The following is a 70,937-nucleotide window of genomic DNA, read 5'->3' as shown; positions in this document are numbered from 1 at the left end:
TGGGACGGAAAGTAAAGGTGTATGTTTGGAAATGCGAGGGTAACGTAGGGGGATCTTACTATACTTCTTGCGCTCTTGGCGCTTAGAAGTGACGGAGGGCGCATCGGAGTCGGAGGTCGATGTTGATGAAGTGTCGGTCTCGTAGTAGACCACCTTCCTCATCCTCTTGTGCTTGTCGCCTTTCCGATGCGGCTTGTGGGAAGAAGATTTTTCCTTCTTCTCTTTGTGATGAGAAGAAGATTTCTTCTCCTTCCCTTTGTTGGAGGAGCTCTTCTTCTTCTCCCTCCTTTTGGTGCGGGACTCTTCCGATGAAGTGCTCCCGTGGCTTGTAGTGGGCTTTTCGCCGGTCTCCATCTCCTTCTTGGCGTGATCTCCCGACATCACTTCGAGCGGTTAGGCTCTAATGAAGCACCGGGCTCCGATACCAATTGATAGTCGCCTAGAGGGGGGGTGAATAGGGCGAAACTGAAATTTACAAATATAAACACAACTACAAGCCGGGTTAGCGTTAGAAATATAAATGAGTCCGAGAGAGAGGGCACAAAACAAATCCCAAGCGAATAAGCAAGAGAGACACGGAGATTTGTTTTACCGAGGTTCGGTTCTTGCAAACCTACTCCCCGTTGAGGAGGCCACAAAGGCCGGGTCTCTTTCAACCCTTCCCTCTCTCAAACGGTCCCTCGGACCGAGTGAGCTTCTCTTCTCTAATCAAAGCCGGGAACAAAACTTCCCCGCAAGGGCCACCACACAATTGGTGCCTCTTGCCTTGATTACAATGGAGTGTGATCTCAAGAACAAGTGAGAAAGAAAAGAAGCAATCCAAGCGCAAGAGCTCAAATGAACACGGCAAATCACTCTCACTAGTCACTAGGGCTTTGTGTGGAATTGGAGAGGATTTGATCTCTTTAGTGTGTCTAGAATTGAATGCTAGAGCTCTTGTAGTAGTTGAGAAGTGGAAAACTTGGATGCAATGAATGGTGGGGTGGTTGGGGTATTTATAGCCCCAACCACCAAACTTGACCGTTGGCTGGAGGCGTCTGCTCGATGGCGCACCGGACAGTCCGGTGCACACCGGACAGTCCGGTGCCCCTGCCACGTCATCACTGCCGTTGGATTCTGACCGTTGGAGCTTCTGACTTGTGGGCCCTCCTGGGTGTCCGGTGCACACCGGACATGTACTGTTTGATGTCCGGTGTACCGGCATGGGCGTGCCTGACGTCTGCGCGCGCTGCGCGCGCAATAAATGCACCGCAGAGAGCCGTTGGCGCCGAAGAGAGCCGTTGCTCCGCTGGCACACCGGACAGTCCGGTGCACACCGGACAGTCCGGTGAATTTTAGCGGAGCGGCTGCCACGCGAAACCGAGGCTGGCGAGTTCCGGAGGCCGCGCTTCCTTGGAGCACCGGACATGTCCGGTGCACACCGGACAGTCCGGTGAATTATAGCGCGCCGACTTCCGAGAAATCCCGAGGGTGAAGAGTTTGAGTCTGAGTCCCCTGGTGCACCGGACAGGTACTGTTCACTGTCCGGTGGCACACCGGACAGTCCGGTGCGCCAGACCAGGGGTGCCCTCGGTTGCCCCTTTGCTCCTTTATTGAATCCAAAACTTGGTCTTTTTATTGGCTGAGTGTGAACCTTTTACACCTGTATAATCTATACACTTGGGCAAACTAGTTAGTCCAAAGATTTGTGTTGGGCAATTCAACCACCAAAATTATTTAGGAACTAGGTGTAAGCCTAATTCCCTTTCAGTTCTTCATCCCCACATGTGCTAAGCGGCGATGCCACAGCCAACCCATGCTAGTCTTAGCAATTAAGCATGCATCTAGACCGGCCTCTTCTTTTGCAAAATCAACTAAATAAAGTTTGCCGTCTAATACACCCTTAAAAGCTAGTGAACCATCACTTCTTCTAAAGACAGACACATCTACATTTGTAAATAGACAGTTATATCCCATATTGCATAATTGACTTACAGATAGCAAATTATATCCCAGAGACTCAACTAAAAATACATTAGAAATTGAGTGCTCATTTGAGATTGCAATTTTACCTAACCCTTTTACCTTGCCTTGATTCCCATCACCGAATATAATTGAATCTTGGGAATCCTTATTCTTGACGTAGGAGGTGAACATTTTCTTCTCCCCCGTCATATGGTTTGTGCATCCGCTGTCGATAATCCAGCTTGAACCCCCGGATGCATAATCCTGCAAGGCAAATTTAGGCTTGGGACTTAGGTACCCAACTCTTGTTGGGTCCTACAAGGTTAGTCACAATTGTCTTAGGGACCCAAATGCAAGTTTTATCTCCCTTGCATTTTGCCCCTAATTTCCTAGCAATCACCTTTCTATCCTTTCTACAAATTGCGAAGGAAGCATTTAAAGCACAATAAATTGTAGAAGTTTCATTCACTACTTTCCTAGGAACATTAACAACATTTTTCCTAGGCATATTGTGAACAACATTTCTATCATGCACATAGAAAGAACTAGAAGCAAACATGTCATGAGAATCAAAAGCATCATATGCATTATAACTCCGATAAGCATTTCTAGATTGTCTCTTATCATGATACAAAAAGGCATAGTTCTTTTTAGCACTACTAGCCATAGGGGCCTTCCCTTTCTCCTTGGCAGAGATGGGAGCCTTATGGCTTGTTAAGTTCTTGACTTCCCTCTTGAAGCCAAGTCCATCCTTAATTGAGGGGTGTCTACCAATCGTGTAGGCATCCCTTGCAAATTTTAGCTTATCGAAATCATTCTTGCTAGTCTTAAGTTGAGCATTAAGACTAGCCAATTCATCATTAAGCTTGGAAATTGAAACCAGGTGTTCACTACAAGCATCAATGTCAAAATCTTTACACCTAGTACAAATTGCAACATGTTCTACACAAGAATTGGATTTATTTGCTACTTCTAATTTAGCATTTAAATCATTGTTGACACCTTTTAAAGTAGAAATGGTTTCATGACAAGTAGATAGTTCAAAAGAAAGCATTTCATTTCTTTTAACTTCTAAAGCATAGGATTTTTGTGCTTCTATAAATTTATCATGTTCTTCATACAATAAATCCTCTTGTTTCTCTAAGAGTCTATCCTTCTCATTCAAGGCATCAATCAATTCATTGATTTTATCAATCTTATTTCTATCCAATACCTTGAACAAGCTAGAGTAATCTATTTCCTCATCGCTAGACTCATCATCACTAGAAGAAGCATAAGTGGTGTCTCGAGTACTTACCTTCTTCTCCCTTACCATAAGGCATGTGTGACGCTCGTTTGGGAAGAGGGATGACTTGTTGAAGGCGGTGGCGGCGAGTCCTTCATTGTCGGAGTCGGAGGAGCAGTCCGAGTCCCACTCCTTGCCTAGATGCGCCTCGCCCTTTGCCTTCTTATAGTGTTTCTTCTTCTCCCTCTTGTTCCCTTGATCCTGATCACTATCATTGTCGGGACAGTTAGCAATAAAATGACCAAGCTTACCACATTTGAAGCATGAGCGCTTCCCCTTTGTCTTGGTCTTGCTTGGCTGCCCCTTGCGGCCTTTTAGCGCCGTCTTGAATCTCTTGATGATGAGAGCCATCTCTTCATCATTAAGTCCGACCGCCTCAATTTGTGCCACCTTGCTAGGTAGCATCTCCTTGCTTCTTGTTGCCTTGAGAGCAAGAGGTTGAGGCTCATTGATTGGACCGTTTAGAGCGTCGTCGACGTATCTTGCCTCCTTGATCATCATCCGCCCGCTTACGAATTTTCCGAGTACCTCCTCGGGCGTCATCATCGTGTACCTGGGATTCTCACGAATATTGTTTACGAGATGAGGATCAAGAACGGTAAATGACCTTAGCATTAGGCGGACGACGTCGTGGTCCGTCCATCGCGTGCTTCCGTAGCTCCTTATTTTGTTGATAAGGGTCTTGAGCCGGTTGTAAGTTTGGGTCGGCTCCTCTCCCCTTATCATTGCGAATCGTCCAAGCTCGCCCTCCACCAACTCCATTTTAGTGAGCATGGTGATGTCGTTCCCCTCGTGAGAGATCTTGAGGGTGTCCCATATCTGCTTGGCGTTGTCCAAGCCGCTCACCTTATTGTACTCTTCCCTGCACAAAGATGCTAATAGAACAGTAGTAGCTTGTGCATTTCTATGGATTTGTTCATTTATAAGTATAGGGCTATCCGAGCTATCAAATTTCATTCCATTCTCTACAATCTCCCATATGCTTGGATGGAGAGAGAATAAGTGACTACGCATTTTGTGACTCCAAAATCCGTAGTCCTCCCCATCGAAGTGTGGAGGTTTGCCAAGAGGAATGGAAAGCAAATGCGAATTCGAACTATGTGGAATACGAGAGTAATCAAATGAAAAGTTCGAATTGACCGTCTTCCTGTAGTCGTTGTCGTCGTCCTTTTGGGAAGAAGAGGATTCGTCGCTGTCGTAGTAGACGATCTCCTTGATGCGCCTTGTCTTCTTCTTCTTTCCATCTTTGCGCTTGTGGCCCGAGCCCGAGTCAGTAGGCTTGTCATCCTTCGGCTCGTTGACGAAGGACTCCTTCTCCTTGTCGTTGATCACGATTCCCTTCCCCTTAGGATCCATCTCTTCGGGCGATTAGTCCCTTCTTGAAGAGAACGGCTCTGATACCAATTGAGAGCACCTAGAGGGGGGGGTGAATAGGTGATCCTGTGAAACTTAAACTTATAGCCACAAAACTTATTAAGTGTTAGCACAATAACCGCCAAGTGGCTAGAGAGGAGTCTCAACAAAACACAATACCACAAGAGATCAAACACAGAGATGACACAGTGGTTTATCCCGTGGTTCGGCCAAGCCCAACGCTTGCCTACTCCACGTTGTGGCGTCCCAACGGACGAGGGTTGCAATCAACCCCTCTCAAGTGGTCCAAAGACCAACTTGAATACCACGGTGTTTTGCTTTGCCTTTCAATATCCCGTTTGCGAGGAATCTCCACAACTTGGAGCCTCTCGCCCTTACACTTGAGATTCACAAAGAAATACGAAGTAAGGGAGGGAAGCAACACACACAAATCCACAGCAAAATGCGCACACACACGGCCAAGAAACGAGCTCAAAAGACTATCTCAAAGTTCTCACTAGAACGGAGCTCGAATCACTGAGAATGACAAACGAATGCGCAAAGACTGAGTGTGGATGATCAAGAATGCTCTAAGGTTGCTTGGTATCCTCCTCCATGCGCCTAGGGGTCTCTTTTATAGCCCCAAGGCAGCTAGGAGCCGTTGAGAGCAAATCTGGAAGGCTAATCTTGCCTTCTGTCGTCGGGTGCACCGGACAGTCCGGTGCCCGATTTCCTTCCTTAAATGGCGCAGCCGACCGTTGCAGATCAGGAGCCGCTGGCGCACCGGACATGTCCGGTGCACACCGGACAGTCCGGTGCCCCCTTCCGACCGTTGGCTCAGCCACGTGTCCCGCGCAGATCGCGCGGCCGACCGTTGGTCCGGCCGACCGTTGGCTCACCGGACAGTCCGGTGCACACCGGACAGTCCGGTGAATTATAGCCGTACGCCGTCGGCGAATTCCCGAGAGCGGCTACTTCGTGCCGAGTCAGCCTGGCGCACCGGACACTGTCCGGTGCACCACCGGACAGTCCGGTGTGCCAGACTGAGCTGTGTCTTGGCTGTACACAGCCAGCCTTTTGCACCTCTTTTCTTTTCTCCTTCTTTCTGTTTCTAACACTTAGACAAGTATATTAGTACACAAAACCAATGTACTAAGGCTTAGAAACATACCTTTACTCTTGATTTGCACTTTGTTCATCCATGGGCATAAATTCACATTTAAGCACTTGCGTTTGCACTCAATCACCAAAATACTTAGAAATGGCCCAAGGGCACATTTCCCTTTCAGAACCCCCGGATGCATAAACCTGCAAGGAAAATTCAGGCTTGGGTCTTAGGTAGCCAACTCATGTTGGGTCCTACAAGGTTAGTCACAATGGTTTTAGGGACCCAAATGCAAGTTTTATCTCCCTTGCATTTTGCCCCTAACTTCCTGGCAATCACCTTCTTATTCTTTCTACAAATGGCAAATGAGGCATTGCAAGCATGATATATTGTAGAAGGTTCATTAACTTTCCTAGGAACATTAACAACATTTCTCCTAGGCATATGATGAACAACATTTCTTCTAAACACATTTCTACCATGCATATGGGAAGAACTAGAAGCAAACATGGCATTAGAGTCAAAAGCATCATAAGCATTACAACTCCTATAAGACTGTCTTCTATCATTGTACATAAAAGCATGGTTCTTTTTAGTACTACTAGCCATAGGGGCCTTCCCTTTCTCATTGGCGGAGATGGGAGCCTTATGACTTGTCAAGTTCTTGGCTTCCCTCTTGAAGCCAAGCCCATCCTTAATTGAGGGGTGTCTACCAATTGTGTAGGCATCCCTTGCAAATTTTAATTTGTCAAATTCACTTTTGCTAGTCTTAAGTTGGGCATTAAGACTAGCAATTTCATCATTTAATTTTGCAACAGAGGCTATGTGTTCACTACAAGCATCAATATCAAAATCTTTACACTTATTGCAAATAACATCATTTTCTACACAAGATGTTGATTTGCTAGTTATTTTTAACTTAGCATTCAAATCATCATTTATGCTCTTTAAGTTAGAAATAGAATCATGGCATGTAGACAACTCACAAGCAAGCATTTCATTCCTCTTAATTTCTAATGCAAGGGATTTTTGTGCCTCTACAAACTTATCATGTTCTTCATACAAAAGATCCTCTTGATTTTCTAGTAGCCTATTCTTATCATTTAAAGCATCAATCAATTCATTAATCTTGTCAATCTTAGATCTATCTAAGCCCTTAAATAAGCATGAATAGTCTATTTCATCATCATCACTAGACTCATCCTCACTAGAAGAAGCATAAGTAGAGTTTCGAGTACTTACTTTCTTCTCCTTAGCCATGAGGCATGTGTGATGCTCGTTGGGAAAGAGGGATGACTTGTTGAAGGCGGTGGCGGCGAGTCCTTCGTTGTCGGAGTCGGACGTGGAGCAATCCGAATCCCACTCCTTTCCAATATGTGCCTCGCCCTTTGCCTTCTTGTAATTCTTCTTCTTTTCCCATTTTCCACTCTTCTTTTCCTGGTCACTATCATTATCGGGACAATTAGCGATAAAGTGACCAATCTTACCACATTTGAAGCATGAGCGCTTCCCCTTTGTCTTGGTCTTGTTGGGATGCTCCTTGCGACCCCTTTACGCCGTCTTGAAGCGCTTGATGATGAGGGCCATTTCTTCATCATTAAGCCCGACCGCCTCAATTTGCGCCACCTTGCTCGGTAGCGCCTCCTTGCTTCTCGTTGCTTTGAGAGCGATAGTTAGAGGCTCTTGGATTGGGCCATTCAATGCATCATCCACGTATCTAGCCTCCTTGATCATCATCCGCCCGCTTACGAACTTTCCAAGTATCTCCTCGGGTGTCATCTTGGTGTACCTAGGATTCTCACGAATATTGTTCACAAGATGAGGATCAAGAACAATAAAGGACCTTAGCATTAGGCGGACGACGTCGTGGTCCGTCCATCGCGTGCTTCCATAGCTCCTTATCTTGTTGACAAGGGTCTTGAGCCGGTTGTATGTTTGGGTTGGCTCCTCCCCCCTTATCATAGCGAATCTCCCAAGTTCGCCCTCCACCAACTCCATCTTGGTGAGCATGGTGACGTCGTTGCCCTCATGTGAGATCTTGAGGGTGTCCCAGATCTGCTTGGCATTGTCCAAGCCGCTCACCTTATGGTACTCATCCCCGCACAATGAGGCTAGCAACACAATAGTAGTTTGTGCGTTTTTATGAATTTGTTCATTGATAAACAAAGGGCTATCCGAGCTATTAAATTTCATTCCACTCTCTACTATCTCCCATATGCTAGGATGGAGAGAGAACAAGTGACTACGCATTTTGTGACTCCAAAATCCGTAGTCCTCTCCATCAAAATGAGGAGGTTTACCAAGTGGAATGGATAATAAATGAGCATTTGTACTTTGAGGAATACGAGAGTAATCAAAAGAAAAGTTCGAATTGACCGTTTTCTTTTTCTCGTAGTCATCGTCGTCCTTTTGGGAAGAGGAAGATTCGTCGCTGTCATAGTAGACTATCTCCTTGATGCGCCTTGTCTTCTTCTTCCTCCCGTCTTTTCTTTTGTGGCCCGAGCCCGAGTCGGTGGGCTTGTCATCTTTCGACTCATTGAAGATAGACTCCTTCTCGTTGTTGACCACCATCCCCTTTCCCTTAGGATCCATCTCTTCGGGCGATTAGTCCCTTCTTGAAGAGAACAACTCCGATACCAATTGAGAGCACCTAGAGGGGGGGTGAATAGGTGATCCTGTAAAACTTAAACTTAAAGCCACAAAAACTTGATTAACGTTAGCACAATAATTGCCAAGTGGCTAGAGAGGAGTCTCAACAAAACACAATAACCACAAGAGATCAATCACAAAGATGGCACAGTGGTTTATCCCGTGGTTCGACCAAGACCAACGTTTGCCTACTCCACGTTGTGGCGTCCCAACGGACGAGGGTTGCAATCAACCCCTCTCAAGCGGTCCAAAGACCCACTTGAATACCACGGTGTTTTGCTTGCTTTACTATATCCCGTTTGCGAGGAATCTCCACACTTTGGAGCCTCTCGCCCTTACACTTAGATGATCACAAAGAAGCACGGAGTAGGGAAGGATAAGCAACACACTCAAGACAAGAAATCACAGCAACACCACGCACACAAGTCGCAACAAGAGCTCACAACACAACTCAATGAGTTCACAACTCAACTAGAGCTCTAATTGCTATCGCAAAGAATCAAAGGCGCGGAATTGATGTCTTAGTGCTTAGGAATTCTTTGAGAATGCTTGGTGTGCTCCTCCATGCGCCTAGGGGTCCCTTTTATAGCCCCAAGGCAGCTAGGAGCCGTTGAGAGCATTCCAAGAAGGCAATTCTTGCCTTCTGTCGCCTGGCGCACCGGACAGTCCGGTGCACACCGGACACTGTCCGGTGCGGATTTCTTTCCTTCTGTGGCGTAGTCGACCGTTGGCGCCTGGGAGCTGTTGGCGCACCGGACATTGTCCGGTGCACACCGGACAGTCCGGTGCCTCCTCCCGACCGTTGGCTCGGTCCACGTGTCTCGCGCAGATCGCGCAGCCGACCGTTGGCCCGGCCGACCGTTGGCTCACCGGACAGTCGGGTGCATACCGGACAGTCCAGTGAATTATAGCCATACGCCGTTAAATTCTTCCTGAGAGCGGCCAGTTCGCCTGAGCCAGCCTGGCGCACCGGACACTGTCCGGTGCACCACCGGACAGTCCGGTGCTCCCAGACTGAGCAGAGTCTTGGCTGCTCGAGCCAAGACATTTCCAATTGTTCTTTTCCTGTTTTCAGCACTTAGACACAATACATTAGTCTCTAAAACAATGTACTAAGTCTGAGAAACATACCTTTTGACATGATTTGCACTTTGTCCACCACATTGCATAGATCAACACAAAAGCACTTGCGTTGGCACTCAATCACCAAAATACTTAGAAATGGCCCAAAGGCACATTTCCCTTTCAGAAGGAAAAGGGGTGATTCGGAAGATGAACACCTTAAGAAAGATATTAGAAGACTCATTGAAGACCTTCAAGTACATGCAAGAGTTCAAAACACAAGATGGAAGAGGCCTAGATAAATACACAGAAAAAAGAAAAAAAGACTACTTAGTAGCACCAAACATGTTCAGTGAGGCACTTGTATAGCGAAGAAAAGGGCTACTGTGATAGGTGTGCACTAGATGTCACATCGGATGGGACACTAAATATGGCACTTAAAGAATACAACAAATCACTAGATACAACTCGTCTGCCTTCTTGTTGCGTAGGCGTTTCATGTCGTTAGCAAGAACGAGACGCCACTGAACATCAGCGTCGACTTCTCTACCTGATCGTCAGCAAGGAACAAACGCACAACTATCTCCCTTTCATCATGTCTTTTATACTATTTAATTTAATCCATTTAGATATGATTCAAGTTTAAATTTATTGGCATGATGCACTTGTTTAGATCTATTTGTTTTATATACATATATCGTCATGGTTATGCTTTATTTCCAGATTAAATTAAAAATAATTGTTCTATTTTTTTTGCAACAGCAATACTCCCGAACGAACATATATCCGGTGCATGTGTATAAGGAGTCGTCTGTATTTTCAGACTAGTTTTGTTTCATTTTTTAAGAAAATAAAAAGCGGTGAATTATTACAAGAATACAGCCTTACAGCCCAATGAATATACATGCAATTTGCTCCCATACAAGCTCTACGAAACCTTTTAGAGGCCGTTTAGATCCGTTCATTTTGAAGGAACTGAAATCTATTTAATACAATAGGTTATTTGACTTATTTTTAACATATTATCACTTTTCAATATTTAGATATAAGTGTATCTCAAATTCATAGAGTGAAGAATAAAAATGGGTTTTATAGCATCAGGGTATGTTTGTACTCTGCAATTTATAAAACGTTCTTCGGCTTGCTTGCGTGTAATAGAAATAGAAATGTAATCTATAAATATCTAACATATATAGCCAAAAATACTATACAAATATATTCCATATAAAATCATATTATCTTAAGTAACCTATACCTAAATTAGGATCCATACATGGCCTTAACGTAAAACACTGGGGACAACAGAATATTGATTTGAAGACTGAAGAGGTAAACTTGATGTTTCAGTTTGTGAAGGGATCAGGCTGAACTCTAAAATATGAGGCTTAAACTCATCTGAAACTAAAATTATGAACCGTCTCCAAACCGTCCTGGAGCATCTAGCTAGCTATTCTTAAGCGTCATGAGCCTCCCGTTGTTCACGAAGCATGGATCTAACACACTATACACAGGTGAGGCTAAGCAGGCATGTATGCGCTAATCTGCGGTCATTTCCCTAATGCTAGAAAAAAAAAACAACGTACATGGAAGAAGCGAAGCAGAGTACCCCGTTCCAACTCTATACAAATTCACCGTAAACACAAAAAAAAAATCCAAAACATAACATAACATAAATATTTCAACCCAGGCCAATAACATGATTTCGTACAACAAAGTGAATATATGCGTCATTTCTATATACACCATTCATATTGCATTGAGATGTGTGCTACACCATCTAGTCTTTAAATAAAATCCAAAGTACTAGATGGTGTGCCACACACTCCAATACATGATGTTGTATTGTAGTTTTTATTCTCTACTTGTGGTTGTGGATGACATTATAGATGAGAACAAGAACATGTATGCCTACCTTAAAGGGCACGGGAGTAGGCGGCGGTGGCGCCCACGACGACGACGGCAGGAGCCCTTGAGGCTGATGTGAATGGAGAGTGGAGACGCTGCCGTCGGGCTTGAAGAGGACGTAGTGTCGCTCGGAGGTCGGGCCTGCAGCCTGCAGGGCGTCCCCTTGCGCAGGAACAGCCGCTTCCGAAGGTTGCGGTTGTACGTGCGGTGTTCCCCATGTTGGCGCCGGCCTCCGTGGCGTCGCCGGTGGAGGCCCATCCCGTCTCCGCCACGCGCACCTCCATGCCCGAGTAGCCCGCGGCCTCGAGCGCAAAGTAGGCGGCGTCCAGCTGGGCGTCGGACATGCTGGCCACCCGGTCTTGGGGTCGACGATGACGGCGAGCGCGTGTAGTTGACGTCGATGTGCAACTGCTCGCTCATGTAGGCGAGGAACGGGTAGGCGTTGACGTAGAAGGGCGCGCCGGTCTTGGAAAAGAAGCCGATCAGCGGGCGGAGGTACACAGTCGTCACAGAAGATGCAGGCGGAGGGAGGGTGTGTAGGAGTTGGCGAAGACGGCCTCCGAGTCCGGCGTGGAGAGCTCGATCGTGGCGTCCCGCCGGAGCATCCTGAGCGCGTCGACGAGGGGTAACATTGAGCGTTGTTGAGGATGGCGCCGACGAGCGCCTCGGCGAGCCCGGCGTCCTGCCCGCCCAGCACCTCGTTGCCCACGGCGATGCCGACGATGCGCGTGGACGGGTAGTACGTACGGATGCACGTTCTCGTTCAGCCAGTCGCCAGTCCATCTGTCCATGGCCTTGGCCGGGTTGGCGGCCATGTGTCCTTGAGCAACTCGTTGGGGATGGCCACCACGACTCCACGAGGTTGAGGCCCGCGCGTGCCCGTGCGACGGAACGCGTCCACCACCTTGTGCTCGGCGTCGTAGATGTTCACGCAGCGGATGCGGATCCGGGCCAGCTTGAGCAGCCGCACCATCACCATCATTCGTTTCTGATGGATGATGGGCTCTCTGTCCACCTATAAAAGGTACTAAAAGCAACTTCAATAGTTCTCTGAGGAAGTGTTTGGTTTGCGAAATCGCTCCATTTAAAATGAGATGGTGTATTATGAGTTTATTCCTCAAATTTGGTGTAATGATCTTATTTCTCATATTAGTACTAACTAAATAATTATGAGGAATAAGGTGACGATGGATCAACTTATTCCATTCCACAAACCAAACGAAAAAAGAGTAAGAAATGAGAAGATGATAGACTAGTTCATTCGTCAAACCAAACACTATAAATGACTCTCTAAAAGTCTAAATCAATAATTTAGATAGTTAGCACAAAAACTTCTCTCCAACAACTCTCTAAATTAACTTCCTAAATTTAGTCACTTTTCATATAACCCTATTTCGTCCCTACATTTGACAGCACTTTAGCAAATTCCAAAAAAAACATGCACAAATGTTTTCGAATTTGTTGCTTTTTGACAGTGTACATTCACTTTTTTGTTTTATGTTCAAGGGTTGCTAATTTAATCGTTTACTAGGTATATGTCCGTGCGTTGCTACGAAATCAATGTGATAAAATACATTAATATATAAAAACTCTAATTGTTATTCTACACTTTTATTGGCATCACTAAAATAGATGTTTGCACAAGCAATGACTGTGCATTGCAACGACATAATGACAGAGACGACGCTTTCTGAATGTTATGCAGACGCAACGATCGTTCCCGGATCACGCGGTCGTGGCAAAAATATCTCACAGTTTACTGTCGAGCATAGACTTTCAAGACCATAGTCATCTTTTGTGAAATGTGCCAACATCTGATCAATGAAACCAAAAGGGACGTGCTTGCCTTCAACATTGATTCTGTAGCAACATCACGAGCTTTTATAAGAATCTGAACAAGAAGAGATTGTATTGAGGTTAAAACAACTCAACCTAAAAATGAATAATGCTCTGAATGACATGAACAAAAGCTATATATACATAATAATGGAAGCAAAACATAAGCAATCAGTACCTGAGGTTCACTCTATTTTGAAACAATTCTATGCATCATAGTAAGACTGAACATTGGGAAATGTACAAGGAACTTATCCTACTAACTGTACAAGAACAAAATATCAGGAAACATACTCATAGTTTTGTGGTGATTTAGATAGCAACAAAATATGTATTATTTAGCTGACAGTATGAACCAATAAACAACATTGATTCCATTTCTAACGTGTTTATCCAGCCTACACAAGAACAACTCAACTGCTTCTCCTACCAATGATTTGGAAATGCTTCCCTGTAGCTCATATCTTCATTATGAGAAACATCCCTTACAGTGGCATATGTGGCTCGAGTGTTCAGAAGCCTCTCAGCAATTCTGTCTTTGGTGGTAACTTTCTTTTTCAGCATCGATGCCAGCGTTGGTGCCTTTGCCTTACCTCGGCGTCCTCGTCGACCCTGTGCTTCTGTAGACTACTCATAGGCTGCTGCAGAATAGGAAGTTGAAGCAAGAACCGCATCTCGCAGGACATCTTCATTGTGCTGACGGATTCTTGCATGTTGTGCCCTTTCCTGTGCCTTGCGATCCATTTCTCTTTTCCGGACATTTTTAACTGATTGTCTTGCTAACTGCTCTGCAGTAATCTTGCCTAGATCACAAGTTCCAGCTATGTCACCATAATCATTATTGACACCTATCATTCTTGAAAAGGTTCCCTCCATATAATCATCATCACTGATTCCATTAAGCTCATTTGAATGTCTTCCAATGTCTAAGTGCTCAACAGGGTTTACTTCTGCATCAGAACTACCACTGTTTTGCTCAATTGAATTTCCTTCTGCATCACGTGGGACAATCGGTCCATGGAAAGGACATACCCTAAGATCCCTTCTCTGGCAAAGTCCTCCTTTTTTAGAGGGGCGTGGCATGGTAGGATCTCAACTGGGGCTTCTCTATAAATTGAGCAATGAACATTCAACTCTGCAATCTTTGCTGCAGGTATAGTGGCATCATTATCCACTCTTCCCTAATGACTCTCGACCTCAAGTCCCCTCTGGTTTACGTGTACATCCCCACTTGAGCCCCAGCGATCCAAGACAGAGCTCCATGGCAGCACAGGGGCTTCAGCGAGGAGTTTTGATTTTTCTGGATCAAGATTTCTCGTTCCATTAGCTGAAACTGGTGCCTTGCCAATGTGAGACACTCCACCAACCACCCACTTTCCGTTCTTAGTGTCCTTGCTAGTGCTCGCAACATCTAAACTGAAAGGGAAATAGGCTTTAAACCTTTTCCTAAATGATTTTGGTGGTTGAATGTCCAACACAAATAATTGGACTAACTAGTTTTCTCTAGATTGCATGTTCTACAGGTGTCAAAGATTCAACAAAAACCAATAGAAAGAACAAGACAGGGTTCAAAACAAAGGAGCAAAAAGAAACCGAAGTGCTCCCTGGTCTGGCACACCGGACTGTCCGGTGTGGCACCGGACAGTGTCCGGTGCACCACCGGACAATGTCCGGTGCACCAGGGAGGATTGCCTTCGAACTCTTCACCTTCGGGTTTCTCAGGCGCAGCCCACTATAATTCACCGGACTGTCCGGTGCTCCAGAGTGAAGCGGCTCTGAACTGGCCAGCTTCGGGAAAATGGAAGGCCGCTCCGCTAAAATTCACTGGACTGTCCGGTGTACACCGGACTGTCCGGTGCGCCAGCGGAGCAACGGCTACCTCGCGCCAACGGTCGACTCTAACAGCAAACAGTGCGCAACAGTACACGCAGCAGAAGTCAGAGCAGAAGGACAGAGGGGCACCGGACTGTCCGGTGTGCACCGGACTGTCCGGTGCCACATGAGGACAAAGCCTCCAACGGTCGACCAGCTCCAACCCCAACGGATAGGATGACGTGGCTGGCGCACCGGACACTGTCTGGTGTGCACCGGACTGTCTGGTGCGCCCATCGCTAGCAGCCTTCTCCAACGGCTACATTTTGGTTGGTGGCTATAAATACCACCCCAACCGGCCACTTCAAGGTGTGGGAGTCCAAGCAACATTCCAAGTCATCTAGTTGACATACTCAAGCCCTCCCAACCACATATATTCATTGATACATCCTATACACAAGATCTAGACCACTACAACCAACGCAAGTGCCACAAAAAAGAGAGCAAGCAATAGAGAGCTACTCATTTGAGTTTAGCACTAGTGCCTTGTGAGATTCATTGAGAGATAGTGTGTGCTACATCTTTGTGTTCATTTGCGCGTGGAGTTTTGACTCCCATTGAACTTCCTCCAAAGTGTTGGAGGCTTGTAAAAGCTAGCAAGAGACACCAAAGAGTGTGGTGGTCCTTGCGGGATCGAGAGTGATCCTTGAGAAGAAGAAGAGCTCGCCGATCCTTGTGTGATCGGTGGAGAGAGGGAAAGGGTTGAAAAAGACCCGTCCTTGAGTGGACTCCTCAACGGGGACTAGACCTTCGAGGGCCGAACCTCGGTAAAACAAATCACTCGTGTCATTTGTGTTTATTGCTTGTGATTTGTTTGTTTTTCCTTCTCTAAGTTTTCTTGCGCTATTCTTTGTCAATATCATTTGGTGTTGCTTCAAGTTAAATTCTCATTTAGTGAAGCAACACTTCGCAAGAAAGAAACTTGACTTATTGCTCTTCTCATCTAAGCCTTCTTGCTTTACTATCCATATATCTTGTAGTTATATTGATTCCACATTATTTCAAAGCAACATTCTTTACAAGCAAAGGACTTAGCTTTTATACTCCAATAATTGTTTATCTTGTTCTAACCACTAATCAAGGGATCTAGTTGGGGGATAAAGTTTTAATTTTCAGGTTTCGCCTATCCACCCCCCTCTAGGCGACTTTCAATTTGGTATCGGAGCTAGGCACTTCATCTTGAGTCTAACAACTCGAAGTGATGGCTCGTAGAAGATCCCAAAAGAACAAGAAGACTCCTCCAACGAACGCAACTCAAAAGGAGGTAACTCTTGACATATTATTTGATGATTGTTCTAATTATGATTCATGGTCTACTAGTATGATAAATGCTTTTAAAACCGTAGATCCATGATTAGAACAAATTATAGACAAGAGTATTTTTCCCTCTAGTTTTAATGAAAAAATTAATTCCGAGGAAGATCAAAGATGTTATCGCTTAAACTATCTAGCTTTTGACATCCTAGCTAATTCTCTTAGCAATGAAGATTATCGTGCCTTCATATCAAACTATGATGAATCCATTCATGATGCGCATGGTATTTGGACTAGAATTAAAACTAAATTTGATGAGTCCAAACATAATAGTTCATTTGATGCTTCTACTTCCTTTAGTTCTTGTGATACTAACCCTTGCAAGGAGGAAGAGGAAAATGAACGATGGAGACCAAACGATGAATCCACCTCTCCAAAAGGTTTGTCTTTCCATTTTGATTCCCACATGTGTTGTGTGGCTAATGAAAATGATAGCGGAAGCACAAATGAGGATGAGGAGGAAGAAATGAGCTTTGTGCAACTCTACGCTCGCCTAAGCCAAGAAGATAAGGCGGTCATGCTCAAACTTCTAGAAAGAGCGAGAGAGCAAAGCGAAGCTCGTCAAAGGCTAGAAGATATTCTCTCCATGAAAATGCTACACTTTGACGAGTTGACTAAAGAACATGAGGAGCTAAAGTGCTCTCATGTTGATTTGGTCCAAAGGTATGAAACTATTTCAATTGAGCAAGATAATGCTTTACATTGTATCGCTCAATTAGTAAATAGGAATACCTTGCTTAAGGACCAAGTAGAAAAGCTAAAAATTGAAAATCTAGCTTTTCAACAAAAATATGATATGCTTCTATGTTCTCATGAAAATCTTAGAGATGATCATATCATATTAAACATTGCTCATGAGGTTGTAATAGAAAACTTAAAATCCCAACAACCTCACTCATGCACATGTATTCAAATAGAAACTATATTACCATGTGCTAATGCTTGTTGTCCGTCGACAAGCAAATCTTCCTTTAAGCTAGAATTTGCAGGAACAAATGATGATACCTATCAAAAGCTCAAAGAAGAAAATGAGAGGCTAAAGATAAGCTTGACACAACTTAAAGGGAAGTGCATTGCTCGACCTTCTCAAGATAACCGTGATCACATGGTGAAGAAGCTTGAGACGGGAACAACCGTGGCATGCACTACATCCCTTGAAGAAAATGTCAAGGACTTGAGGATGGCCAAGAGAAAGAAACAAAAGATGAAATTCAATACCTCCTCCAAAAGCCTCAACCTCGCCTCCACAAAAGGTAACATCCAAGGTAATGATCAAGCCACACTTCACACTAAGATAAATAAAAAGTGCAGTGACTGCTTTGAAGAGGGACACTTGATTAGGTCATGTCCCTACATTAAAAATGGCTTGATTATTAACAGGGATGATAGACTTTGTTTTAAATGCTCAAAGAAGGGACACTTAGTTAAATCTTGTCCCTATTTAAAACAAAAAGGCATGATGTTAGAAAAGAAAGTTTTTACTAACCATGTAGCAAGCAACAAACAAGGAAAGAAGAAATCTTCAAAACTTGGAAAACGCCTATGCTACACATGCCGGAAGAAGGGACATCAATGCAAAGATTGTCCCATTGGTAAAAATCCCACTCCTAACTTGTCATTTGATTCATATATAACTAGGCAACCCAAGGTTGTAACTTGTGCTAGAAAGGTAACGAGTTTACCAAGCGCTAGCACAAAGGACACTTGGGTTCCTAGATCTTTGTTTACTAACCTTAACGGACCCATCAAGCGATGGGTACCAAAATGTGCTTGACAAGCTTTGTAGGAGAAGGAGATGATATGAAGCCTTGGGGTGCTTGAGGGAGTTAATTCAATTCTTATCAACTCAAGCTATCAATCTTCAAATGATCTACATATTCAAGATTGACCCAAGGTTACTTCAATTTATTGTATTCAAAACCCATATCATCTCGGGAAAGATATTGATGTTGTAGGAATTGAAGAATCATCATGTGCGGAAAATCAAGGCCTACAACATGGAGGACTGTCAAAGGATGGTAACACTTATGCTTTTAAGTGCAAGTATCTTAAATTATCATTTCTTATGTGTCTTGTGTAGTCACATAGAAAAAGGAAGCACTTAAGATGTTTTTAAATTTATGTCACCATTCTTTGAAGAAATTCCTCTCATATGGTAGATTGCATATTCTTCATTTCTATATTATGACAATCTACATGCTTTAAAATTGTTGCTTTTTCCCATGGCATGGTTTACACTAATTATTCTATTATTGCCATGTTCTAGATATAGAGAGATATTTCATGTTCTTAAAAGAATAAGGTGTCATGTAAGGAATTCAAATACTTAGGACTCTTATAAAAGAAAAATTCTCTCTATAGCTAGAAAAGTGAGACTAATGTTTTATCTAAGTAATTTAAGTAGTCTCACTTATAGAAATAAAATTCTCTTTGGAGATGCGTAATCCATCATGACAAGGAAAATCAATCCAATAATTTATGTTGTATGTCTTTTTGCTTAAATTGGATATGATTCTTCTACATTTATCGCTTTCCATATCATGAATTAGATTTATTCCCATGATCTTAAAGGATTGGTTATGCTTGTTTTATGAGTTAAAATTGGCATAACATCTTCTATGGATAATCTAGTTCATGCTATATAGTTTCCATGCTTTTAGTAATCTAGTTTTTCATTCCTTATCAAAATGATTTCAAAAAGGGAAACTAGTGCTTGTGTTGCCATTAACCTTTCGCTTGAGCTTACTTATGAAAATCAACAAGAGAGTATGTGCAAGTTTAATGACACAAGCCTCAAAGGGTTGATCTTCACCCATAGGAAGAAAGGTAAAAGCAAAGGTATAGGAACTCATATCCTTAACCAAATGTGGTTCCCATCAATGACTGTTTACTATAATTATATCTTTGTGAAGAAATAGATTCTTTATTGAATTTAAATTGGCTAAGACGTGCATTCAACCTCAATCTCATTAATGCACTTGTCCATTAGAATCTATTTCATACCTTTGCTATAAATGTTCTCATATTGACTTGTTTTTAAAGTAATGATTAATAAACTCAATATGAAGAAGTAAATTCCTATGATTGATCAAATGGTTAAATAATGCATATTCCTCTTTTCCTATGATGTGCACTAATGCTAGGGATTTTACTTCATGTCTGTGTGACTTATGGATGATGAATTGTTCATATTTATTTTCTAAAAGAAATCATCATTCATCATATACTCCCTTGCGCTATTGACATCACTCTTGAGTATTTTCAATAAGTTTGGAAGGAAAAAGAGACAACTACAAAGGGAGGACACTCAAATGAAAAAGTAAGAACATCAAGAACAACAACACCTACTTGGACAATAAGGTCTTCACAACAATCAATGGTGTGGTTGTAAGCATTCTAAATCTTTTTCATTGTGAAAATACAAGGCTTAAGTTGTTTATTGCAAATTTTATAAGCCTTGATCAAGATGTATAATGGGTCTACCTTTTTGTCTTTAAAAGTGAATGCATCGAAATCAATTCCTTCCATTACTTGATGCATATCTTTAGGGGGGTCCATTCTTACATTTTGATTATGTTGAGACTGTTGCTTTATCTTAGTAATTTCATATAGTCTCTTGCATGAGAACAATGTTTCTCATATAGTATGCTAATACTCATCAATCCAACTTGTTAAAATAATGTCGCGTTTATCAAGGTTTGTTGTTTTCATCGCTAAATTAGCATGCTTGCTAGATTCTCCTATAATAAGCTTATTTGTTAATCTAATGCTCATATTGTTCTTTTGATCACATCTGGTATTTGTTTGATCATTGAATAACTTCTATTAACACTTATACTTCTTAGTGCCTCATATAAAATCAATCAATATCTCTTGATGTGCACTAAGTTGAAAGGAGAATTCATGTTGCCTTTATACAATTTGTGATCCATTTAATTTAATCTAACATTAACTTGGAAAATGATCACTAGTTGTAGAGCTCTCTCTTGTGCAAAATATTTCCATATATTATCTTGAGTATAGGTCTTAAGCAACTAAGACTAAGGACAATGCACAATGAAGATAGCGTCTCTATGTGAAGGTACAAAAGGGTGAAACTACTTCATTTCATTCAAACTTATACCTAAATCTTCCTTTTCTATACTTTCTTTACATATCTTGTATAAAAGGAAGAGAAAGCATGGCCATGCATTTTTCCCTGCTTCATACCTAGTTTAATCTCTCAAACATTTCATTCCTGCATTTATGCATCTTTGTTAAAACTGGATGAAGTAATCTTATTATCAAAGAGCTTAAAGCTTAACCTTGTAACGAGGATAAGATGCCTTTGTTCCAAAGGTGGATGGTCCTTAAGCCTCTTTGAAATCCTTAAGGGAAAATGCTTAAGTTTTTTTTAACATGCTTTCATAAGTGCATAATCTGTCATAAGCATCACACCTATACTATGACACAATGCACTTCACTTTCTCTATGATATAGATTTGTTCTCATTAAACTAATTATGTGCACTTGGCATTTAAGGCCAAAATATGTATTCCTCTCAAGGCACATATTTAGGGGGAGAAATCTATATTATATAGAACTATGATCATGCTTAATTGACATATCTTTTGATCATATCTCTTTCATTTTGGTACAAATGCATATATCTTATTATTCTCGTACCATGACTACGACTAATATGTTTCCAAGTATATTTCTATACTAAGTCGTAGATTAAAAGGGAAATTGAGTCTTCGGCGAAGACAAGGCTTCCACTCAACTCTATCGGTACCATTTATCCTTCGCCATCACTCCACACTAGCTCTCCACATTGGTATAATCTTTCACTCATATATTATTTGCCAAAGGGGGAGACAACTTATAGAAAGGGCTTATATTTCACTCAAAGTATCCGTTTTTGGCGATTCATGCCAAAGGGGGAGAAAGTATTAGCCCAAAGCAAAAGGACCGCACCACCACCAATTTTCAAAATTTAAAAGGTCTTGAAATGATGAATTTTCAATTGGTATAGTCTTTCAATTTGGTTTTAAAGAAGTATTTTCAAATTGGTATCTTACTTGTGATATAATTTCAAATTGATATACCCTCTTCAAAATTAATATCAAAACCCTCTTGAACACTAAGAGGAGGATTTCATTAAGGGGGAGTTTTGTTTAAGTCAAAGGAAAAGCATTTGAAACGGGGGGAGAAAATCTCAAATCTTGTAAATGCTTCTCAAAATTCTTATTCATCTACCTTTGACTATTTGCAAAAGACTTTGAAAAGAATTTCCAAAACGTTTGCAAAAACAAAACATGTGGTGCAAGCATGGTCCAAAATGTCAAAAATATAAAGAAACCATTCATGCATATCTTATGAAATCAATATTGGTTTAATTCCAAGCAATCTTTGCACTTACCTTAGGCAAACTAGTTCAATTATGCTCTTATATATGTGCTTTGGTTTGTGTTGGCATCAATCACCAAAAAGGGGGAGATTGAAAGGAATAGGCTTTAAACCTTTTCCTAAATGATTTTGGTGGTTGAATGTCCAACACAAATAATTGGACTAACTAGTTTTCTCTAGATTGCATGTTCTACAGGTGTCAAAGATTCAACAAAAACCAATAGAAAGAACAAGACAGGGTTCAAAACAAAGGAGCAAAAAGAAACTGAAGTGCTCCCTGGTCTGGCACACCGGACTGTCCGGTGTGGCACCGGACAGTGTACGGTGCACCACCGGACAATGTCCGGTGCACCAGGGAGGATTGCCTTCGAACTCTTTACCTTCGGGTTTCTCAGGCGCAGCCCACTATAATTCACCGGACTGTCCGGTGCACCACCGGACAATGTCCGGTGCTCTAGAGTGAAGCGGCTCTGAACTGGCCAGCTTCGGGAAAATGGAAGGCCGCTCCGCTAAAATTCACCGGACTGTCCGGTGCGCCAGCGGAGCAACGACTACCTCGCGCCAACGGTCGACTCTGACAGCAAACAGTGTGCAACAGTACACGCAGCAGAAGTCAGAGCAGAAGGACAGAGGGGCACCGGACTGTCCGGTGTGCACCGGACTGTCCGGTGCCACATGAGGACAAAGCCTCCAACGATCGACCAGCTCCAACCCCAACGGATAGGATGACGTGGCTGGCGCACCGGACACTGTCCGGTGCGCCCATCGCCAGCAGCCTTCTCCAACGGCTACATTTTGGTTGGTGGCTATAAATACCACCCCAACCGGCCACTTCAAGGTGTGGGAGTCCAAGCAACATTCCAAGTCATCTAGTCGACATACTCAAGCCCTCCCAACCACATATATTCATTGATACATCCTATACACAAGATCTAGACCACTACAACCAACACAAGTGCCACAAAAGAGAGAGCAAGCAATAGAGAGCTACTCATTTGAGTTTAGCACTAGTGCCTTGTGAGATTCATTGAGAGATAGTGTGTGCTACATCTTTGTGTTCATTTGCGCGTGGAGTTTTGACTCCCATTGAACTTCCTCCAAAGTGTTGGAGGCTTGTAAAAGCTAGCAAGAGACACCAAAGAGTGTGGTGGTCCTTGCGGGATCGAGAGTGATCCTTGAGAAGAAGAAGAGCTCGCCGATCCTTGTGTGATCGGTGGAGAGAGGGAAAGGGTTGAAAAAGACCCGTCCTTGAGTGGACTCCTCAACGGGGACTAGGCCTTCGAGGGCCGAACCTCGGTAAAACAAATCACCCGTGTCATTTGTGTTTATTGCTTGTGATTTGTTTGTTTTTCCTTCTCTAAGTTTTCTTGCGCTATTCTTTGTCAATATCATTTGGTGTTGCTTCAAGTTAAATTCTCATTTAGTGAAGCAACACTTCGCAAGAAAGAAACTTAACTTATTGCTCTTCTCATCTAAGCCTTCTTGCTTTACTATCCATATATCTTGTAGTTATATTGATTCCGCATTATTTCAAAGCAACATTCTTTACAAGCAAAGGACTTAGCTTTTATACTCCAATAATTGTTTATCTTGTTCTAACCACTAATCAAGGGATCTAGTTGGGGGATAAAGTTTTAATTTTCAGGTTTCGCCTATCCACCCCCCCCTCTAGACGACTTTCATAAACTGCCCTGGACTCTGGCACGATTTGGTGCCTATATGTTTCCCTCCACCCAGAACTCATTGTCCTCTTCCTCCTGGTCACCCTACCGCATATGAAAATTATCAAGGTCAAGACCAAGCTCACTACAATGATCTCTCACAAGCACAGTTATCCACTCCTGTACTGTGACCAAATGATTTGACACAAGCAATCGATGTGCTTCCCTCAGTGCATCAAAAACCGCCTCATTCTCCTGAGTCTCAGGCACCCACTCCCCAGCCATCAATGATGCTGTTCTAATGCTCCGCATTAACAAGGATGCAATCTCCTCCTCGTCATCCACATAATAACCCTCAACTTTCTTATGTTCAGCACAGATGATCTCCAATCCATTGCGAATCTCATCAATCGTGGACCGAATCTCCGCCTTGATTGACGCAAGGTTTTCACGCAACTGCTCAACCTTGCCAGCATAGATCTCCTGCATCCGAGTCTCATGAGCTGCACGAGCATCAACGGTGGCCCGCAGACCAGAGAACTGGACGCGCGCGGACTCCTTGAGGTACTCAACGGCCAGGCGGAGTTGGCGGTAGTGCGCACCAAAGAGATGGTGCCAACGCTCGAGCGCCTGGACGGTGGCCTTCCGGAGTAAGGCAGCGGACGTGGTCGGCGGCGGGAGGGGGTTTGCTCGGCGGAACCCGATGGCGAGCGGGAGGAAGCCGTCGAGCGAGTCAGCAAGGAGGGAGCGGAAGAGCTTGGAGCGCATGAAGAGCTCGTCGGCGATGCTGAAGGCGAGGAGCTGCACCTGCAGTGAGAAGGGAGGGGATCAGAGCGTTAGGGTTCAATGAAATTGGGGGATTGGAGCAGGGGAAGAGGCTTACACACGTGGGAGTGGGGCTTGGACATGAGGGACAGGATGAGGCGGAACGCGTCCCGGATGGCGGCATCGGAGGCACGGGCCGAATATTTTATGGCACGGAGGAGCACCGGGTCGACGGCGTGCGCCGTGGTGGAGGTGGCGCACTCGATTAGGGACGCGATGGAGGAATCCGCCGCTGCCGAGGGAGATTTAGAGCAAAATCATCACCTCCTCATCCTCCCATTCACCATCCTCGCCATCTTGTTCATCCCCTTCCTCTCCATCACCCTCTTCCCCCCCCCTCCGAGGGAGACACCTCTCCCCATCCTTCTCGCTCATCCCCCTTCTCGTTGTCCTCCTCATCGTCCTCATCGTCATCCATCTCCAAACGCTCGTTGCCCTCAGCGTCGGCGCCATCGAGATGCTTCAAGCTGGGAATCAGCGCGAAGACCTTCTACATGTACCCCTTGACTTTGGTGACGGGGCACTGGTACAGGTCGAGCAACTCGACTCCAACCCTGGTGAGTGGCGCGAGCTCCTCGACTTCGGCAAACGAGTTGTTACCTAGATCGTGGTGGCGCAGCGTGGCACCGCAGGCCTCTGCGACAGCGGCGAGCGCAGCGGGCCCCGAGAGACGGTTGTCGGGGAAGGAGAGGCGCCATAGCGTCGGGAGGCAGGGCAGGCCCATGAGAGAGGAGAGGGCAGCCCCCGTGACGGAGAACTCCTGGAGGGAAGCGGCGAAGCGTCCGATGAGTGCGGCGGAGAGGAGGCGGCCCGTGGAGGACTTGACGGCGGCGTCGAGAGTGAGGATCTTGGGTGCGGAGGTGGCCTTGGTGGCGGCGGAGATGGCGCGGTCCCACGTCGCGTCGTCCTCGGCGGCGGCGGCCATCGCTGCTGTAGAGGGGTAGGATGTCGGGCGCGGGAGCGATGATGGCGGGGCGTCGACGGAGAATTTCCTAGGATTGCGCTAGGGATCACCGCGCCGATGGAAGGTATGCCATGCGCGAGGATGTCGGGGGCGGGCAGAACAGCCGGGGTGTGGACACCTATATTAGACTCTCCACAAAATTTAGCATTTGGCAGATTCTAGTGTATATGTCATTTATGTAAGAACGTGTCCAGGTTATGCGATATAGACATTCAATTTTATTCTCATCTTTGACTAGAATAGAGAATAGATATACTTTCGTGTCCAATTAAAACTGTTGGAGGATAGAATTGAAAATCTCTTTTAAGATTTGACGTACAAAAAATATTATGGGTCTATTTTAATACACAATGTAAAATAATACTGATACATTGGTCAATATCGTGTTCGCAAAAAGATTTAAATTTAATTTACTAACTAAATATAAGGAATGGTTGGAGATCAAAGTTTTTTACTCTTAAATCTTATTTACAAACTCCCTAAACTAGAATTTAAGGAGCTACTTTTTAAAGAACTACCGGAGTTTATCTTGGAGTTTATTTAAGTCCCCGTTTGGTTTGAGGTGAACTCTAGTCACTTTTAGTCCCTGAAAAAGCAAACAAGGTGACTAAAGTGTGATGACTAAATTTTAGTTCTATAGTCAACAGGAGATGACTAAAAGGGACTAAAATGAGATTTTTACCTCACTTGTCCTCTTCTCTTTTTACGTGCAGCAGGCAGCCACTAATTAATAGGAGTAATGCAATCATTATTCATATTAATTAATGCTCTTTAGTTAGATTTAGTCAATGAAATCAAATAAGTTACTTTAATGACTAAACTTTAGTGAGGCGACTAAAGGAACCAAACATAGCCTAACTCCTTCCCCGATAGACACAAACACTCTTCTTCTCTTGCACTGCTCTATGCTACTCCCATCTTTGTTTCTACCCACATAGAAAGTAGAGTAAGCAAGCCTCTAAAACCATCGACCCTTACAATCGTGTTCAGGATACCGTTTAGGTTTTTGGGAAGCGCTCGTTGCAACTACTTCATCTACTTTTGAGTGGTGTTCATGGACTGCGCTGCAGCGACATCTTCACTACATCACCACTATTCAACCATGTTGAATGGTTGTAGTACAATCATGTCAACTGATCCGCAGAACAACGTCTCCAATACCCTTGGCATGAGCCTCGCTATAGAGTATACCTTTCACGGAAAAGTTTCTCTGGTCACTGGTTCTGCTATGCTATAGGGTATATCTTCGTTCCTTTCTTATTTCTTTTTTTCTAGTTCTTGCATGCGAGTTCTTCTTTCAGATGGACTCTAAATTAATCACATATGAAATAGCATTGTTACTTTTAATCACATATGTCATTCTAATTCATGTTACTTTATAGATGAATTTGTACCTAAAATTTCTACCAAATTCATCAGCTTTGTAATCCAATCTTGATGACAGAAGGTCTTAGGTAGCATTTGGTATTCTAGCCCTTTTTCCATGAGACCACGAGATTCTTTTTAAGGCTAAAAGCAAACAGTATATATGGAGAAACAAACGGAAAAGGGAACACTGAAAAGACAGCGAGATTGGAACGACGGGTAACTAACCAGCTCCGGCCCAAACACAGCCACGAGCACCTACACCCCCCCGCTGTCACCTCTCCTTCCATCGCCACAGGCGGCCCTTCTCCGCGGAAGCCGGCGGGCCGCCGCCTCCCTTACCCCTCTCGCTGTGCTCCTCCGCACCGTCATTCCCTAGCATTCCCCACGGGCGAGGTAAAGAAACATTCTCCCACCCCCTCCAGCCCCATAGGTGCCACCGGGATTTCTCTTGCGGTTGCTTGGCCCAGATCTGCGGCGCATTCGGCGTTTCTGATCTCGCGTGCACCTCGTTTCCCTCGGCGGTGGATCAGTGGCGGCTTGGTCGAGATGGGCGATGCGGTTGATGACATCATCTGTGCAACGGATGCGGCGGTCGCCGTCGAGGATGCGGCCAGTGGGAAGCCCGCAATGCTCTCTAGCTTAGGGGGGCAGGGTGAGGAAGAGCATGAGGAGAAGGACAATGAGGACAAGTCAGGCGAGAGCGAGGTGATCAACCCGCCAGAAGACGCTGGCGGGGAGGCCACCTCACCCCTGGAAGGGTTGAAGCCTCGCCTTTCCAAGGTGAGCTCTTGGCGGTGATGTCATGTAACGCTTTTTGTGGCTATCTTCTGCGTATTGGTAGGAAATGAATCAAATGATACCATCTGCAGTTGTGCTGATTGTCATTTCATTCATAATGCAACTTTAGGGGAATCAAAGCCATGGACCTAATGCTGTCAAATCAAAGAGCCCAACGAGTGGAGACGAAGGTCAGACGAGGAAAAAGGCTCCCAATTCTTCTCTTCCTAAGGCACCCATTGTCCAGGTGTCCCATGGTGACGCTGGTGTCGGCAGTAATGTAAGCAGCTCTAGTTCTACATTATGATGCACTATGTTTCAATATCTTTACTGGTCAGCGAAAGAGCCTGTAGCCTAGTGGTTGCAAGCGCTTTAGTATCATCTCCAGGCCCTGGATTTGACTCCTTGCGTGGATTTCTAGAATCAGCTTACTGCCCAATCCAGTAGGATCTTATTTGACTTGTTTCACTTTTATCAGAAAGATGGCAAGAATGAGTCTCGCTCATCTTCCGTGGATGCAACATTGCTGGATGACTCCAAGTAAATTGCTTCTTTCCTTTCTATTAAGATCAGAATATATCAGGAAAAATAATGTAGTAATAGACTAATAGCGTATTAGCATATACCAAATGAATATGTTCACTATGAATTGGTACTGATGAACTCTTCCAGAGACATCCTGAGTCCCCAGTAGGAATAGTATGTGCACACCTAGGGGTGTTCTACAGTGTGTCCATGCTACGCATCTGCGATATGTGCATAAATTGGTGTGCTGCATGTAAAAAAAGAAACCATGCTAAAAAAAGTCATTTTATAGCTTCAGATATAGCATAAATATATCCATACGGTATCCTATATACATTCTGGTGCATCATGAACTGGATATAAAATTATATAATATAGCTATATATTTAAAGAGTCACTTATGCTATTTATATTTAATTCAAATCCAGGGAGAAAAGGAAAACTCAAAAGCCATTAGCACAGCTCTTTTCCATCAAAAGTGACGAAGAACAGTCAAATGGTGAGAGTGCAAAGCCTCGAAAAGTTGGCAGCATTCCATCATATGGTTTCACCTTCAAGTGTGATGAGAGATCTGAAAAAAGAAGAGAGGTAACACCGGTTTTAGCTGTTTTGTTTGCTGACTGCCTTTTCAAATATGTATGTTGCCAATTTTCTTTACCCAATTCCGCAATCAAACAGTTCTATTCGAAGCTTGAGGAGAAGATTCATGCAAGAGAGTTAGAAATAAGCAATTTGCAAGCGAAATCAAAGGTACCCTTATTTGCCCTTCTTTTGGAAAATGATGCCTTCCAACGATGCATCCTTTATGTTGCTCACTGATATATTTCGGTAAAATGCACAGGAAACTGAAGAAGCAGAACTCAAAATGCTGAGAAAGAGTTTGAACTTCAAGGCAACACCAATGCCAAGCTTCTATAAGGAACCAACTCCTGTCAAGGTTGAATTGAAAAAGGTAACTTAGTGATTATGGCTCATGACTAGCTACAGTATCTTATACTTTGAGTGAACTCATGACTGATGTCCCTTATGAGCATGTGTGGAATGACCACTCAGTGTAAATTCCATCAGTTTTAGTCACCCATAGCCTTTCTTGTCTTTTCAGAATATATATTTCACACAATCATTTTAAAAGAGAAGGAGATGAAGTTGAAACTACCATATAGTTTAACTGGAACCTGGAAGCCTTATTTTTTCTGACATAAAAACTTGTTATCTGAGTGGAGATGGTAACCACTGTCGGTATTGTGTTTTTATCTATTTATGACTTTCCTGCTGCAGTGATTTCATGTGTACCCCAGCCTAAATTTCGCTCCCACGGTGAGTCAAACTCAGGATTTGAGGAGTGCTAATCATACCACCTAAGACCTAACCAACTCAGCTAGAGGTTCTTTCGCTTCCAGTTGGAACATGCTACTCAAATAAAGTTAATCTCTTTACCTGTTAACTGAAATTCGATAATTGTTTAGCGACTAGTGGCTTTCCTACTTTAAGTCCTTGTTTCTTTGGCATCGATCAGCTTTTCTGTCATCATTCTTTGGTGCTTTGCTGATATGATTGCTTAGTCCCAATATTGTATTTATAATTGGTCGAGCACATGACACTGCACCAGAAAACCTTGTCAAAAAATGGACGAGGAGCCAAATTATGCATACCATCAACACTCAGCAACTACCAGGCTTGCAGGACAGACGAGATATTCGAATGTATCTTACTAATTTAGTTATGATATGTGCAGTAGAAGCTAACGGGCCTGCTACCTGACTGGTTAGCAAGGCTCAAGTAGCACCCGACATCCTGTGTTTGGCCCCCTTTGTCGGCTGTGGTTCTGAGTTATAGGTGTAACCGCCATATTTGCTTTCAGATAGATGCACATGTATTTTTGACGAGTAGAAGACGTATTTCTTTTGTCTACATGCACATATACTGCTGGACAAATATGGGGTTTCTATTTCAAACAAACCTGATGTGTTTCAGCGTTGATATTTGTTGCAGATCCCCCCAACAAGAGCCAAATCGCCAAAGTTTGGTCGTTCTAAAAACAAGTCCACACCAGAGACTGAAGAAAATGCTACCGCGGACCAGCCTGCCCACCTGAGCCTCGAGGAGAATGTTTCTCAAACCGGTGTGAAAAAACCAACCCCGTTGAATCCAGCAAAGAAGCCCCAGAGGAAGTCACTCCCCAGACTGCCATCTGAAGAAACCGGTCCGCTTGATGCCACCTCAAGGCAACTTATAAAGAGCGCCAAGCTGGATGCAGTTAGTGCTCCGGAGACAGGATCAGCTACAGGACAGGCACAACTACAAGGAAGTCAGACGGAAACAGATTCTGGTCAGGGGCCAGTTGAAGCTGGAGCTAATCCTGATGAACAAGACGCCAGCGAACAGAGTGTTGTTTAGTGAAGATCACGATGACCAAACCAGCTGATTTGTGATGTGCATGGTGTTCCTCGGCTTTGTATAATATATTGTGCTTGCCTGCTAGAGTAACCTGTAGTCTGTATTATGTTATGTGATATATACTACTACTCCTGGTTTATTTTCCTGGAATTGAGCCGTATGTTGCTTATCAATCTAGATAGCTTTTGTTCATATTCTACAGATATATATATATCCAAATTGTCCCGAGTCATTTGCAGTTGGTGGCAAGTGCGTTCATCCTAAATCCTAATTGCAGTGCCTGCAGATGGTAACGTCCAAATTCCGCGGCCTTGTTTAGGGGCCGTTCGGTTACTACGGAATGGAGGCCCGGAACAATTCCTATCTGAATTGTTTCTCTAATTTATATAGGTTTTGATTAGCTGGAATAAATCCGGGTGTAATCCTGTGCAAACGAACGGGGCCTTAACGGTATTCTATTTCGGTATCCAGGGTTCTAGGCCATAGCAAGAGAATACTGAACTTATGGTCGTGCGCCAACCTTTTTTTCCTTTTTGCCTGTGTACTTGAAAGACATGAGACATCATACATTAGAACATGTGCCTCCTATCCAAATCTACCTTTTGGTTTCAGAATTAGCCCCTTCTGTGAAGAAGAATATCCCCTGATCTACTTAGGATTGGCATCCTATTGAACTACTCACCGGATTTCAGACTGAATGTCTAGCTCGAGGAAAACCCATCTTCTAGAAAATGCTGATCAATTATTGCAGGAGTTTTCTTTTCCTCCAACAGGCGAGCACATTAATTATTGTCCAATTGATAATTTGAACTTCGATTGTGTATACCGTATATTTGAACTTTGGTGGTAGATAGATCGTGTTTCTTTCGATGTAACGAGATCCACACGGATTTGCACCATACGTGCTTTCATGGATTAGACGAATTTCTTCTGGAGAGTCTCAAACTTGGTAGTAAGATATAGCATTGACGGCATCTTGAAGGACTTTCTCGGTCATCGACAAAAGAAGGCCACTCAACAGTGTCTTGATCATACCAGCGACAATACACTGGATTAGAGACTTTAGCAGCATCTGTGGCCATTGATGCAGCGATCTTCTCAAGCGTGGCATCCATCAAGGTATCCCAAAAACTTTGAGCTTCAAAGGTACAGAAGGAGCTGAGCACGCCATAGGAAGAATTTGGATTTGGTCAGTTGAATCGTGATGACTATAGGGAGATGGAGATGCCATGTTAAAAAAGATCATCACTACCTCCCCCCACACATCTGACGAATGCCATACAAAAATCCTCATGAAACCCGCCCGAGTCGCTCCTTGAGATTAACTAGAACCACATTTGAAATAATTTGTCTCCTACACATATGATAAGCATTGTACGAAAATCCTCGCGAGACCCACCCGAGATTCACTCTTTGAAATAAACTAAAGCCGTATTTTAAAATTAAGAGAATCACTACGAAACACCTATTTTGAAACCATTTGAAAATAGAGCCGTATTTTATTTTAAATCTCTTTAAAATAAAGCCGTTTCACTACGAAACACCTATTTTGAAACCATTTGACTAGTGATCCAGATTCTTTTTAAAATAAAAGAGAATCACTAGGAAACATCTATTCAATGCTTCTCATTCCTAATTCAAATTAAGAAAATAAACACCTATTTAGATTATTTTAATTCATAGTTCAAAATAGAAAAAAAAATTAGGATTTGTTCGGTTATTTCTATCCCTGGATTGGATGGGATTAGAAAAAATTATGAAATGTTGTGATTTGTTTGGGATTGAAACTCACTCAATTCCAGACAATCCACATGAATTAAGAGTAAAACGAACAAACCCTTACAAATTTGGATTGAACCCAGGCCATCCACAATCTAAAAAGAAAAAAAAACTTCACCTCACGAGCATCCCACGAGGGTTATGCGAAAATCCTCCTCAAACTCATCCAAGAATCGCTCCTTAAACTAGCATTACTACAAAACTTGTTTAGATTATTCTCATTGCTAGTTCAAAAGTCAAAATAGACTAGAATTACTGCAAAACACGTATTTAGGTTATTCTCGTTCGAATATCAAAATAGAGAAACATTTCTAAGGACTTATTTGAGAACAAAAGTAATGGGGGAACCAAAATTACTTAGCTCTGATTCGGTGACCAGGGAATTCTTCCCTAGGGCTAGATATAAAGTCAATTTGGCTTGGCTCGGCTCGATCGAGTTCGAGAGCCAGCTCGACTTAGCTTACGAGTTTGACCTGGTTCGTTTGGCTCGCGAGCCACGGTAAAAAAACTGACTGTGTGTGCATGTATATATATACGTAAGTACAAAATCCATTTAACACTAGAAAACAATCACAAAATAATACGGTTCATCAATATAAGTTCTCCAGTTCATCGTAGTTCAATATAAGTACTTCAGGGTCGGCTAGGTTGGCCTAGAGTAGTGCTGGAAATTGGGTCGGCCGAGTCAGCCCAGCTTAAGTCTATCGTGCTTCGTGTTAAACGGGTTTGGCCACGAGTTTGGACCAGGAAAGCCTAAAAAACTTTTGACCAGTGTCGTGTCAGCCCGAAGTGTAAAATAGTGGACCGGCCCTAAAACGCGTTGTGCCTTCGTTGGGTCGTGTCGGTCCAAGTCTGGCCCATATATTTGATCACATAAAATCAAAATATTACAACCACATAAAGTCCATAACTTACTAAATTGAATATATTAAACAATCATAGCATCATTTGACCACATAAACTTCAAATATCACAACAATATAAAGTCGATATCTTACTAAATTTTTTAAAAAAATTAAACAACTTGGACTTAATTGGCTCGTCTCGGCTAAGCCCGGTCCATCTGTGCGAGCCGTGCTGGGGCCCGACGGGCCGAAATTTGAGGCCTGACCCAGGCCCGCCTTCGGACCGTGGTAGCCCGGGCCATATTATTTCGTGTCGGGTCGTGCTTTGTGCTCTTCCCAAAAAGCTCGGCTATATTCCTAGCACTAGCTTGGAGGACGAATCGGCGGAGCTACTGTAGCCTAGAGGGTAGAGCTGTGGATCGATGGCCGTCTGACCGGTGGCCATCTGGCCGGTGGAGCATCGGCTAGAGTTGGCTAATGGCAACTTGGCCGTGTGGTGGGGACTGCGGGAGAGGGCTAAAGGGGAGACTACGTTGTGGCCTGTGGCCGGTGGGCCTGCGCTGACTACTAAGTACGTTGGGTCAGGTTCGAGTCGTGAGTTGTAGACCGTTTGGCATGGTCCGTGCTCGACTCATGTATAATATCGGGTCGGGTTGGCCCGTGTGTTCTGATTGGATGTGTTGGGTTAGGTTTTTTTAGCTTTGGATCGAGTTTTTTGAGGTTAAGTCAGGTTTGGGTATAGGTGTACATTCGGGCCGCCCGGCCCGGCCCGGCCCAAGCCCAAAAAGGCCTGTATTGTTTGAATTTCGGGCCGGCCCGGTCCGTTTGAATTTCGGGTCGTGCCGGGCCGGCCCATGGGCCTAGCCCTCGGCCCACGGCCCGGCCCGTAATTGATTAAACGTGTCGGGCTCATTTCGGGCGGCCCGAAATTATAAAAGCCCAAAATTCATTTTTAGGCCCGAAATTCACATTAGGGCCCGAAATTCAATTTTTGGCCCGAAATTCAGTTTTTGGCCCAAAATTCACATTATAGCTCTAAATTCAAAAAAAATAATAAAACAAATAAAAGATAAGACAAATAAATTTGAACAAAATCAAAATTAATATTTGTATTAATTAAAGTTACCAGAGCTATGTAATGACTATCTCGTTTATAAATCATTTTGTTAGAAGGAAAAAGAGTATAACCAGCTCTATACAAAGTTCGTAAGTTCAGTTTATTGTCTAATGTTCATAACAAAAGCAAAATTACATCACACACTCTAATTCAAAGCTACAAAAAACATCTAACTAGCATTATCTCTAGCTTTGTGTTCTTTATCAAGTATATGAAAGTGTGGAATGAAGTGTGGTTTTAATAAATATATGGGCCTTTTCGTGCCTCTATATGGGCCATTTCGTGCCTGCCTTAAACGGGCCGTGCCCGTGCCCGCCCATGGGCCGTGACCTCGGCCCAAACCCGGCCCAATATAACGGGTCGTGCCGGCCCGGCACTAAATTATTTCGGGCCGTGCCGTGCCTGGGCTGTGCTTCGGGCCGGCCTATCTGGCCCGGCCCAAATGTACACCTATAGGTTTGGGTCAAAAATCACAATTCATATCCAACTCGTGGATTGTTGCGGATCAAAAAATATGGCACGTACCTACCTGTCGGATTGGTCGGGTTAGGTCGTTGGATCGGGGTTTTTCGAGCGGGTCGGGTCGTATTGTTCGGGTCGGGTGGCCCACAATTAGATCTACTACTAAGACTGTCTCCAGCAACGTCCTCTATATACATCCTCTATATCTGTTCTTTACAGTCTTCTCTAAAAGATTCCATCTCCTATATCTACTTTCTCTCCAACAACGTCCTCTAAATCACGTCCTCTATATATAAATACTTATATTAAAGACATTTTTAATTTTTTAATTTTTGTACATACGTATTTGTCATACTCTCAAATGTATTGTACATATTTTAGTTTTATTAAACCGGTTGTTTAAAGTATTCAAATAGATAGAGAACCGTTTAGAGAAACTCTACATATAGAGGATCCAGCAGCGTTCTCTAAATTTAGAGGACCGTTTAGAGGATGTTGCTGGAGGGAGTAGAGGACGTCATCGTCCTCTAAATTTAGGGTACAGGACCTTTTAGAGCTCCTTGTTGGAGCTAGTCTAAGTGCTCACTGCTCAGTGTTGTGTTTGTGCCAAATTGCCAAGTGCCCAAGCCCAACCGCCAAACAACACAAGTAGTGCGATACTACAAAGTTCCTAGGGCCTGGTCTGGGCTCCCTGTTGTAACCTGTGGGCTGAGGAAGTGACAGCTCGTTGAGCTTGTTAAGAAACCAAGCTAGAGCATCAACTCATGCAAAAATTTAAACGATTTGATTTGAGCCAAGCTAATTAGACTATGAGTTGAGTAAGCCAACAAGCTACGAGTATTTCATCCAGCCCTATTCCTCCAATATAGATCCCCTACATTTACTAGGCCTTACTATTCAATTTGCCCCCTCATTCTCCTCCATTACCATTGCTTCCAAACAAGCTTCAAATATTTTCCCTAGGGATTCTTTTGACATCCAAAGGCACCTTTATTTAATACTCTTCTGTTCTAATTTATAATTTATTTAATTTTTTACTCCAAATTTATTTATAATTTATTTAATTTTTTACTCTAAATTTATTTATAATTGACTCGTCTTGCTTAAAAATTCATAATTATTATTAGTTTTTGATGTGGCATCGATTTGTATATAATATATTTTAAGTATGGCTATGAATTTTTTATTTTTTTTAAAAAAAAGACGAACATATAATATACTTTAAGCATAGCTGAATTTTTCACACAAAAAGTTGAATAAGACGATCTGGTCAAACTTAATTAAAAAAGTCAAACGAATTATAAAATTGAAACGAAGTATAATTCTAATCTATATATTCTATATTATCTTCACATTTACGATTAATTTGTTCTAACTGTTTTCAGGACATTCTTTTTTCACACTCGACTGTTCAGAAGGCCATAACTCAAGCGCCAGTCATGACAAACAAAATTGTATAATACTATATAATATATATAGCAAGTACAAAATCGACGAACTAGGAAATAACTCATTCCTGGCCAATAAAAAATAATATGGCTAGTTTAGCAACTCTATTTTTCTAAGGGGTTCTCATTTCCCAAAAAAAATGAACTAATTTTCCTTGTAAAATGGATATCTCTTGAAAAAATTGGGTTGCCAAACTAGCCCTAAGAAGGAATTCAAACATGAGCAGCTGCCCCTCAATACTTGAAGATATGCCTGGCTAAAATTTTGAAACTAAATCATAATAAGCACATCACATATAATCTAATTGCATGCACAACAATGTTATAAATACAAGGCAAGCACAAAATTTCAACATAAACACATATTTCATTTATTCAAAGAGGGTCGCCAAGCTTACAGCACTCAACAATCTGCTTGTAAAAATAGGGATCTGGCAAAAAAACCATAAAAGGTTGTCAAGGCAAGGCTTCTAGTATGCGCCTAGCATTGGCCAAGATCACCATGAACACCAAGCATCCCAGAGAGACTGTAAAAAAGATGCAACCCTACATGACCCTTACACACCATGGAGAACATGAACAGCACACAACACATCAAGACTAAAAACAAACTCAAAACTCGACAACCAAACACACTGCACAAATCCACAGACGCTCCAGCATCAGCAGCCCTGGAAAAGATGACACCAGCATCTGGTTCTTGAGTTAGAATTGTGATAGTCCAGAGCTGCCAATGGATCACGGATGCCTGCAACTTCATAACCAGGAAGCAGTAAAACGAAAAAGGACTTGGACACTATGGCAACCTAAAAAACCTTATATGACTATAAGGCAAGGACCAGTGTCTGGATCGAGGGGCAGGATGCCAGTGATGGCAGCCAAGGCTCAAAAAACAGATAAACCTCCCGAGAGGTGATCTGTGAAAAACGAGCACTTGACTAGAAAGCACCCCCTAAAACAACTGGTCCTTGAACAATGCGGAAGCCCACCATCATCACTCGCATCGCATGCGAGCCAAAAACCTGAAGATCACCTGGTTGTGCTACTGCTACGGTCGTATATCTGCATCTGGAGGTGGCTCCCAGTAGACTAGACATGAGCCCTTCCAGCAATGGACCATCTTGTCTGCCTATGCAAGGATGTCACACCACCAGAGCTTCTTCTCCAGCGATGCAATGTTGTGGTTGCCAATCATGTCACAGAACTGAAGATTGAGGCCCTCTATAGACTGGCCAAGGTTGCCCAAGAACAGCACGCTCTTCTGAGTAACCTTAGAGCAGCCTGACAGTGAGAGAACACGGAGCTTGAGGTGCCTTGCAGATGCCAGGATGGCAACACCGTAGTCACTAACCATGCAGTTTGAAAGATTAAGCTCCGCAAGCTCGGTGCAGCTCTCAGACATGGTGAAGAGGATAGCATCTGTTATCTTGCTGCAACCCTCAAGGTTGATTTTCTTCAGAGATTTTCCATGTCCCTTCACCAGGGAGGAGACAGCCACATCTGTAATGTTCTTGCAACCACTCAAGTCAACCTTGACCAGACCAGCTTCAGAAGACTGGATCAATGGAAGAAGCCCGTTGTCAGTGACCTCACCAAGACCACTCAGGTCAACCTGCTCCAACTGAGGGCAAATCATCCCCACCGCAGCCAAGCTTGCATCGGTGAAACCTGGGCAATCCTTGATTGTAAGGAAACGAAGTGATCGGCAAAGAGGAAGTTGTGCAGGCGCAGAGCAGATATCCTTGATCCCCATGCATTTCACCAACGATAGAGCCCTGAACTTCTCTCTGCAGTTGAGGAGGAAAGCAAGAATACCGACAAGAGAAACCCGGTTGCATTCCTCGAGATGCAAGTTCTCAAACACCTTTGCTGATTCTGTGAACGCCTTGAGGCCAGCATCTGACACATATCCGCACTTCCTGAGGTACAGCTGCTTCAAGTTCGGGCAGAACTTGGCAATAGAAGCAAGCGCAAGATCGGTGACTCCAGGGCAAGAGGTAACACTCATGCACCTGAGATTCTGCAGGCCAGCAGCATTAGCCATCACCCAGAAACCCCTCTCACCAACAGCAGCGAGACGAGTAAGTGTAAGGTCAGTGATGGCTTTCCCATAGTATCCAATCACAGCAAGCGAAGCATCAGTTATGTTCAATCCCTGGAGCCGGATCTTTGTAAGAGCAGCGGTAGCAGAGCACACCAGGCTGGAAATGCCTTGGTCACCAACAAGAGGGCAGTTCTTGATGTTCACAGCTTGCAGCTTCACGCAGCTGCGGCCAATCGCCCTCAGGCCCTCATTGGCAACACCGGGGCATGCCTCAATGGTCAGAGACACCAAGTTGGGGCACCCCTGCGCAACAGCGACGAGGCCCTTGTCTGTGATGAGGGGACATCGACAGATATCCAGACGCTCGAGCGAGGGACACCCGGCAGCAATCTCCGCGAGCCCAGCATCGGTGATAAGAGGCACATCCCAGAGCGCGAGCGAGCTGAGGTTGGGGCTGCCGCGTGCAACCGCCGACAGTCCTTGGTCCGTGACGCCACGGGTCGGGTGGCTGCCGCGGACGGCGAGCTTCTCCAGCCCGCCACGGGATCCGGCGACGACGGCCATGGCGGCCAGGCGGACGTCGGTGGCCTCCTTGCCCTCTAGGACCCTGTCGACGCACCGATCCGCGGGGGACTCCTCATTATCCTCCTCCATGACGAATTCCTCGTTCAGGTCGGGCAGCGACGGGGTGTCCGCCGCCGCCGCCGCGGCCTGGCCGAGCTCGGAGGCCCGGATGCTGCCGAGGAGCGCGAGCCAGCGGCGGGAGACGCAGGCGGAGGCGCCGCGGCCGCGGCCGCCGGGCACGCGGCGCAGGATCTCGAAGAGGCACTCGTCTGGGAGCGCGTCGAGCGACGGCAGCGGCAGCTGCCTCTGCTTCTTGGCCGCCCTCACGAACTCGGCCGCCGCCGCGGCGACCGCGGACGCGGTCACCAGCGTGCGCTTCCGCTGCTGCACGGCGCCGCGGCAGAAGAGCCCGGCCAGCTCAGCCGGCGCCGAGACGAGGCACCCGCCATCTGTCCATTGAAGCAATCAAAATCAGAACGGAAGAGCACACGTAATCACTTCCTCCCAGCGTAAATCTCAAATCAAAACAAAGCTCCGAAGAAAATAAGAAGAAAGAAGAGGTTTTTCGCCCTCCTCACCTCCGTAATAAGCGTAGAGCGCAGGCATGTCTTCGAATTTCCCAAGACCGAAGGAACCCCTTCCCCTCCCAATCGAATCAAGACCAGGAGAACGAACAGGAGCACGGTCACCGCCGGATCTGGACCGCCGGAGAGGACCGGAAGCATTTACAGCCCGCCGAAGCAAGAAAAACGGGACCCTATCGCCGCCGGCGACAGGGGAAAAAAAGGAAGCGAAGGAAGGAAGGAGAAGGGGAACCTCTGTGGGGATAGTGGAGGAGACCACCGACCTGGGAGGAAAAGAAAACGGCAAAGAGATGGGAGAGGAATATAGGCTAGAGAGGGAGGGGAGTGAGAAAGTGGGGGCTGGCCCGCTTGCGTGTGGCACTGCGGCGGGGCGGGGCGGAGCCGCGGAGAGGATGAATCGGATCGGGGGAGAAATCTCGCACGCACCCTTGGTGCGCGGTGCGGCCAACCCAAGGGACAGAGCGGGGGCCTCGACGTCGCGTCGCGTGCCCCTCGACCCTCGTGGCGCCAAGTTGCACTGCACCGCACGCAGCGAGCTGGATCCATGAACCTCCGCGCTGGACGGGTAGTGCGTGGGGTAGAGCTCGAATCCAGATTTTTCATGCACGCGTGTCGAACTTGAACGTGACAATAGTTTTTTTTTTTAAAAAAATAACTAGCAAAACATTATAACGGATAACTTTCACAGAATTTAAATAAGCTAACGAGCCACTCCTGGTCTCATGTCTTGAATATAGAGTACATTGTGTCTTCATCATCATATATGTCTTGAGTTTTTTTTACGTTTGGTAAACACAGTCAGTGTACATGTCCTAACAACACCTGGCGCAGAAACGCTTTGACAGGTCCCCGCACCACACGCCACTCCTGTTTTGTCACGCCCCTCCGCGCGTGCAGCGAACCTAGCCGCCGCCTCTCCCTGTCAGCCGCCTACCCCACCCACCGAGCACCCAGACCCGGGCCGGATGCATGCACTGCACACCGACTCCAGCCAGACCTTCCTCTACCGTTGCACCCATCCCCATTCCCCAAGCGTACTAGTAGTCCAGGTGCATGGCACCGCATCGTGTACATACTATAATGATGATGCCGCCACTTATAATAACAACATATAAATCCTCCCACTTGCTTGCTTGCTTGCCACACGTTAACACAGGTGCTTTGTTTGTCTAATTATTAATGGCCTAGTGGATGAATGATTTGTATTGGACCGTATCGTCCTTTGGCCGGTAATCAAGTGATTAGCGGAGATACGCTAGATCCGCTCTCCGTTTTTTGCCGCCGCCGTCGTTGATTGATCCTGCAAAATGTTGAGCACAAAATGTCATTCGACTTGCTGGACGTGCACCCCCCCACTACTTTTTGTTTACTCGTTACTACTACTCCCTCTCGGTGCCCCAATGGTGTTCCCGTGTTTCTTGATGAGTCCGTTGATTTTATTTTAAAAAAAAAAATAGCCACTTTCACCAGCGAGTGGCGACGAAGAGGCCTGCGAACGGAAAGTTGGGCTGCACGACAGTGTGGAGTGCTCCCGGGCGGGCCCTTCTTCGTTAAATTGGCCCAAGCGTTGGCTGTTTTTTTTGGATGAAAAATGAATGTCATCCACGCAAACATGCTGCTACGATAATCTAACCAGCTCCATATGTAGAGTTTGTTTGGTACAGTTTTTCTCGTGACATTTTGGCTCTTTTCCTGCATCAGCAGCCGTAGCAAACACTGCTTTTCTTTTTAACGAGTGTTTTGTTCGTTCTTCTCGTAAAATGAACATACAAGTCGTGATCTATGACTTCTCCAGCTGAGCAGCTCTGCCTGCTCTAAACTGCAGAGGGATTTGCAATTTCACCATCGCCGGCAAGCAGCGGGCTTCGCTAATATAGTATTAGGTCTACGAATTATAGACACGGATAAACCCATAATAAATCATAGCATAATAGCAAATAGCCACCACTTGCGGGTTGCAAAATTGCAAATATTTTTGTAACGTAGATCGGACTAGATAAGGATCCGGCTAGAGATAGCAATGAGTACCCGAAACCAGAATACCCGACGGGTTTTACCCGATATGAAGGCGGGTACGAGATAATTTCTCTACTCGTGGGTATGTTAATGAGTAAAAACCTCTACCCGTTGGGTAGACGGGTACGGGTTGGAACTACCCATACCTGTCTACTCATGGGTAAAATATACCCGCATCAATACAACTATAACCATCTAATAGAGCTCATCTTAACTAAAATAAAACCCTTCTCTAGCTATCATTTGTCTAGATACCAAGTTATGTAATCATATGATTTGTTACATGTGAAGTTGAAGTTGTTTTTATATGTTTATTTAATATTTTGAGCGATTGGTATATTGAATTTAAGACTTTTCTAGCGGGTATGGGTTACCCGACGGGTAGAAATTTTTTTTGATAGGGTACAGGTATGGAATAGTAATACCCGACGGGTATATACCCGTTGCCATTCCTAGATCCGGCCAAATGGATGCTACAAACGTTTGGTTTCTCTCAACACTATAATAAATGGGCAACTACATATTCGTTTAAGGGTGTGTTTGGTTGCGGGGGCAGTCGGGCACAACCACACCCCCCTATCGTCCGTCTAATTCTAACGGAAAGCTGGTGACGAAACCGGAATAGTCCTGTCCCAATCTCTCACCCTGAACTAAACATCCTTATCTAAGGGATCATCCAGTCTCGTCCCATCATTGCAACCAAGTATACCCTAAGCCTATATCTAGGGATAACAGCTAGGCGGGGACAGGGGCGGAGGCCTCGATTCTCAAAACCTATTTTCTGTCTCGATCCTAAAATGCTTAACACGGAGGATTTTGCTATGTCCTCGTCGGGAACCTAACCCCGAGAACTTGTAGGGATCAATTGTTGAACCGTTAAACTTACACGTGACGATGTTTTTTGTTAATAGTTAATGATAAAAATAAATAATTAACTTGTCAAGAGACCGTTTATTTTGCAAATATGTTTATTTTGATGCACATATAATGATTTTCTTACGTCCGATAATGTGTATAAGTGACAATATTTTAGATTAATAACAAATGATGTATATTCTAATTATAATTTAAACCGGGACGAGAATTCCCGACATAGATTAATCTTCACGACGAACAGTGATGGGAAGAAACGTCCCCCATATCGTTTGTGTAGATCCCCGTGAGATGAGGAGCTATTGCTATTTACTGTTGTCATCCCTAGTTTCGCTTTACCCTCATCCTCGCCTCATTTTAGATCGGCTCTCACAGGAAAATTGACATCCTTACCTGCATGTCAAGTAATTTTAAAGGAAATAAGACTGGTTACCTACATCTAAAAAATAATACGGCACCCGCTATTTCAATAATGATATCAACAAGACGACGACGACAACAACAAGAAGAATATTATTAAGTTTAGGCAATGATTCGACCTCCAGCCATTTCCGTGAGGCGGAGAATTTCCTAGCCCAAAGCACGGCTGCGTGACGCTACTTGCACGCCAACTCGGTTGATTCCCCGTCGCGATTAACGCCACACGTAATCTCGATCCGTTATCCTCGGCCAGGCTGAAACGACTCCTCCCCCTATGGACCCGCACGTCCTTTTGCAGCGCCCTTCCAGCCGTTGGCGCCGCCTCGAACGCACCTGATCGCCCCACGTACGGCGCCGATGGGCCCCGTCCAGCCGGGCGGCCGCAATGATGATTCCTGCCCCCTTCGCCTCCGGACCGAAAGCGAAGTGAGCAGCTGCAGGGGGAGGCCGCCATTATCGCAGCACGCCGCCGCGTCATCTAATCGAGGCGAGGGGGAGACAGAGAGGAGGAGGAAAAACGGGAAATAAATCTTCATCAAGCAACAGGTAGCGGGAGCGGACGCGAGGTGAACCACTAGCTGGCCAGTGCCGGCCGAGGCTAGGGTTCCGGGGATCGCGGGCGCGGGCTCGGGCTCGACTTTCGTAGCCTAGCCGCCGCCGCCGGCCGCGCGGGGGAACCGGATGCTATGCTGCTGAGCTGCGGGTCGCTCTCCTCCTGGGTGCGCCGCTTCGTCGCCTGCGTTGGGTAAGTCACCCTCTCTCTCCCGCCCTGTCGTTCGCGGCGTCAGTTGATTGCTAAGCTTGTCTGCTTCCCGCTTGCTCCGATGTGATTGGCCGTGGATTGCGTTTAGCTGTACCGACGCGATTGGCTCTGCGCTGAATCCTTGGGGTCTGTTAGTTTTGGTGAGGATTGAGTCCACATGGGATGGGAATAACCGAGCGGGCCCTTATGAAATCAATTGCGGTGAGTGATCCGTGTATCTGTTTGAGTGGGTTAGCTAGCACTTTGCAGGTTCCAAAATGGCTGTAAGTTACTAGGTGTTAGCTCTAGACAACCCAAACTCATATGAAGGAAAAACAGAATGATCTAACTATTTGTTTCAAATGTAGCATTTTTTTTATTTCTGCTGTTATGCGTCAATTACCTGGTAGTACTAATCGTTTCTTGGCCAATCCTGGCTTGCAACAGAGCAGAGGTTGTTTTGGTTGTGCCCAGCCTACTCCAATAATAGCTGTTGACAAGCCTACAAAAGGTTTAAGAATTCAAGGACGCTCAGTAAAAAGGCGCAACGTATCAGACGACTTTTGGAGCTCGAGCCCACACGAAATGGAGAATAGTGCCTTGCAATCCCGGCACAGTATGTCCTCAATCAGCACAGCAGCACAGCCTAATGATCAGCATGTTTCTGGAACTAGCAGCTCCCCAAATGAGTTTGTAAATCAAGGTAAACTAGTTACACATATCTACATTCACAGAACAGTTGGTGCTCATGTGCGCTAATTTATAATGTTAGATTGTTTGTTCCATACCCCTGTGAGTTTTCAGAAAACATTAAACCAATATTTGCTTGTTGAAGTTCTGTTCATGCTTATTTAATTAAACTGCATTTCAGTATGTGTGTTTGTGCTCCAGAGAATTCAGCAAAATGGCAATTTTACAAGATGCCATGTGATAGAAATTCTATGCAAATAATTACCTAGCATGACTGTATGCAGTAGCAGTTTGTGGAACTCAGCTATGCTCCTATAATTGGTAACTAACTAGTGTTACCTGTTAGCAATAAGAACCCTTTTTGGTCTTCATGACAGAGAGTCTCTCACGCAAGTTTTTTTTTGGGGGGCAATAGGCCAACTGAACCCTGACTTTGCCCGCACGGTCAGATGTAAACCATTTGCTCTTATGACTCCTGAATCCGGAGAAATACTTGTGGTTCATCACATCATTTTTATATTATAATAAAGCAAGATGCTTCATTCACTGGTACTCTGTCCCTTCATTTGCACAAACATAGGTCTTCTACTATGGCACCAGACTAGACAGCAGTGGATTGGAAACCGAAGGCTTAATTCTCAGGGTCAACAAAGTCAAGAACCAAAAATAAGGTTAGTTCTCCTAGTTTCAATTTTCTTATGGAATGTCTATGTTCTTAAATTTTCGAAGTCTTGGCAGTGACCAGAATATTTTTCATGCTTGGAAATGAAGCAGTTGTGGTTCCCGCCACTCTTTTTACTGTCATTTGAAATACCTCGAAGTTGTGATATATTGTTATCGATGTCATACTATTTATATAGTAATCTCCTTGTTAGCCAGTTGATAGTTTGATAGTGGCGCACCAGCAGTGCGAATGCTCGATTAATACTTCCAAATTAGCATAGTTTCTGAGTGCCTTTCGAACTAACATTTGCCTGGCGACTGCAGTTGTAATGCTACATACGAAAGCCTGCTCGGAAGCTCGAAGCCGTTCCCACAACCGACCCCTCTTGGTGTAAGATATCTTGAGAAGCTACATGTCATCTTCAATCTGAACATATGCGTCCTATTTTAGACAGTGCATTGACTTCCCTTGGTTGTCTGCTCTCAGGAAATGGTGGATTTTCTCGTGGTCAGCTGGGAGCAGGAAGGCTTGTACGGTTAGAGCTGGTTATTGGAAGGTGCCGTTGGTTAGAGCTGGTTATTGGAAGGTGCCGTTTGTAATCACGTTATTATTCGCTGAAATGTACGCAGCTTGAGTAGGCTGCAGAAGTCTGTGTCGTGTTGAATGTGGATTGCCTCGGAGACAGGAACAGGATGACACCCCTTTTAAGCAAATGTATAAAATATTCGTTGTTTTTATTACTAGTATAATTGTTTGTGTTCACAGCGTTCAGTTTACGAGTTCATTGTTCTACACTACAGTACTATGTATAAAGTTCGTTTTCGGGGGAAAAAGACAGAAGAAACATATACAGTGGGAGCGGCCCCGGTCCTGATAGGTTGGTCACTGCATTAGACCACAACATTACTAGCAATTCAATGATGTTTTCATTGGCATCCACTTCAAATAGATTTAGTTCCAAATCTGTAGTTGCACCTCCATCCATTACTCTGTTGTTGCTTCCTACGTGCACATGACTAGATCCTATCCTTTTATTTCCTTGCTTTCGGAGACAAAAGTACATGGTTGTTTCATCTCTGATTTTGTTACCTACATAGATCACAGGAGCAACACAGCTTGAATGAATAGGAAAGACCATCCCATCGCTTTAATAACAAAGATGTTGGATCCTGCTCTGGTATGGAACAACCAATCATTCCCATCATTTTCCCACCTCCTGTGGGTTGTATGGCCTTCTATAAATGCTTCCATGTTCCTTACCTTGTCATTGTTATTCTTAAATGATGATGTATTACAGCTCCATATAGGGAGGGGCTGTTTGGTTAAGTAATCACTCCATCCAACATTAGGTGGTGCATCGTGAGTCCATCCCTCAAATTTGGTAGGATAATCTCATTCCTCGTTATAGTATTAACTAACTATGAGAAATAAGGAATGAGGTGGTGATTGATTAAATTATTTCATTCTACAAACTAAGTAAAAGATGTGAGGAGTAAGAAGATAATAGACTAATTTATTCCTCAAACCAACAACCCTAACGGGGCGTTTGGATCCATTCATTATGGAGGAATTAGAATTTACTTAATTAAGTAACCTATTTAGTTTGGAATTTAACATTCCACCGCAATCCAAAGTTCAGATATAATCCTATCTCAAATTCATGGGGTGCATGATGAGAAATGATTTTATATATCAGTAAAATTTGTTTCTAATCTACAACTTATTGGACGCTCTTCGGTTCACTCTTTTGTAATAAAAATGTAGCACATAAATATCTCCGATATCTTGCTAATAATAGTATATAAATATATTCTGTATAAAACTGAATTAGCTTAATTAATATATGCCTAAATTATTATTATTAGAATGGAATTCAATTCCAAGGATCCAAACGGGACGTAATGGTTTTTTATTTCCCTTAGAGTGTGGCTACAAGATGTGATTAGTCTTCGCCTTTAGGTGCCGTTTGGTTCACGAAATGTAACGTAAATGGTAACGATTCACACTCAAATACCGGCGGTAACAAATTTGAATAAGGTAGTACCTATTTATAGTGTGATATCGATTACGGTTATCCCTTGTACCATGTGTGTTTGTACTGTTGCGAGTAGACGAGCAAGCCACAGAGGATCCGGGTGTTCAGCAGGTAGAAGTTGCTGAGCAGGAGCTTATTGAAGGAAAGTTGTGCCCTTGACCACTTTTATTTACCTAATAATGTTATTTATAACCATTTTATCATGCATAGGCTTAATTTTGATGGGCCCAATAGGTCACCTAGGGTTGAAAACGGACGGAAAAAATCTCGTCCCGACCCGTACCGTTTTCTATATTTGACCCGACCGTTTCCGTATTTACGGAAAAATATGGAAACGGGACGGAAACGGGAGAGGGCTTATTCCGTCCGTTTTTGCGGGATCCCGTTTTTTTCCGGATTGAACCCGTATTTATTCTGTATTTGATAATATGGGACGAGCCTAATATGCATTAGCATATAAACTAAATTCTTATGTATTTAGGTGACAAATTATAGCACAATTGACCATTGTAACCACTGGCTCTTTTCAAATAACAAGTGATCTAAAGTCTTAAACAACATCGAATGTAGCTAAATGTACACATTTAGCAACCAAACAACAATAGAATGTTGTCTCTCTATATCTTTTTGTTTTATATTATTGTTCTGCCAATCAATCACTAGTCAAACATCAATAACATTTTTATTTGTATTAAATTATAAGTTTCCGTTAGTATTTCCGTTTCCGTTCGTTTTCGCAATTCCGTTTATCCCGCTTCCGTTTCCGTCCCCAACTATTCCGGACCCGATCCCGTTTCCGATGATAAAATGCGGATACGGAAACGGGAGAGGGGTTTTTCCGTCCGTTTCCGTCCGTTTTCATCCCTAAGGTCACCCTAGTCTGGCTATCTTTTTACCTTGTTTACCCCTGAATTTTTGGGTAGTGTTGGGGGCCTTTGTCTTCCGAAGGTCCTCAAAAACACGACTAACATGCTTTCTAGTATAATATACTATCATAGAAACCTTCGGCTTCGAGATGAAGGTGTGCACGGTATGAAATGTGCGATCTGGAAGAAGGATGAATCAGTTCCGAAGCTGTGGATGGAGAAGCTTCGGCTTAGCGCAAAGACGGTGGTGGAGAATGGAACCAACCTAAAGGGGAAAATACTACTTAATCCTCGACAAATTACCCTTTAACCAATAGTATCAAGGACATGGATATAATTTTACACAGACTACGTCCTGTGCCTATAAATAGATGAACAGTAACACCGTACTGTTCACGCTGACTTGTAATCACTCGCACGTCATTCTTGGATTCTTACCTTCTGTTAAGCCGAAGGTACAAATGTAATTCAATATTACCAATGTTTATTCATGATCATATAATGAAAAGATAGATAATTTAATGATTTGATATTATCATTCATGTTCTTTGTATATCCCATATGTTCCTGTTTTTCTATTATGACATATTGAGATGATGAAGGTTTGTCCTTCAGAACCTTCGTTCGAAGATCATTATATCCTAAGGGAGATAATACTTCTAGGGACGAAGGTATTTAACCATTAACATTTGTGTTGTCTTGTTCTTAACTTATAACATTTGAGAACAAGTGACCAACATTGGCGCCCACCTCCGGTGAACTCATTTGACCACCTTCGGCAAGCTGTGACCTTCGTCATGTCGCCGAAGAAGTCTTCAGGGCTAGGGGCCGCACTGCAGCCACTAGATGTCAATCCGGAAACACTACGCGAAGCTAGGAGCAAAAAAGGAAGGCTACCAGTCTGACACCTCAGGAGGAGGAGTTGGACCAAGAAATCAGGGACCTCGAAGCCATTCATCAACAAGTTCAGAGGAAAAAGGAAAAGATGCTTCGTCTCGCCGATCTTCAAAAGAAGATCGATGAGGCCGCTGAGGAAATGCGTCATATCACCCAAGATGACCAAGACCGAAGGCCTCAACACAGAGACCTTCATCAGGACAATTCATACAACGACGATGAATGGTATGATGATTTCCATCATGACAATTTTGTTTTTGATGATGCTTCTCCTCTAGCAGCAGAATTGCAGGCTACCCCATGGCCCCCGTCATACAAGCCACCCCAGCTTCCTATGTATGATGGGCACTCAGACCCGAAGCAGTTTCTAATGAGTTATGAGGCAACCATATCTTCTTATGGGGGCAACACTGCAGTCATGGCGAAATCCTTCATCATGGCAGTCAAAAGTGTCGCACAAACTTGGTACTCTTCTCTTCGGTCAGGAACAATCACATCATGGCAGAAGCTTAAAGATATGCTAATCACTAGCTTCCAAGGATTTCAGATGAAGCCAATCACTGCTCAGGCTTTGTTCGAGTGCACACAAGACTACGAGGAGTACCTTCAGGCGTATGTCCGAAGGTTCCTGTGTCTGAGAGCACAAGCGCCTACAGTGCCCAATGAAATTGTCATTGAGGCCATGATCAAAGGGCTTCGGCCAGGACCTACGACTCAGTATTTTCCCAGGAAACCCCCACAAACTCTGGAGAAGCTTCTTCAGAAAATGAATGAATATATCCGGGCTGATAATGATTTCCGCTAGAGAAGGAAAAAAGCCTACAGGTTTTCTGAGATGACCAGGGGCTTCGTAGGAAGAATCCACCCCAGACATGTCAGATCGATTCATAATTCCAGCCTAAGTGATGATAGAGGAAGCCAACCTCAAAGGCCACAACACAGCTCACAATCTTCAGGGCAACAACAAAGCTCTTTCAGGCCACCAGTCCCAAGGGGCAGAGGCGGCAGGGGCTTCGGAGGAAGATATGGGGATCAGCCCAGAAGGCTATATTGTTTATTCTATGGTGAAGATAAGGGCCACACCACAAGAACATGCCAAATCACAATACAGAAGCAAAAGGAGATTGCCGAAGCTGAGGTGCAACAGAATCAGTCGAAGTAGGTCTTACATACTGCTTCATGCTACTATCCCTATGTACCAGAGTACGTAGGCAATCAACAACCTTCGGCTTCTGTCGCTTCGACAAGTCACTCTCAAGCTTCCTCGGCCCAGCTCTCATTACCTCCACCATTACCACCCACTCAGACCCGAAGCCAGCAGCCAGAAGGGCACCCGCACGCACAGAAGAAGCGTGATTTTCGGGAGGAATCCGAAGCTCGCACAGTCAACAGCACTGTGCCAGAATCCAAGCATATCTATTGAAGAATATCCTATTCTTGATGTATCATTATCTTTTATGCCATTTTAATTTTTGTATGAGAAACAAGTCATGAAGGACTAAAATTCGATTTATGTAATAATTGAGTCTGTGTCAACGAGTAAAATACGTCTTAAATAGACTTCTGAAGTTACAAAACTCGTTCCTAAGGGAGCGCAGAGTAAGTTCCGAAGCTACAAAACTCGTTCCTAAGGGACTGCAGAGTAAGTTCCGAAGCTACAAAAGTCATTCCTAAGGGAGCGCAGAGTAAGTTTTTGAAGCTACAAAAGTCGTTCCTAAAGGAGCGCAGAGTAAGTTTTCGAAGCTCAGAAGTCGTTCCTAAGGGGATGCAGAGCCAAAAATTCTACTGAAATAGAAGGTGAAGAAGCTCCAAAGTCGTTCCTAAGGGGATGCAGAGCTTAAAGACTACAAAGACGTTACTAAGAGGATGCAGAGTCTTGTGTGTTCCAGTGTGGGCGCGCGTGTGTGTGTTTGACATCACCATCATATCATAGCGTCATTCCGCACAATATTACATCATACATCATATTGTATCAACGACAAAAAGATTGGATACGAAGCAAATCTTCGGCAATATTTTATTGAATGAAAATGTGCTGAGGCACGAAGCAAACTTCAGGAAACACAATCTTATCATACTTGCCATAGAAGGGGCTTCCTTCTTTACGAAGCATGAAAAGAAGGGAAGATGTTTTTTCGCCGAATAAATTTCATGCATCACAAAGAAATATATTGCAACAATTTACATGTCTGATTAACTGTTCCATACACCAAATGTTACATAATATCATTACAATGAAGTCTAATCTTCCTTAAGTATTTTTTCCGCGACATCTTTTAGCAGTTTGTCGACGACTTCGTCGACGATGGAGTTAGCAATGCTCATTATATCTAGTGCTTATTTCATGACTGGATCGGCTAGGGGGTTGTATGGCTCAGGCAGCGGTGATAGTTCGGTTGTAATAAGCAAACTGTTAGTTCGAAGCCGGAAAATAAACGCTGAAGCTAAAATTCAAAAAAATACCTATGCGCCTTTCGCGCTCAGCAACTTCTTCGGCTCGCCTAGCTTCTTCCCGGGCTTCGTGGTTTTTTTCATTCTTCTTTATAATTTTGTTGGCCAATTCCCGGCCACTGTTCACCCATACATCGGAATAAAATTTTCCGCCCACCAATGTAGCTTCAGCCGAAGGGTCTTTTGTGTCGTCTATGGAGAAGGCGGATTCAGCCTGGGTCGCAGCTTTAACATGATCGCAACCAGCCTTCTCCAGGATAGGCGCAATCCCTCGAGCGCCGGAGAAAGCACAGATATCCCCACGATCGCTCAGGATCTCTTCAAATGCTTCAGCTTTCCCGCTTATCCAATCAATAACACCCTCGGGGTCGCCTCGGATGAAGTTTTCTTCAGAAGAATAGGCGCCTACTTTGGCAAAGCTGGTTTTCAATTTTTTCACACAATCCAAGGATTTCTCGAAACACATTTTCTTGGATTCACGAAGCTCCTCAACATTTTTCTCTAGCCTAGTTTTCGACCATTCACTAATTTCTTGACTAGCTTTTGTAACCGCAAAGTTCTCATTGGCTTCAGCAAGTTTTTTTCGAAGGTCTTCAATTTCGGCTTTATAAATTTCGGATTGAGTGTTAAACTTTGCTTCATCTTCTTTCACTTTATCCACCAATGAAAATAATTTTTTGTCCTTCTCCAAGGCTTTGTTTCTCATTTTAATGACTTATGATCGAAGGTTGCCAAGAGCTATCGTGCTCTGCATTCTTTTGTGCCCTCAGTGCGTTGCTAAGAATTAAGCACTGCGAAAAAGAAGGATAAAGGTTTAGCATGAGAATAAGACTTTATTTCCAAGTTCATAGACTTTAAGTTTACAATTTTTGTACCTTCAGACTGTTGTATGCAAGGCTGTCCGCGAGGTCATCCTTCGACATGGCGGAGAGGCCAACCTCGAGCTTCGGAAATCCCATACTTTTGGCCATCTCCCGGTAGACAGATATTTCTTTGTTGTCCAGAAGACAGTATAAGAAATCATCTTCGTCCGTACCATTGAACACTAAGGCCCCCTTCGGATATTTCAGTTTCCGGGCGTAGTGTTTGGCTTCTACAATCTCTTCTTCAGATAGTCTTTTCCCGAAGCATGTAGAATAATAAAATCAAGATTTTCGGACAGTACTTCGGGAGCAGGAGATTTAGCTTCTTCGGCCACTTCCTTCTCCATAGCTATGCCAATATCTGGAGATTCTTGCTCAACCCTTTCCTCAGTTACGGCAGGCTTCGTCTCAGCAGGCACTGAAGGCCCAGCTTCGGTTTCAGTGTGAGCCATAGTAGCTTTGGCAACCTTTTTTATAGGAGCAGGAGTCAATGCTCTTGTTGTCCCCTTGACGGCGTCTAACACGCTGGCCATTCTTCTCCTCTTGGGAGTTGTGGCGGGAGCTTTTGCAACCTTCGGCAATTTTGCTTCTACCGGCGGGCTTAGAATTTCTGGCAGCACTATTGTTTTTTCTAACTCTGGCTTTTTGGCCGCCCCATATTCGGCTTTGACTGGCTCAACTATAGGCACATTCGGCACTATAGTTGATTCCTTAGCGCTCCGAGCGGCAGGAGCAGCTTGTTCCGCTTCGGCAGCGGAAGATGTCTCTTCACCAAATTTTGGCACTGTGGCCGTCTTAATATACCTCGGCCGATGCGTCAGAACCTTGATCTTTTTCCCTTCGGCACAGCAAAGATGGCCGAAGCAGCAATTTTCCTCGTTTTTCCCTGCCTTCGCGAGGGATAGTAGTAATCAAGGTATATGAAACCAATCACATCAAAAACTCTGTTCAACCTTTTCTTGCCCCGACCCCCGAAGGCCAAGGACAAAGCATCATCTTCGGCTCTGGTATATGCCCCAAGTAACTCATCGCTAGTAGCCTCAATACATTTCAGCCACTCGTCATTTGGTTCGTCAAATCGATCTCTATATCTGAAGGTGTATTTCAAGCGAACTAATCCACCTTGAATGGACCCGACAGCAGTCTCCTTCGACATCTCCTAGTTGTCCACAAGTGGCCATACCCTGTAAGCTATGTGCTCTTGGAACATGTCTCTTGTACCAATGAAAGCACAGACATTGCTGAAAGCCTTTTGACATGCTTCGGCATCATTTTCAATCACCATAGTCGACTTTCGAAGGCCGAAGCGAGACTAGATGGGGTATTGGATAATCCCCTTTATGTCCTCCCTTTCAATAAGATTATTCTTAACATAAAATCATTCCTCCATCCAGGCCCCGGGCCACCTTTTCTGAAATGTTGGAACCAGGTAGCTTGCATTAGAACGAGCAATGAATCCATAACAACCGAAGTTGTTGTGATACTGCTTTTTGCCAGTGGCCTTCGTCTCGTACAATAGTTCGTGCATATTGCAAAAACACTTTGCGCTCGGTTCCAGCCCTTGGCTTCTCACAGCCCAAATAAACATCCCCATTCTAATTATAGCTTCGAGAGTAATTTGATGAAGAAAGATCTGAAATATCTTCAACACTTCAACCAAAAATTTGCTCAATGGGAACCGAAGACCCGCCTTCATAAAGCTTCTGTACACAACAACCTCATTTTCTTCAGGAGCAGGGGCGGTGCTGTCCCCTCCAACCCTCACAATAGACATGTCACGAAAGTACCTTCCCTTCATGGCGTCAATCTAACTTTGTTTAATGGTCGACTTTCTGAAGATGGTATGGCTTGGTCGCCAGGGCCGGTCTTCAGAATCTTCATCCCCACTTTCCACATCATAGTCATCACTATCGTCAGAATCTTCAGACAAATCTGCCATTATTTCCTTTGTGATCTTCTCTATATTTGTTTTTTCCATAGATTCGTAAAACCCAGCAAGAGCAGGGTCCACAACCTTCTTCACCTCAGACATCTTCTTCTCTTCAGACATGCAACAAGCACTTGTGTATATCACGAAGCTCGAAAATCAAGCGAGAGCTGATAGCAAGAGAATTAAAATTTGAGAAAACAACACAAGCAACTGAAATGGCGTAACAAATGCTGCCGCTGTGGGTTTCTATTTATATGCCTAGTGCATTACAACTTGGCGGGCCCCATTTGTCATTAACTTTCGCTATTCTAGCGAAGGGAAGGTGTTTTTTCGGACCTTCGGCTAAAGGCCTTCGTTCACGTCGCAGTCTGAATTTGTTACATAAAAGAACAAATTAATACTGCGAGGGGCTACTGTTGGGGGGCCTTCGTCTTCCGAAGGCCCTCAAAAACACGACTAACATGCTTTCTAGTATAATATACTGTCACAGGAACCTTCAGCTTTGAGATGAAGGTGTGCACGGTATGAAAGGTGCGATCTAGAAGAAGGATGAATCAGTTCCAAAGTTGTGGATGGAGAAGCTTCGGCTTAGCGCAAAGACGGTGGTGGAGAATGGAACCGACCTAATGGGGAAAAGACTGATTAATCCTCGACAAATTACCCTTTAACCAATAGTATCAAGGACATGGATGTAATTTTACACATGCTACGTCCTGTGCCTATAAATAGATGAACAATAACACCGTACTGTTCACGCTGACTTGTAATCACTCGCACATCATTCTTGGATTCTTACCTTCTGTTAAGCCGAAGGTACAAATGTAATTCAATATTACCAATGTTTATTCATGATCATATAATGAGAAGATAGATAATTTAATGATTTGATATTATCATTCATGTTCTTTGTATATCCCATATGTTCCTGTTTTTCTATTATGACATATTGAGATGATGAAGGTTTGTCCTTCAGAACCTTCGTCCGAAGATCATTATATCCTAAGTGAGATAATACTTCTAGGGACGAAGGTCTTTAACCATTAACATTTGTGTTGCCTTGTTCTTAACTTATATCATTTGAGAACAAGTGACCAACATGTAGTCATTGCTATTACTATACTTGGTTTTGGGTATTCAGATAACTATTACACTTGTTCATTCTTTATTACTGTTCTATTCCTTTTCATGATAAGACCCCTATGTTAATTGGAACATCGAGCTTAACTTGAGAAACACGTGCCACCATAAGGGTGTAATGGGACACCCTTGGCTAACTAACTAAGAAAGCTAGTGGAGGACTACCTTACCCGATAGGGACAAGGGCAGTAGGGGAGTAGGCGTGTAGGGAGGTTCCCGGGTTGATTTTGCTGTTGAAAGGGAATTAGGCTTACACCTAGTTCCTAAATAATTTTGGTGGTTGAATTGCCCAACACAAATAATTGGACTAACTAGTTTGCTCTCGTGTATAAGATTATACAGGTGTAAAAGGTTCACACTTAGCCAATAAAAAGATCAAGTATTGGATTCAACAAAGGAGCAAAGGGGCAACCGAAGGCACCTCTGGTCTGGGGGCACCGGACTGTGTCCGGTGCACCAGAGGACTCCCGCTCGAACTTGCCGCCTTCGGGAATTTCCAGAGGCACTCCGCTATAATTCACCGGACTGTCCGGTGTACACCGGACAGTGTCCGGTGCTCCAAGGAAGAGCGGCCTCCGGAACTCGCCAGCCTCGGGAAAACGCAGCGGCTGCTCCGCTATAATTCACCGGACATGTCCGGTGTACACCGGACTGTCCAGTGAACCAGCAGAGCAACGACTACTTCGCGCCAACGGTCACCTGCAGGCGCATTCAATGCGCGCCAGAAGCGCGCAGAAGTCAGGCATGCCCATACTGGCGCACCGGACATTGAACAGTACATGTCCGGTGTGCACCGGACATCCAGGCGGGCCCAGAAGACAGAAGCTCCAACAGTCGGAATCCAACGGCATTGGTGACGTGGCTGGCGCACCGGACTGTCCGGTGCACCATACGACAGTCAGCTTCCACCAACGGTCATGTTTGGTGGTTGGGGCTATAAATACCCCAACCACCCCACCATTCATTGCATCCAAGTTTTCCAGCTTCCAACCACTATACAAGAGCTAGCATTCATTGCAAAGCACACCAAAAGAGATCAAATCCTCTCCTAACTCCATACAAAGCCTTAGTGACTAGAGAGAGTGATTTGTTGTGTTCATTTGAGCTCTTGCGCTTGGATCGCTTCTTTTCTTTCGCATTCTTTCTTGTGATCAAACACTCACTTGTAATTGAGGCAAGAGACACCAATTGTGTGGTGGTCCTTGCGGGAAGTTTTGATTCCCAAGTGATTTGAGAAGAGAAGCTCATTCGGTTCGAGGGACCGTTTGAGAGAGGGAAGGGTTGAAAGAGACCCGGCCTTTGTGGCCTCCTCAACGGGGAGTAGGTTTGAGAGAACCGAACCTCGGCAAAACAAATCCACGTGTCTCACTTCATCATTCACTTGCGATTTGTTTTCACGCCCTCTCTCGGACTCGTTCTTATTTCTAACGCTAACCCGGCTTGTAGTTGTGTTTATATTTGTAAATTTCAGTTTCGCCCTATTCACCCCCCTCTAGGCGACTATCAGCTGTGACGGCGGTCAGACGGGGGATTCCTGCATTGCTCTTCCTAGAAACTGTATCGGGTTTTCTTAAGCTAATGGAACTTTGTAAAGGCCTCATAGTGGATCCCTAGCCATTCACCTTGGTAGTGTCTAAGGGTCTAGCTAACCCAGGCATCATGGGATGCACGACTTGTGGGTACAGGGTACAATATCTGCAGATTGTAAAATTGGTATACTTAAAGGGATTCTTGAGACGGGCTCAAAATGAGACGGGCTCAATATCTGCAGACTTAAAGGGATTCTTGAGACGGGCTCAAAATGAGAAAATAAGAAGCGACAACGGAACGGAGTTCAAGAACTCACAAATTGAAGGCTTCCTTGAGGAGGAGGGCATCAAGCATGAGTTCTCTTCTCCCTACACCCCTCAACAAAATGGTGTGGTGGAGAGGAAGAATCGAACTCTATTGGACATGGCTAGAACCATGCTTGATGAGTACAAGACTTCGGATCGGTTTTGGGCGGAAGCGGTCAACACCGCTTGCTACGCCATCAACCAGTTGTATCTACACCGAATCCTCAAGAAGACATCGTATGAACTCCTAACCGGTAAAAAGCCCAACATTTCATATTTTAGAGTCTTTGGTAGCAAATGCTTTATTCTTGTTAAAAGAGGTAGAAAATCTAAATTTGCTCCTAAGACTGTAGAAGGCTTTTTACTAGGATATGATTTAAACACAAGGGCATATAGAGTCTTTAACAAGTCCACTGGACAAGTTGAAGTTTCTTGTGACGTTGTGTTTGATGAGACTAACAGCTCTCAAGTAGAGCAAGTTGATCTTGATGAGATAGGTGATGAAGAGGCTCCATGCATTGCGCTAAGGAACATGTCCATTGGGGATGTGTGTCCTAAGGAATCCAAAGAGCCTCCAAATACACAAGATTAACCATCCTCCTCCACGCAAGCATCTCCACCGACTCAAAATGAGGATGAAGCTCAAGTTGATGAAGTAGAAGATTAAGCAAATGAGTCACCTCAAGATGATGGCAATGATCAAGGGGGAGATGCAAATAAGGAAGACAAGGAGGATGAAGAACAAAGACCGCCACACCCAAGAGTCCACCAAGCAATCCAACGAGATCACCCCGTCGACACCATCCTCGGCGATATTCATAAGGGGGTAACCACTAGATCTCGTATTGCACATTTTTGTGAGCATTATTCTTTTGTTTCCTCTATTGAGCCACACAGGGTAGAGGAAGCACTCCAAGATTCGGATTGGGTGGTGGCGATGCAAGAGGAGCTCAACAACTTCACTAGGAATGAGGTATGGCATTTAGTTCCACGTCCTAACCAAAATGTTGTAGGAACCAAATGGGTCTTCCGCAACAAGCAAGATGAGCATGGTGTGGTGACAAGGAACAAAGCTCGACTTGTGGCCAAGGGATACTCCCAAGTCGAAGGTTTGGATTTCGGTGAAACCTATGCACCCGTAGCTAGGCTTGAGTCAATTCGCATATTATTGGCCTATGCTACTTACCATGGCTTTAAGCTTTATCAAATGGACGTGAAAAGTGCCTTCCTCAATGGACCTATCAAGGAAGAGGTCTATGTTGAGCAACCTCCCGGCTTTGAAGATAGTGAGTACCCTAACCATGTCTATAAACTTTCTAAGGCGCTTTATGGGCTCAAGCAAGCCCCAAGAGCATGGTATGAATGCCTTAGAGATTTCCTTATCGCTAATGGCTTCAAAGTCGGAAAGGCCGATCCTACTCTATTCACTAAAACTCTTGAAAATGACTTGTTCGTATGCCAAATTTATGTTGATGATATTATATTTGGGTCTACTAACGAGTCTACATGTAAAGAATTTAGTAGGATCATGACACAAAAGTTCGAGATGTCTATGATGGGGGAGTTGAAGTACTTCTTGGGATTTCAAGTGAAGCAACTCCAAGAGGGCACCTTCATTAGCCAAACGAAGTACACTCAAGACATTCTAAACAAGTTTGGGATGAAGGATGCCAAGCCCATCAAGACACCCATGGGAACCAATGGGCATCTCGACCTCGACACGGGAGGTAAGTCCGTGGATCAAAAGGTATACCGGTCGATGATAGGTTCTTTACTCTATTTATGTGCATCTCGACCGGATATTATGCTTTCCGTATGCATGTGTGCAAGATTCCAAGCCGACCCTAAGGAAGCTCACCTTACGACCGTGAAACGAATCTTGAGATATTTGGCTTATACTCCTAAGTTTGGGCTTTGGTATCCTAGGGGATCCACATTTGATTTGATTGGTTATTCGGATGCCGATTGGGCGGGGTGCAAAATCAATAGGAAGAGCACATCGGGGACTTGCCAGTTCTTGGGAAGATCCTTGGTGTCTTGGGCTTCAAAGAAGCAAAATTCGGTCGCTCTTTCCACCGCCGAAGCCGAGTACATTGCCGCAGACCATTGTTGCACGCAATTGCTTTGGATGAGGCAAACCCTGCGGGACTACGGTTACAAATTAACCAAAGTCCCTTTGCTATGTGATAATGAGAGTGCAATCAAAATGGCAGATAATCCCGTCGAGCATAGCCGCACTAAACACATAGCCATTCAGTATCACTTTTTAAGGGATCACCAACAAAAGGGAGATATCGAGATTTCTTACATTAACACTAAAGATCAATTAGCCGATATCTTTACCAAGCCTCTTGATGAACAATCTTTTAACAAACTTAGGCATGAGCTCAATATTCTTGATTCGCGCAACTTCTTTTGCTAGATTGCACACATAGCTCATCTGTATACCTTTGATCATGTCTCTTTCATATGCTATGACTAATGTGTTTTCAAGTTCATTTCAAACCAAGTCATAGGTGTATTGAAAGGGAATTGGAGTCTTCGACGAAGACAAAGGCTTCCACTCCGTAACTCATCCCTCGCCGTCACTCCGAGCCACTCTCCATCTTTGGGGGAGAGAGCAAAAGGACTTCGTCTTTGGTATAATCTTAACTCATTTATTTATGACCAAAGGGGAAGAAAGCACTTCGAGGGCTCTAATGATTCCGTTTTTGGCGATTCATGCCAAAGGGGGAGAAAGTATGAGCCCAAAGCAAAAGGACCGCACCACCACCAATTTCAAAAACTTAGTTTTTCAAAAAGTATTTTCAATTGGTATCTTATTGTGTTCAAAAGGGGGAGAAAGTAGTATTTCAAAAATGATATACCAAAACCCTCTTGAACACTAAGAGGAGGATCTCATTTAGGGGGAGTTTCGTTTAGTCAAAGGAAAAGCATTTGAAACAGGGGGAAAAAATTTCAAATCTTAAAAATGCTTTGCTGAATCTTATTCATTTACCTTTGACTATTTGCAAAAGAACTTTGAAAAGGATTTACAAAAGAGTTTGCAAAAACAAAACATGTGGTGCAAGCGTGGTCCAAAATGTCAAAAATAAAGAAACGATCCATGCATATCTTGTAAGTATTTATATTGGCTCAATTCCAAGCAACCTTTGCACTTACATTATGCAAACTAGCTCAATTATGCACTTCTATACTTGCTTTGGTTTGTGTTGGCATCAATCACCAAAAAGGGGGAGTTGAAAGGGAATTAGGCTTACACCTAGTTCCTAAATAATTTTGGTGGTTGAATTGCCCAACACAAATAATTGGACTAACTAGTTTGCTCTAGTGTATAAGATTATACAGGTGTAAAAGGTTCACACTTAGCCAATAAAAAGATCAAGTATTGGATTCAACAAAGGAGCAAAGGGGCAACCGAAGGCACCTCTGGTCTGGGGGCACCGGACTGTCCGGTGTACACCGGACAGTGCCCGGTGCACCACCGGACAGTGTCCGGTGCACCACCGGACAGTGTCCGGTGCACCAGAGGACCCCCGCTCGAACTTGCCGCCTTCGGGAATTTCCAGAGGCACTCTGCTATAATTCACCGGACTGTCCGGTGTACACCGGACAGTGTCCGGTGCTCCAAGGAAGAGCGGCCTCCGGAACTCGCCAGCCTCGGGAAAACGCAGCAGCTGCTCCGCTATAATTCACCGGACATGTCCGGTGTACACTGGACTGTCCGGTGAACCAGCAGAGCAACGGCTACTTCGCGCCAACGGTCACCTGCAGGCGCATTCAATGCGCGCCAGAAGCGCGCAGAAGTCAGGCACGCCCATACTGGCGCACCGGACATTGAACAGTACATGTCCGGTGTGCACCGGACATCCAGGCGGGCCCAGAAGACAGAAGCTCCAACGGTCGGAATCCAACGGCATTGGTGACGTGGCTGGCGCACCGGACATGTCCGGTGTGCACCGGACTGTCCGGTGCACCATACGACAGTCAGCTTCCACCAACGGTCATGTTTGATGGTTGGGGCATTCATTGCATCCAAGTTTTCCAGCTTCCAACCACTATACAAGAGCTAGCATTCATTGCAAAGCACACCAAAAGAGATCAAATCCTCTCCCAACTCCATACAAAGCCTTAGTGAGAGTGATTTGTTGTGTTCATTTGAGCTCTTGCGCCTGGATCGCTTCTTTTCTTTCGCATTCTTTCTTGTGATCAAACACTCACTTGTAATTGAGGCAAGAGACACCAATTGTGTGGTGGTCCTTGCAGGAAGTTTTGATTCCCAAGTGATTTGAGAAGAGAAGCTCATTCGGTCCGAGGGACCGTTTGAGAGAGGGAAGGGTTGAAAGAGACCCGGCCTTTGTGGCCTCCTCAACGGGGTGTAGGTTTGAGAGAACCGAACCTCGGCAAAACAAATCCACGTGTCTCACTTCATCATTCACTTGCGATTTGTTTTCACGCCCTCTCTCGGACTCGTTCTTATTTCTAACGCTAACCCGGCTTGTAGTTGTGTTTATATTTGTAAATTTCAGTTTCGCCCTATTCACCCCCCTCTAGGCGACTATCAGCTGTGACGGCGGTCAGACGGGGGATTCCTGCATTGCTCTTCCTAGAAACTGTATCGGGTTTTCTTAAGCTAATGGAACTTTGTAAAGGCCTCATAGTGGATCCCTAGCCATTCACCTTGGTAGTGTCTAAGGGTCTAGCTAACCCAGGCATCATGGGATGCACGACTTGTGGGTACAGGGTACAATATCTGCAGATTGTAAAATTGGTATACTAGTCGTGCTCGCAGTCATGAGCACCTTAGAACTCTCGCATGATTAATTTATGTAATTAAATTCAATTGCCATTTGCACCACATTGTGGTTTATTATTAATTTTGATATATTATTACTCTGGTTTGGTATCTACTTACATTTAGTAACTGCTAATTAAATTTGACTAACTTATTAAAAGCAATGCTCAACTTTAACCCCTACTGTTGATTAGCCTTACACTTCACATGAACTCCCACCTTTGCTAAGTTCATGCACATTATTCCCCACAACTTGTTGAGCTATGATCTTTTGTGAGCTCACACTTGTGATATATATAAACCCCCACAGGAGAAGAACAAGTGGTCTAGGAGGAGCCATACAATGAGGAGTACGAGTTGATCTAGGTGACGTCTCTCAGTCAGCTTTATGGCGCCAAGGATGATGTTTAGTTCGCTTTATTATAACCATTTATTTTTGTAAGACTTCCGCTATGTAATAATGACATTTATGATATTTGTGACATTTATCTCTATACACTCTGTCATTATATGTGATGTTCTTCTTTGACGCACATGTGAGACAAACCCGGCTTTATCCATTAAATCCGGGTGTGACAACCACTTGGAGAGCCACAAAAATAGATCAAAATTTGTAACTTAATCCTTTAATGGCTAGTTTGGAAAATCTATTTTTAAGGGATTTCTATTTTTAAGGGAAAATGAATTAATTTCCCTTGAGAAAATCAAAATCTCTTAGAAAAATAAGGTTTCCAAACTAAGCCTAATAATTTGTTTTTATTATATTTTATATAGACCACTAGTTAATGGATGCGAGAGATTATAAAATAGATTCTTTGAATCTCACATGGAAAGAATTTTTTTTCCGCATAGGCTCAGGGTTGCGTGGCAGCGTGGAGCATATTCAACACCGCCGTCAGCCCGTCACCGCAGGCCGCAGCAGGCTCGCTTCGCTTGCGCCTCCCCCCTTCCCCGCCGTCGCCGCCGCCGCCGGAGCCATGTCCGGCTCGGCGTTGCAGGCGGTGGAGCCCCGCCCAGCGGCAGCCGCGACGACTGCCGCGGCTTCTCCGGCCGCCACGGCTCAGCCCGCGGCGGTGGCAGCGGCTAGGGGAGCGAGAGGGTGTGGCGGCCCAGCGCGTGCATCGGGGCCGGAGGCAACGATGGAGCACGTGCTGCTGGCGCTGCGGGAGACGGAGGCGGAACGGGAAGCGCGGATCCGCGGCGTCTTCGGCTTCTTCGACGCCGCGGGGCAGGGCCACCTCGAGCACGCGCAGATCACGGCCGGTCTCATCGCGCTGCGCGTCCCCGAGGAGACCAGCGGAGCAGGCGCCGAGGCCGAGGACTACGCGCGCGCGCTGCTGCGGGCCTGCGACCGGGACCGCGACGGCCGCGTCGGTTATGACGACTTCCGGAGGTACATGGACGACAAGGAGCTCGAGCTCTACCGCATCTTCCAGGCCATCGACGTCGAACACAACGGATGTATCCTGCCCGAGGAGCTCTGGCACGCGCTCGTCAAGGCTGGTAACTGCAATGCCACCGCTCTTCGCCTTATTCTTTCCATTTAGTGACCCCTCTAGCATAGCTCGATTTTGGGGTGCTGTGGAATACTCCAATGAGTTTGAGTGAGAGAATGTGCGACTCCGTGAATACAATAGTGTTTTCCTGAGCTAAAAAAAATTAAGTGTTCCTTGAGATGTCATGAGAAATGTACTCCCTATCTGAATAATGCCATAAGCTTAGTTCAGTACTTCACTGTTCTTTGTTGCTTGAATGCTTGTAGTGGTGGAAGCTAGGGTGTCCAGTTGTCCACTCTTGAAAAGTTGAATAATAGTGCATTACATGTTTGTGCTGCAGTATCCCTGACTAATCTAGGTACCCCGAGTTCAAATTCGGCAAATGGTGTAACAAAATTTAATGCTCGATATATTGACGGATACGTCAAGCAAGTTGGTCGGTTGCTTTTGATCAATAAGGTCACTCAAGTTTTGTGATGGTTCTAGACTTCTAGTGATGCCATAGGGACATGGGCTCCTTAGAATAGGTAACTAGATAAAGGCCCTTTTTCCAAATTTGGTGATTAGGATGCAACACAAAGTATTGATGGAGACATACTGCATGGGATAGTTTCTTTTTTTGGTAAAATAAGTCAACAATTTATGTCAATACTCTACTCTGGCTTTAAATATCAGAGTGGCAAAATTTGGGGTTTCCTAACATTGAAATTCTTTACTACATTTCCTAATGTCAGCTTTGAGAAAGTCCTTTTATGTTAAACTGAGTTCAGTTCTATTTGTTGTTACTTGTGGTGGAAGCTATATCCTTTCCCTTGGAAAGTGAAAGTATAAGGCAATGAATGCTTCATGAGTTGAGTTAGAGAGTTGGAGTAAGTATTTATGGTGGTGGTTATGATGTTCAGTATTTTTTTTTCACCAAGGAGGTTTCACTTGGATAAGTTTAGGCAGTTCCCATGTGGAAATTCTACAACTGGTTGTTGCTGACAGCTGTAAGAAGATTAGTGCTTTTGAGTGACCTGGTAAATGTAGTTGTGATCTTGACGGGAAGGTTGATATCATACAATATGGTTAGAGTACAAGTGAATTGTCCATCTCTCTCCATCAACTTAAGCTTTTGAGTTGAACTAATTGCTGCATGCAACTTAATATGGTATCAAAGCCAAATGTCTCGAGTTCAAAACCTGGTTAGCGCAATTATATAAAATAATTGTTGCTTGCTTTTATTTTACGTCTGAGGCGTGAGAGAGCCTGAGCCTCAGCGTGAGGGGGGGGGGTGTTAGAATAGAAGTGAATTGTCCATCTCTTTCCACTAGCTTAAACTTTTGGCCTCGACGAGGGGAGTGTTGGAATAGAAGTGAATTGCCCATCTCTCTCCACCAGCTTAAACTTTTGTGTTGAACCAGTTGGTGGTGTTTTTGGTGGTGTTTTTTTGTTCCTAATGGACCCTTTTATGTATGCATGTGTCTGGCCTCCGTAAGGAATCTCATGTTTGTTTGTATTTTTGGTCTTCTTTAGACCTTGTTACCTTCTCTTCTTAATATATAAAATGTCGCGGTTCTCCTTCCCATCTGAGAAAAAAAGTTGGTGCATGCAACTTAATAAATGCCAGCAACATATGGACTAGTCCTTGGAATGCCAATCATAACATGCAATGCTTCCATTTTAGCATTGCAATGTGCTTCAGCATTTCATAGTTTTAATCAGTTTTGATATCTTAATAGATGTCTAAGTCACCATTCCAAAAATACGAAGTGGTTCCTTGTATGCGAAGTTTGTTTTAGCTTTGGATAACGCAGTGTGTTGTATTTGTTGACACTGATAGGAAACATAAATAGCTATGTTCCAAGGAGCTGGCTGATAAATCTAGTCTTTGTGATATGTCTTACAAGTATATCAGTTTAATGTTTGCAGGTATAGAAATTGATGATGAAGAGCTTGCAAGATTTGTTGAGCATGTGGATAAGGACAATGATGGTATTATTACTTTTGAGGAGTGGAGAGATTTTCTTTTGCTTTATCCTCATGAAGCAACCATGGAAAACATATATCATCACTGGGAAAGAGTCTGCCTTGTAGATATCGGTGAGCAGGCTGCTATACCAGAAGGGATAAACAAACATGTAAGTGCGAGCAAATATCTGATTGCAGGAGGCATCGCTGGTGCAGCATCTCGCACTGCAACTGCACCTCTTGATCGCCTCAAAGTAAATATGCAAGTGCAAACGAACTGTATTGCAGTTGTAGATGTAGTTAAGGGTATATGGAGAGAAGGTGGTCTACTGGGATTTTTTAGAGGGAATGGACTGAATGTGGTAAAAGTTGCTCCAGAAAGTGCTATAAGGTTCTATACCTATGAAATGCTTAAAGAATACATAATGAAAAGTAAAGGAGAAAATAAGGGTGACATTGGTACTTCTGGACGTCTCATGGCTGGGGGTTTGGCTGGTGCTATCGCACAGACAGTGATTTATCCCATGGATTTGGTGAAGACTCGTCTGCAGACTTATGAGGGAGGCAGAATTCCTAGCCTTGGCGCACTATCAAGGGATATATGGACACATGAAGGTCCTCGAGCATTCTACAGAGGCCTTGTTCCATCATTGCTTGGCATGGTCCCTTATGCTGGAATTGATCTTACTGTTTATGAAACACTGAAAGAAATGTCCAGGACATATGCCCTCGTGGACAAAGGTACATTTCTACCAGTATATATTGGTACTTCCACCCTATTAGTTATATTTCTGTGTTACTAAGTTATGATTTTATGATGTAGATCCTGGCCCTTTAGTACAGCTGGGCTGCGGAACAGTCTCTGGAGCGCTAGGAGCGACATGCGTTTATCCTTTACAAGTCATCAGAACAAGGTAAACGATAGTATTTCATTGATAGCAATGTAGGCTTGTACAGCCATGAAGCTCTGCAGAATGCAAGCTCCTTTCTATTAATGTTGTTTGCAGAATGCAAGCTCAGCCAGCCAATTCAGAGGATCCATATAGGGGGATGACCGATTGTTTCCGGATAACTCTGCGTCGTGAAGGAGTTTCTGGATTTTACAAAGGCCTTGTACCAAATCTTCTTAAAGTGGTGCCAGCTGCAAGCATTACCTATCTTGTTTATGAGACAATGAAGAAAAGTCTCTCCCTAGATTAAGTGACTTTGTAGATTCTGGATATCAGCGACTGACTCTATAGATAGTGTCGAGGCATGATCTTCCTTGATGAGTAGGTTCTAACTTAATGGGCCTGAGGTGTAAGATAGTAGTATTTTTGGCCTCAGGATACAGATGATGCAGGGCATTTTCATTATTATTGGTAGAAATAAAACGCGATACCTGTCAGAACATCAAGGGCCCATATTGGAATGCTAGTAGTTGGCCTTCTTTGTAAAAGCCTCTACTATATATATATATATATATATATATATATATATATATATATATATATATATATATATATATATATATATATATATATATATATATATATATATATATATATATATATATATATATATATATATATATATATATATATATATACACCGGGTCAACAGTTTCCAGTCACAGCGCCGTTACACCGTTTCCTCCGTCAGCCAGCCACCTCTCCCACGTTTCCTGTTTCTAAAACCGTATTCGCGCAATCAACGGAGGCAAACCCGCGTCGATAGGAAGAAAACCCCAGCCGCGTAGTCTTTCCTTTCGTCGGAGGCGACTCGCCAGACGATTTTCGCTGCTCCAATCCAGCGTCGTTCCAATCCAGCTTACATCCTTCAATCTCCCAGCATTGGAGCCCGATTCAAGAAGTTCCAGGTAATCCAACATTGAAATACACCGAGTTTGCCGTCGATTTTTTGAAGCATTTCGGTCGATTGAAGTGGATTTGATTGTAACCCTTATTCTCCAACTAAATGTGTGATTTGTATCCGTTTATACATCTCTCTAATCGGGTCATTGCATCGCGCATTGCATCTCTTTTTTGTTCAGGAGCCCCGATATTAGAGCATATGTATTTATTCTAGATCCCCTCTATCGCCCGACATTCATAGATCTAGACAAAGACTGTGGATTAGGTATTTATTGATGAGTTAGCATAGAGTACTCTTACACAACCCAAGTAACACATATATGCTTATTGTATTTGATATATATGCATATCCTCAGTACTGTTTATGCACATTCACTTGAGTCATTTGTTTACACATTTGTTTTATTATCTAGCACTTGAGAATCCAAGTACCAAGATGATTCTTTAGATCCTCGTGACCTCACTGCTAGTCGTAGCAATACAAACAGACATGGTATAGACAAAATTAACATCACACTAAACATATGAACAAACTACATAATAATGATCTACACGTCGCTACGAGATCACAGAATCGAGAACCACTAAAATCGGGGTTATGGTCATCAAGTTATGATGTGATTAAATGATTAATACTAGGTTCTATGTTTATTTTATAATTCTAGAGAAAAGATAACCTAAAGTAGTAATTAATTCAACTTTAATCTAAATTATAAATTGATCATAGATCATATTTTAGTAGATTATAATGGTAAGCAGATTAACAAGACTAATCAACATAAGTTAAATAAAGATCTAATTATAAAAGAATGAGACATGGTATAGTAAATGTTGTTATTGTATAGTAAATATTCATATGAAGCTAACACAACTGGAACGGTTCAGAGTTAAAAACGGGGAAGTTATGAATTTCCAAAGATTTTATGTATTTGATATGAGATTAATTAGGAGATCAATTTTATTATTGTTTTCATGGATTAATTTGAACTTCATATGAATTTTCTATGATTTATACAAATTCCAGCATTTATTTTCACATTTAAAAATCATTTTCCAATTACTTTTACTGGATTTCTAATTCCCTGGACTGGGCGCCAAATTCGGAGAATAAAAGGGGCTAACACGTAAATGTTCTAAGACTCAGTGAGTAGTACTGGTGAACGGCGGGTTGAATACCTAAAAGTATAGGGTTTCTTTTATAAAAGTTCCAGGCCGAAGGGGTATCTGCGTATCTGGGCCGCCAGATCAGAACCAACGGCCAAGATCATATCGCTATGGTTCCGAGCGGGTACGCAATAACAACCGTCCGATCAGAAATCAATGCCGCGGATTTTATAACGCCCAGGTCTAATCTCCGAGCGTCTGATCCCGATCAAACGGCCTGCGTCAGATCAAGCCGAAACGATATCTAAGATCTAATCGCGGTCGCTCATTTAAAATCCTACGGTCCAGATTCCCCGCACACCTCATCTAATCCTAACCGCATGTTTTTGAGATCAACGGTCCTCATCAACCAACGCCCAGATCTGATCGGAGTGGTGCTTCAGGAATCCAACGGTCCACCGCTATCTCCCTCACGAGACGAATCTATGGCGGTGCGAAAATATGGGCGCGGAGGCGCCATTGCTGCGAGCTTCAAGCATTCACCCTAGTGACCCAACCTGGTGCTAACCTACGCATACGGAGGCTCAGGCGGTGTATCAGTGCAAATGTGGACAACATCACAGTGTTGCAGGACAAGTTGGAAGACGGTGAGATCGAAGCCTTCCGCCGCGATGTGGGTGACCAAGTCATATCGCAAGTCGCGGCCATGGAGGCGGCGGCTCAGGAGCGTATCGGGGCCATCGCGGCCAATGCGACTACGCGTATGGCGGCGTTGGAGAACGTCAATTCGGTCTAAGAATCTTGGCGGCCGCGGATTGAAGGATATATTGAATCGCTTCAAACTTCCGTCGATTCAGTTCGTTCCGACCTCCATCGCTTGACGGATGCTCTTGAACATGGCGGCCACGGCGCACCTCACAACCAAGAGGAGCGACCGCCTGCGCCATGGAGTTTTCCCAACGATCCGATTGGACACGGCGCTACACATCGGCCTCGGGAGTATGGTGGTGGAGCTCCGTTCTCCCCAAACCATCTCCCGAACAATGGTATGAATCCACCTCCCACTCCTCATCGTGAGCAGTATTCGGCTTATCAGTTTTGGGAGCACTATCCTTCTAGGTCTGAGGTGCATGGGGGTGGCTTCCAGGATATGATTCACCCGAGAACCTTAGGCAATCTTCCTAAAATCCAGTTCCCATCGTTTGATGGTGAGAATCCCAGATTGTGGCAAAAACGTTGTGAGGACTATTTCCATATGTATTCCGTTGGTCCGAGTTTATGGATTCAGGTAGCCTATATGCAGTTCACGGGGCCGGCTTCCCGTTGGGTGCAGTCGGTAGAGTCTCAGTTAGTTTCACTTACCTGGGATCAATTTGCTCATATGGTGCGCGAACGATTTGGCAAGAATCATCATCAGATGTTGCTTAGACAGTTATTCCATATTCGCCAAACTGCATCTGTGGCCTCTTATGTTGAGGAATTTCACTAGTTGGTAGATCAGCTTAATGCTTATCAAACCATGCCGGATCCACTTTATTATACAATGAAATTTGTTGATGGTCTTCGTGATGATATTAAGACAGTGGTTATGTTGCAACGACCTCCCGACGTGGATACTGCTGCTGTTCTTGCCCAATTGCAGGAGGAAGCTGGAGCTTTGGTGAAGAAGAGGGAATCTCGGTGGCCGGATTCTAAAAATTATACTAAGAATTTTGGGGCTTCAGTTTCGACAGCCAGGGATATCAAGAGCAGTTCTATAGCAGGGGAGGACAAGACTGCTACAGGCACATCGTCTGATGATCGGCTCACATCATTATATGCTTATCACAAGGCGAAGGGTTTATGCTACAAGTGTGGGGCACCATTTGCACGAGGTCACAAGTGTGCTGATGTTGGGGCGAAGGCAAAGACGCCACCCTTTGCTCGAAGTCTTCGCCGTGGTCGTTGGTCCAACGGAGACAAGACAACGGGCAGGGACGCCCCTCGCCAGATATGACATCGGACGAAGACCTGTGACGAGGTCATCCCACCGTGCGGCCTCGTCCAGCATGGAGGCCCACGTGTGATCCGGCCCATTGTAACGGGCCCTGCGTGGCCGCTGCGTGTTACGGGCCTAATTTGTAAAGGCATCCCTGTAATTACAGTTTGTAACCCCGCTTTATGGGAATATTCTGGGGATAATCTAGGTGTCTGAGGGCACATGCGTCCTTAGCCCAGGACGCTGGGCACTCAGACACCTATAAATACCCCCGCACAGTGCCCGTGAGAGGCTAGATGAACAGAGCTATTGCCATCTTGTGCGAGAACCCTGTTTAAGTTACTACTCCCATCGCTGGATCCCCTTGCAGCACAGAGCAAGTTCCAACATTTGGCGCCCACCGTTCGTGCTACGAAGAAACCATCCGCGATGGCACCCAAGAAAGCTAGCTCGAAGGCTGACGAGGCTGCGAAGGCAGCACTACTTGCCGCGAGAAAGGGCAAGGCCCTCGCCCTCACCCAATCCACCCACCAAGAGGCCACTAAAGACGATGTTCTCCGCACCCGCGAAGACGACACTCTCCGCACCTGCGGCCTTGAAGGACAATCGCAGCCTCCCCCAGGCTTCGCCCCACCGGAGGGCGCAGACCTCACCGAGGACGGTGAAGTCCTCGGTGTCTCAGCGGAAGAACAGCTACAGCTGCGCGCCCTGCGCCTCAAGAACCGCAATCTCCAGAGGCAGAAAGAGGTACTGGAGGCCAAGCGCCAGCGCGTGTCCGCACTAGCCAAGGTTCGGCAAATGATACGCGACGAAGAGCAGAAGGCCCAGGACCTCGAGCGGGAGATCGCACTGATGCAGCACGAAGGCTACCTCGGCCTACAGCACGGGCCACCCTTGCAGCAGCGCGCACAACTGGAAGACACGCGCGAAGGCCACCTTGGCCTACAGCACGGGCCACCCCTGCAGCAGCGCGCACAACTGGAAGACACGCGTGAAGGCCACCTCGGCCTGCAGCACGGGCCACCCCTGCAACAGCGCGCACAACCGGAAGACCCGCGTTTCCCCCAGCGCGACCACACCTTCCCGCACGCCGCGCCATTCCAAGGGGTCAACTACCTCGACGAGCAAAGTCCCCTGGCGCCACACCTGCAAGTGATGCCTTGGCCCGCTAACTTCCGGGCAGGGACCTATCCCAAGTACAACGGCATCATCGACCCAGCACAATACATAATGAGTTATCAGGTCGCCGTTGCATCTTCCGGAGGGGAC

The 70,937-nt window shown here is 44.5% G+C and overlaps 4 protein-coding genes and 3 pseudogenes across 9 annotated transcripts; 3 read left to right on the top strand and 4 right to left on the bottom strand.

The window, feature by feature from the left end:
* Positions 1-10,791: 10,791 nt before the first annotated feature.
* On the bottom strand, positions 10,792-12,282 carry LOC103655996 (glucan endo-1,3-beta-glucosidase 14-like; annotated as a pseudogene).
* A 1,283-nt stretch (positions 12,283-13,565) lies between these two features.
* Positions 13,566-24,297, bottom strand: LOC103655995 (UV-stimulated scaffold protein A homolog; annotated as a pseudogene).
* A 148-nt stretch (positions 24,298-24,445) lies between these two features.
* On the bottom strand, positions 24,446-25,124 carry LOC103655994 (acidic leucine-rich nuclear phosphoprotein 32-related protein 2-like; annotated as a pseudogene).
* A 1,598-nt stretch (positions 25,125-26,722) lies between these two features.
* LOC100282106 (seed specific protein1) lies at positions 26,723-30,462 on the top strand. Of its 2 annotated transcripts, XM_008679011.2 has the most exons (8): positions 26,723-26,924; positions 27,062-27,311; positions 27,439-27,588; positions 27,787-27,848; positions 28,262-28,421; positions 28,512-28,583; positions 28,675-28,785; positions 29,826-30,462. In XM_008679011.2, the coding sequence occupies exons 2-8, from the start codon at positions 27,078-27,080 to the stop codon at positions 30,228-30,230; spliced, it is 1,194 nt and encodes a 397-aa protein (XP_008677233.1). In that variant the 5' UTR covers positions 26,723-26,924; positions 27,062-27,077; the 3' UTR covers positions 30,231-30,462.
* Positions 30,463-36,231: 5,769 nt separating this feature from the next.
* On the bottom strand, positions 36,232-39,329 carry LOC100279520 (uncharacterized). Its single transcript, NM_001317823.1, has 2 exons — positions 39,068-39,329; positions 36,232-38,938 (listed from the first exon to the last, which is right to left on the bottom strand). Exons 1-2 carry the CDS (start codon positions 39,093-39,095, stop codon positions 37,011-37,013), a joined length of 1,956 nt encoding a protein of 651 aa, NP_001304752.1. The 5' UTR covers positions 39,096-39,329; the 3' UTR covers positions 36,232-37,010.
* Positions 39,330-42,571: 3,242 nt separating this feature from the next.
* LOC100275083 (uncharacterized) lies at positions 42,572-45,254 on the top strand. Of its 2 annotated transcripts, none has more exons than XM_020551396.3 (5): positions 42,572-43,127; positions 43,572-43,827; positions 44,395-44,485; positions 44,802-44,868; positions 44,965-45,249. In XM_020551396.3, exons 2-5 carry the CDS (start codon positions 43,710-43,712, stop codon positions 45,016-45,018), a joined length of 330 nt encoding a protein of 109 aa, XP_020406985.1. In that variant the 5' UTR covers positions 42,572-43,127; positions 43,572-43,709; the 3' UTR covers positions 45,019-45,249.
* A 16,857-nt stretch (positions 45,255-62,111) lies between these two features.
* On the top strand, positions 62,112-66,131 carry LOC100284813 (uncharacterized). 4 transcript variants are annotated; one of them, XM_008679123.4, is made up of 4 exons: positions 62,112-62,790; positions 64,695-65,474; positions 65,557-65,647; positions 65,707-65,877. In XM_008679123.4, exons 1-4 carry the CDS (start codon positions 62,265-62,267, stop codon positions 65,726-65,728), a joined length of 1,419 nt encoding a protein of 472 aa, XP_008677345.1. In that variant the 5' UTR covers positions 62,112-62,264; the 3' UTR covers positions 65,729-65,877. The 4 variants fall into 4 exon arrangements, 3 of the variants coding, with proteins under 3 accessions (XP_008677345.1, NP_001151180.1, NP_001400051.1); NR_182113.1 differs by having other exon boundaries at positions 62,118-62,790; positions 64,681-65,474; positions 65,741-66,131; NM_001157708.2 differs by having other exon boundaries at positions 62,118-62,790; positions 65,741-66,131.
* The last annotated feature ends 4,806 nt before the right edge of the window (positions 66,132-70,937 follow it).

Source organism: Zea mays, chromosome 4 (genome assembly GCF_902167145.1).
Source record: "Zea mays cultivar B73 chromosome 4, Zm-B73-REFERENCE-NAM-5.0, whole genome shotgun sequence".
Lineage (NCBI taxonomy): Eukaryota > Viridiplantae > Streptophyta > Magnoliopsida > Poales > Poaceae > Zea > Zea mays.
Note: the sequence above shows the minus strand (reverse complement) of the source record. Positions and strands in the feature narration are given on the sequence as shown.

Bases quoted from the DNA above. Each gene is read 5' to 3' on its own strand.
- LOC100282106 (XM_008679011.2), top strand. From the start codon at position 27,078: ATGGGCGATGCGGTTGATGACATCATCTGTGCAACGGATGCGGCGGTC. The intron at 27,589-27,786 runs GTAAGCAGCTCT...CACTTTTATCAG, and splicing joins ACGCTGGTGTCGGCAGTAAT to AAAGATGGCAAGAATGAGTC. The intron at 28,422-28,511 runs GTAACACCGGTT...GCAATCAAACAG, and splicing joins GATCTGAAAAAAGAAGAGAG to TTCTATTCGAAGCTTGAGGA.
- LOC100284813 (NM_001157708.2), top strand. From the start codon at position 62,265: ATGTCCGGCTCGGCGTTGCAGGCGGTGGAGCCCCGCCCAGCGGCAGCC. The intron at 62,791-64,694 runs GTAACTGCAATG...TAATGTTTGCAG, and splicing joins GCACGCGCTCGTCAAGGCTG to GTATAGAAATTGATGATGAA. The intron at 65,648-65,740 runs GTAAACGATAGT...TGTTGTTTGCAG, and splicing joins TTACAAGTCATCAGAACAAG to AATGCAAGCTCAGCCAGCCA.
- LOC100279520 (NM_001317823.1), bottom strand. From the start codon at position 39,095: ATGCCTGCGCTCTACGCTTATTACGGAG. The intron at 38,939-39,067 runs GTGAGGAGGGCG...TTCAATGGACAG, and splicing joins GCTCTACGCTTATTACGGAG to ATGGCGGGTGCCTCGTCTCG.
- LOC100275083 (XM_020551396.3), top strand. From the start codon at position 43,710: ATGGAGAATAGTGCCTTGCAATCCCGGCACAGTATGTCCTCAATCAGC. The intron at 44,486-44,801 runs GTTAGTTCTCCT...TGGCGACTGCAG, and splicing joins AGTCAAGAACCAAAAATAAG to TTGTAATGCTACATACGAAA. The intron at 44,869-44,964 runs GTAAGATATCTT...GTCTGCTCTCAG, and splicing joins CACAACCGACCCCTCTTGGT to GAAATGGTGGATTTTCTCGT.